General features: G+C 37.1%; 1 protein-coding gene across 4 annotated transcripts; it reads left to right on the forward strand.

Annotated features, from left to right (window-relative positions):
* Positions 1 to 15,279: 15,279 nt before the first annotated feature.
* Positions 15,280 to 43,605, forward strand: LOC105745918 (seminal plasma acrosin inhibitor A1-like). 4 transcript variants are annotated; one of them, XM_023588142.1, is made up of 5 exons: positions 15,280 to 15,336; positions 39,043 to 39,131; positions 40,034 to 40,074; positions 40,757 to 40,878; positions 43,290 to 43,605. In XM_023588142.1, the coding sequence occupies exons 2-5, from the start codon at positions 39,083 to 39,085 to the stop codon at positions 43,357 to 43,359; spliced, it is 282 nt and encodes a 93-aa protein (XP_023443910.1). In that variant the 5' UTR covers positions 15,280 to 15,336; positions 39,043 to 39,082; the 3' UTR covers positions 43,360 to 43,605. The 4 variants fall into 4 exon arrangements, with proteins under 4 accessions (XP_023443910.1, XP_058136540.1, XP_058136535.1 ...); XM_058280557.1 differs by lacking the exon at positions 15,280 to 15,336 and adding an exon at positions 38,488 to 38,505; XM_058280552.1 differs by lacking the exon at positions 15,280 to 15,336 and adding an exon at positions 38,523 to 38,558.
* The last annotated feature ends 28,484 nt before the right edge of the window (positions 43,606 to 72,089 follow it).

Raw genomic sequence — 72,089 nt, forward strand, 5'->3', positions numbered from 1 at the left:
CCCAGGAAGTTGCATAAATAATACAATGAGTTCCTACGTAGTCTTTAACCAGCTTCATCCAACAGTAATAACCTTACTCAACCCTCGTACAATATAAAACCCAACAAATTGGCATGGTACACAACTATTAACTAAATCAAGGATCATATTTGGATTTCAGCATTTTTCAAATACAGTATACTTTTGTTTTTGGTGTGGAGTTCTATGAAATTTTGTCACACATACAGACTTGGGCACCCACCACTACAATCAGGTAGAAATATTCCATTACCACAGATAAACTTCTTTGTGTTATCCCTTTATAGTCACACTCTCTCCAACCATAAGCCTTTACTGAGCAACTGTCAAAGCACTTATTGATCTGTTCTTCATCATTAGAATTTCATCATTTTAAGAATGTTATACAATTTGTACATAAAGTAAAATTTTAAGATTGATTCTTTAAGTTCAGCATAGAGTCCTTGAAGAGCCATCCAATTTTTCATGTATGAATAATTTATTACTCTTTATTACTGGGAAGTACATTATATGGATGTACAGTATTTATCCAGGCTTTCACACAGCAAAGTTTTTCAATTTGATGAAGTCCAATTTATGGATCTTTTTAAAAAATGGATCATACATTGTTGCATAACCCTAGTTCATAAAGAATTTATCCTGTGTTTTCTTCTAAAATGTTATAGTTTTACTTTGTATATTTAAATATATGATACTTTCTGAATTATTAAAAAGGTGTGACATTTACAATTCCAAAAGTAATGTATAAGAGTTCCAATTTCTCCAACTCTTCATCAACAATTGGTTTTGCCTTTATATATATATATATATATTAGTCATCCTAGTGTGTAGAAGTGATATCTCATGATTTTGATTTGCACTTCTCTAATTAATAATGTTTTTTAATCATACTGTCATGTGCTTATTGCCATTTTTATGTCTTCCTTGGAGAAATTTTTATTCAAACATATTACCTATTTTTAAACTGTGATATTTTTCTTTTCGTTGTTGAGTTTTAAAAGTTCTTATATTTTCTAGCTCCAATTCTCTTATTAGGTATATAATTTGAAAAAGTTAGCTCTCATTCTGTGGGTTTTTTTTTTCAAGTTCTTGATGTTGTCCTTTGAAGCATAAAATTGTAATTTTGATAAAGTCAATTTATCTATTTTTTCTTTTGTTTATGTTATTGGTGTAATATAAATGATTGACTAGTACAAGGTCAGAAAGATTTACTCCTATACTTTAAAGGTTTTATAGTTTTATCTCTTACATTAAATCTATGATCTATTGATTAATTTTTTTTTATGGTATAAAAAATGAAACCAGCTTAATTCTTTTGCATTTGGATATCTGATTTTCCCAGAACCATTCGTTGAAAAGACTGCTGTTTCCCTATTGAATTGTCTTGGCACCCTTATCAAAAACAATTGACAACAAATGTAAAGCTTTTTATGGTATAAAAAATGAAACCAGCTTAATTCTTTTGCATTTGGATATCTGATTTTCCCAGAACCATTCGTTGAAAAGACTGCTGTTTCCCTATTGAATTGTCTTGGCACCCTTATCAAAAACAATTGACAACAAATGTAAAGCCTTATTTCTGGGCTCTCAATGGATCTCTACGTCTATTCTTCTGCCAATACCAAATGGTATTGATCACTGTAGGTTTTTAGTACAGTTTGAAAGTAGGAAGTGTGAGTCCTCAAATTTTGTTCTTTTTCAAGATGGTTATGGTTATTCAGAATCCCTTGCAATTTTAGCATCAACTCATAAATTTCTCCAAAAAGGGAGTTCAGATTTTTATTTTTATGGGGAATGTGTTGAATTTGTATGTCAGTTTGGGAGTATTACCATCTTAATATTAAGTTTTCCAGTCCATGTGTTTGGGATGTATTTTTGTTTATACAGTTCTTGGATTTCTTTCAACAATATTATGTCATTTTCAGTGTACAAACAAGTCTTGTACCTCTTTTTAAAATTTATTCCTAAGTATTTTTATGGTTTTTATGCTATTGTAAATAAAACTGGTTTCTTAATTTCATTTTAGATTGTTCATTACTAATGTATAGAACAGCAGTCAAATTTGGATATTGATCTTTTATCCTGCAATCTCACTGAAACCGATTTTTAGTTATAATTTTTTGGTAGATTCCTTGGGATTTCCTATGTACAAGATCATGTTTTCTGTGAGTAAAGCTGGTTGTCATGTCTTTCTTCCTTTCTAATTAAAAAAATTTTTCTCGTTTAATTGCCTCTTGTATTATAACCTTCATTGCAATGTTAAAAAGAAGTAGCAAAAGTAACTTTTCCTGTTACTCATCTTAAGGGGGAAACATTCAGTTTTTCACCATTTTGATGTTATTTTAGGGTTTTTTAACAGGTGGCTTTTATCAGGAGGACGAGGTTCTCTTCCACTTTTTGTTCATTGAATGTTTTTTAGCATGAAAGAAGATTGAGTTTTGTCACATGCTTTTTCTGTGTCTCTTGAAGTGTTCATGTGGTTTTATCCTATATTTTGTTAATATGGATTATCCCACTGATTGATCCTCATATGTTAAAACAGCCTTATAATCCTAGGATGAATCCCATTTGGTCGTGGGGTATAATCTTTTTTGTAGGTTGCCAGATTTGGTTTGTTATTATCTTATGGATTTTTGCATGTATATTCAAAGGGATATTTATAGTTTTCTTGTGATGTCTTTGACTGATTTTCACCTTCTAGAATGAGTTGGGAACTGTTCTTTTCTCTGATATTTTTAGATAGATAGAGTTAGTGAAGATTGGTGTTAATTTCTTCAATGTTTGGTAGAAATCAGCAGTGAATCTTGATTCAGTTTCGGTAGTTTGTGTCTTTCTATGAATTTGTCTGTTTCATTTGCTAATTTATTGCTGTACAATTATTCACAATATTCCCTTATTTTTTCTTTATTTTTGGTATGACTGGTTGTCCTCTGTTTCATTCCTGATATCAGTAATTTGAGTCTTCTGTTTTTCTTGGTCAGTCAAGCTAAAGACAGGTCACATTTCTTGATCTATTTATAAAAAACAATTTATGGTTTTATAGGATTTTTCTAATTTTTCCATTCTCTAATTTATTTCTACCGTAATCTGTTATTCACTTTCTTATGCTTTGGGTTTAGTCTGCTTGTTTTTTTGAGTTGCTTATGGTAGAAGTACAGGCTAATTTGAGATCTTTCTTTTTTATTGTACATATTTACTGGTATAAATTTACTTCTAATCACTACTTAAGCTGCATCTCCTAAATTTCCGTATGCTGTATTTTTGCTTTCATTAACCTCAAAGTATTTTATGGTTTTCCTTGTGGTTTCTTCTTTGACCCATTGGTTATTTAAGAATGTTATTTAATTTCTATATATTTGTGAATTTCTCAAATTATCTTCTGTACTAATTTTTAAATTTTATCCCATTGTAGTCATTGAACCTACTCTGATGATTTCACTCCTTTGAAAATGATTGAGGTTTTTTTATGGCTTAACATGTGGTATGTCTTAGAAAATATTCAAGTGCAGTAGAGAAGAATTTGTATTCTATTACTTTGGGTGCAGTTTTCCATAGATGTCTGTTTGGTCTAGACTGTTCATAGTATTGTTCAAGTCTTTTATGTCCTATTGATCTTCTGACTAGTGTTTCTATCCATTATTGAATGTAGGATATTGAATACTGTAAATATTGTTAAATTGTTTATTTCTCCTCTCAATTCTGTCAGTTTTTTCCTTCGTGTTTTTTAAAAAATTTTTTATTATCTTTTTTTAAAAGATAGATAGATCACACAACATGTTACATTAGTTGTCCTGGGTGGTGCTGCAGGGACAGTTACCAGACATTGTATGTCCTCCCATGGCCCACTGGGTGGACTGTGGGAGAGTGTGGGCTATGATGTGGACCATTGACCATGAGGTGCAGCGGTGCTCAGAGATGTATTCACCAAGTGCAATGAATGTCTCATGATGATGGAGGAGGTTGTTATGGGGGGAGGAGAGGGAAGAGGGCGATGGGGGGTACATGGGGACCTCATATTTTTTGAATGTAACATTTAAAAAATAAATAAAGACAAAAAATATATGAGAAATTCCCATATACCCCACTCCCTAATTTCTTTCATCAGTGTGGTACATTCATTGCATTTGATGAATACATTTTGGAGCATTGCTACACAGCATGGATTATAGTTTATGTTGTGGTTTACACTCTCTCCCAGTCCATTCAGTGGGTTATGGCAGGATATATATTGTACTGCATCTGTCCCTAAAATATCATTGAGGACAACTCCAAGTTCCGAAAATGCCCCAATAACACCTTTTTCCCTCTCCCTGCCTTCAGCAACTCCCATGGCCACTGTCTCCACATCAATGATATAATTTCTTCCATTGCTGGAGTCACAATAATTCTATAGTAGAATACCAGTAAGTCCACTCTAATCCATATTTTATTCCTTTGTGTTTTGAGGCTCTTGTTATTAGAGAAACACTTAGATTTTTATGTGTTCTTGATGGATTAACCCTTTTATAATGAAAAATTTCCTTCATTTTCTAAAGTAACAATATTTTCTTATATTTGTCTGATAGTATAATTAATCCAGCTCTCTACTGTTACTGAAAATGCCCCAAAGCATAAATAAGATCAAAATTCTAATTCAAATAGCCCTTTCCCCTTTGTGAGTGGTAGTGTGTTGTCAGTCTCTGTTGCTTACCTGGATAGGACATCTGATCTATGAAGCAGGAGCTGGGGATAGGGAACCTGGGGAAATGGATGCTGGAGAATTAATTCTCACTGGTTATCCAAACCCATTCTATACTGCAGAGCAAGAACTGTGTGTGTAGAGGAGTGGGAGTAGGAAATGGTGCAACCACCAAGTGGATACCTTTGACCAATTTAGATCTTCTATAGCCCAGGGAGGGCAAGGAACATGGAATCTGTTATAGCTCACCAACTGCCAAGTCCACCTGGACAGCTCTTCTGCAGCATGAAGCTGTGGGGAATGAGTACAGTCCAGAGCAATAAGCCATGCCCTCCTGTTCTTACTAAGTTTCCATAGATTTTGTTGAATAAATTCTTCTCAATTTGTGGGAAGCCCTTCGATCAATCTCCAGGGACTTTAAATGATTATCTCTACTAATTTTGACAGGTGTATTTTCTCTCATTCGGAGAAGTTTCCCTGAGCTCCTTACAGTGTTATTTTGAAAGTTCCAATCCCCATATCTACCACTACTTTTAAAATAACCTCTTCATGAATTGAATTATTCAATTTTAATGGTGGCCAGCCTATCAATTAATATTCTTTGTAGTTTATGCCACGTCTGTTATATTTAGGAGGATTTTGGAAACCCTAAAATAATGAGCATATTTACTTCTTTTCTTTTAGAAATTGATTATTTTACTTTCCTATTTAGGTCTGCAATCTACCTAAAATTAACTTTTGGTTTGGTTTGCAGTTTGGATCATGATAAGTACATTTTAATATCAATGTCTAATTGCTCTAGTATCATTTACTGGGGAAAAACTTTCTCCACTGGATTACATGGGATTCTTTGTCATAAATGAACATTATGAATGTGTGAGTCAATTTTAGGACTCTATTTTATTCTTTTGGTTTATTTTTAAATTTTTTCACTAATACCACATCTTTTGAAAAATCTACTGTGGTGTATGTAAGACTTCAAATTCTGTAGTACAGTAAGAACGTGGTATTACCATTTAGATTTTCATTTTTGGGAATTGGTCATCTTTTTAGTAAACTTTTAAAAGATATGAGAACTGTTTTAGATATACAAAAAAATTGGGAGATATACAGAGAGTACCCATATACTTGGCATCCAGTTTTCCTATTACTATCTCGCATTAATATGGTACATTTGGTGAAATTAATGAACCACATTGATAACATTGTTACTAAATACAGTCCCTACTTTATTCAACTTTTCTTAGTTTTTACCTAATGTCCTTTTCTGTTCCCAGCCATGGTACCAATTATGTTTGTTTTTATGCCTTCCTAGGCTCCTTTGGCTTTGACAGTTTTGCAGGCTTTCCTTGTTTTTGATTACCTTGACAGGAATACTGGTCAGTTCCTCCAAGATGACATTTGCCTGTTGTTTTTTATCATGATTAAAATGGAATTGTGAATCACCTGTGAAAAAATATTAAAAATTGGCATGGCTTTATAATTCTTAATCTGATATTTCACTTTTCCGGACCGTAATATGTTTATCTGTAAAACAGAAGGAACTGTTCCATAAGTTCTTTTATAGAAGGGTTCATTTGGTTTTGTGGTTCATTGCATATCAATTATAAGAAGTATGTTTGGCAGCCCAAATGAATGAGTTTTGTTTCCTTAATCTTCTTCCCCAGCTCTCACACCAGGGTCCCCAAGTATACATTGCACACTTTATAAAATCTTGTGGATATTTTTAAAATTTTCAGACTGTTGTCTATTTTATTTTGCAAATATTAAATTACTTTTGTGGCCCTGGGTCTAAGGTGAGTTTCTTATAGACAGCGTATACGCTATATATAGACAACGTATACAGGTCATATTTCCTTATTCATTCTGCCAATCTGTGTCTTTTGATTGGAGAGTTTAATCCATTAACATTCAATGTTATTACTGTAAAGGCAGTACTTACTTCAGCCAATTTTTCTCTAAGCTCATTTATTTATTATTTTATTTCTTTTTTTATCTTTTTAGTTACTTTTAGCAATAATCCTCCTTTCTACACTCTCCTTCAACCCTCCTGTTTTTTCTTTCAACCTTCAGAACTCCCTTTGATATTTCTTTGCTGTGATCACCTATTTTACCGTCATTTATCCAGATTTGCTTTCTTCCAATATGTTCTGCACACACTAACGAGAGTGCTATTTTTAATGGAAAATCTTTACTGTATCACTGACTTGCTTAAAACACTTAAAATGTTATCTCTGGGCTCATGGCAAGTGAAGGAAACTCTTATCATGGCATTCAAAGTCTGCGTGATTTTTTATTCTTTACCTCTCCACTTGTACTTTGTTTCATGTGCATCTTTACTTTATGTTCTGGAATTATCTTGATATTTCTTTATTCCCAGACCATTCTTTTGGCCAACTCTGGTCTCAAGAGCAGGCCTCTCCTGTAAAGCTCTCTTGACCTTCCTGGTTTCCTGCCTGTAGACTTAATCTGATCAATTTAAGGAGGTAAATTTGTCAAATGGTTTGGCAGTTTCTCCAGGTAACTTAACTATAGAATTGCCATATAGTCCAGTAATCCCACTGCTGGTTATACACCCAGATGAATTGAAAGCAGGGACATGAACAGATATATGCACACCAAAGTTCATAGTGGCATTATTTTCTCTTATTAAAAGTTGGAAGCAACCTAAGTGTCCATCAACAGATGACTAGATAAGTAAAATGTGATAGATACATGCAATGAAATATTATTCAACTGTAAGAAGGAATGAAGTATTGACACATTCAACAACATGAATGAATCTTGAAGATCTTATGTTGAGTGAAGTAAGCCAGTCACTAAAGGACAAATATTTCATGATCCACTGATATGACCTAAGCATACTGAGCAGACTCACAGCTCTAGAATCTGGAACACAGGTTATTGGGAAACATAAAAGGAGTAGAGTGTGGTAAGCTAATGCTCAATCTTGGCAGAACCTATTGTAAGGTTTGGCAGTGGAGGGTGGTGATGCCACATGCTGCAGGGATGTGAGTGGGGTCGACAGTGCTGGAATGTGAGGGTGAGCAGGGTGGGGGTTTTGTATTGGACTATGCATGGAATTGGGGGGAGGGCTGGAGGGAGGAACAGGTGAACTCTGGGGGTTTGTTGGTCTGTGGTTAAAACTACAGTTGTGGGAGTATTCTTTTGGCATATATGACAGGAGAGGGTCACTGGTACATGGTGTCAGTGGTGGGGGGATGTGTGGGAAAGGGTGCACCTGGACATTCTTCTATGAAATATGTATGTGTTCATCTTGTCATAGGATATCATCTCAGTGGGTGGAGACCCACATAACAAGAAAATATTAAATTTCAATCCTAAGGAGTCCTACTATGTTCTTAAACAAGGGGCAAGAATCTCTTCTTGTACATAAGCAGTTCCTAATAAAAGAAAACAGGCCAGTATGTCAAGTCCTCAATATTAGTGCATGTAAATATGAAACTTATTCTTAAGAAAATTGAAACTTAGTGGTTACCATAGATACCAAGGAAAGGGGGAGGAAACAATAGGAAGAATATAAGGCATTGGAATTATTCTGTATGATTTTGCAATCACGGATACAGACCATTATACATTTTATCAGAACCTATAAAATTGTATGGTGCAAAGTGTAAACTATAATGCAAAGCATTGGCCATAGTTGGTAGCAGTGATTCAATATTTTTTCATCAACTGTAATAAATGTATCATACTCATGTAAGATGTTACTAGTGGGAGAAAATGTGAAAAGGGGGGAAACAGGGTATATGGGAATCCCTATATTTTCATGGTGATTTTTCCGTTACTGGAAGCTTCTTTGAAAATAACACTTGAAAACATAAGACACTAGGGGGACATACAGAATTAATTCTGAGTATACGTAAAAGATAACAGACCTTATGGTGACAAAAGGCACAATGCAAGAAATTATTTTTTATTTTGTTTTGAGGGAGGTTTTAGATTATGGAAAAGTTACAGCTATGGCAGTTTAGGATCACTCATGCAGGGTGTCAGTGGTGGGGGGATGTGTGGGGAAGGATGCAACCGGAGCATGCTTCCATGGAATATGAATGTGTTCATGTCATCATGAGGTACTATCTCAGTGATTGGAGACCCACACAATAACCAATAAAATATTAAATTCCCATTCTGGGGAGACCTGGTATAGTCTCTAATGTACCAGGCCACTCTAGAGTGGAAAGAATCTCTAGAGTACATAGGCAGTGCCTAATAAAAGAAAACAGACCAACATGCCAAGCCTTTGATCTTAATGCTTTTACTTATGAACTTTATTCTTGTAAAATTGAAACTTAGCCTACTAATATCTATTTCCGGGCGGCGGACTTGGCCCAGTGGTTAGAGCGTCCGTCTGCCACATGGGAGGTCCGTGGTTCAAACCCCGGGCCTCCTTGACCCGTGTGGAGCTGGCCCATGCGCAGTGCTGATGCATGCAAGGAGTGCCGTGCCATGCAGGGGTGTCCCCCGCTTAGGAGAGCCCCACGTGCAAGGAGTGCACCCCATAAGGAGAGCCGCCCAGCGTGAAAGAAAGTGCAGGCTGCCCAGGAATGCCACCGCACACACAGAGAGCTGACACAACAAGATGACGCAATGAAAAGAAACACAGATTCCAATGCCGCTGACAACAACAGAAGTGGACAGAGAAGACGACACAGTAAAAAGACACAGAGAACAGACAACCGGGGTGGGGGGGAAGGGGAGAGAAATAAATAAATAAATAAATCTTTTAAAAAATAATAATAATATCTATTTCCTAAGAGTTACCTACTGAAAACCTCCTTATTACTCAAATATGGCCTCTTTCTAAGTCACACACAGCATATAAACTCACTGACTTTCCCCTGGCATGGGATATGACTCTTGGGTATGGACCTCCCTGGCATGGAGGATTTATTACCAAGTGCCAACTAGTGATGCATTTGGAAAAAGACCTTGACCAAAAGGGGGAATATTAAATACAAATGAGTTTTTATGGCTTGGAGATTCCAAAATGAGGCAGGCGCTCATTCCAGAGGGTAGGTTATGCACATCTCAGGAGGATCTCAGTGACTGCCACAGTAAACAGTGCCTTAAGCACAGTAAACAGTGCCTCAAGGCCTCTAGAGACATCTAGACACTATAGGTAGGGCAGACAACCCCAGGAAATCAGTATGCTGTCAGTGGGCCTTACCTTGGAATATATGTTAAAGTATCTCCCAATATAACAGAGTTAGACTCATTTATAATTTCCCTGCATATGGTTCTTCGGCCACTTTTATTTGAATGTATAATTAGTACTATACCTGTTAAATATATGTCCCAGAGACTTAAATTTTCAAACTGTTCATATGCCTTCTGAACCCTGAATCTCAGCAGACTTGCAGCCAACACCTATTCTCCAGTTCATTGTACTCACCCAGGACAACTAACAAAATGATGGATGATGGACAATGCCCATACCAAAAAACAGAGTATCTGCAACTGCAAGCAAGACAGTGCCATCCATCTGCCCGATGGGATATAAGCCCCCTCTTAATCAGAAGTAGGGTGGACATTAATATCCCCAAATCCTCAAGATTGAGGAATGAACAAATATAAGGGGGGCATGCAATTATGGACCAAAGTAGACTTATTATTATTCTATTATTCTAGCAATGGAAGAACTTGTAACACATATAAAGACAGTGATCACCAGAGGTTCTGAGGGGAGGGAAAGGAAAGAATAGGTTTTAACATGGGGCATTTTGGGAACATTGGAATTGTTCTGCAAAATATTGCAATGATGGATACAGGCCATTATACATTTTGCCAAAACCTATAAAATGGCATGGTGCAAAGTGTAAACCAAAATGTAAACTATAGACCATGGTTAGTAGCAATGCTTCAATATTTGTTCATCATTTGTAACAAATGTACCACATTAATGGAAGATGTTATTAGTATGGGAAAATGTGAGAGGGGTAAGGAATCCTCTATATTTTTTGTGTAATTTTATGCAATATAAAACTTATTTTAAAATACAGAAAAAAATATGAAACCAGGAAAAAAGGTCAATTTTTCTAAATTATCTTTCATATAACTGCTATATCTCCATTTTATGTGTTTTTTTTTTGTTATTTAAATAACTTACATATCTGTCCCTAGATCATATGCTAATGATGCCCAATTTATGTTTTTTGGAAATGAATTGCTTCCCACAAGAAATAAAATACTCTTTCCACATGGCCTAAATGACTCAAAAGTAAGTTTCTAATTTTTATTAGTGGTCTTCAACAATCGATATGACTGTACTTATGCATATTTAATAATTTCTGACTGGAGCTATATTTTGGAATTAAAACATTCCATTCATTTTTTCACTGGTTGGATGAAGATCCTCTGATCACTACCCTGTGAAGGAGGAGGTTTGTCTTATAGCCAGTCTTTAAGGAAGACATCTAGAATGCCATTTTCTGATTTGAAAATAAAACATGGACCCCAAGAAAGATGCAAAGAATTGTTTACCTCTAATGCATAATTTTGGTATTTTAGATTCTGAGTTTTGTAAAACAATAAGTAATAGCACATATTTGTAACTACTGTGCTATAAACAATATATGCTCATCTATGTGAATAATTAAAAATATGAAAAGTGAACTTTCTCTTTGCATCCTTCTAAGAACAAACATTTTTTAAAAGATTTATTTATCCACTCTCTTCCTCTTATTGTCTTCTCTCTGTGTCCATTCATTGTGTGTTCTTCTGTATCTGCTTGTCTTCTCGTTAGATGGCTCTGGGAACCAATCCTAGGACCTTCCAGAGTGGAGAGTGGTAATTACTCTCTTGCACCACCTCAACTCCCTGTTCTGCTATGTCTTCTTATTTTCTCTCCTCTGTGTCTTTTGTTGTGTCGTCTTGCTGCGCCAGCTCTCTGTATCGGCTGGCACTCCTGCATGGGGTGGCTTTCCTACACTGGGCGGCATGCCCATTAAGTGTGGCACTCCTGCGTGGGGCCACATTCCTGTGTGGCCTGGCACTCCATTTGGCCCAGCTCACCACATGGGCCAGCTTGCCCTCACCAAGAGGCCCTGGGCATTGAACCCTGGACCTCCTATGGGGTAGATGGGAGCCCAATTTGTTGAGCCACATCTGATTCCCCAAACGTTTTGTTTTGATGGTTCTTAAATAATTTCCCAGACATAACTTTTGTGATAAAATTTAGCTAGTATATATTTTTATGGTTTGTTTGGATATAAGTCAATATAAGTTGTTTCATTTGGATAAATATCAATATAAATCCAAACTAAATTATTATCATCAACTTTGTTATTTATCACTGAATAGAGCTTTCTGATGGGACTTCTTTCCTCCTTTTTTGTAAGCATAAATTCTCAGCAGCCTTTTATGCTCTGATGCTTGCTAGATATAGGAATAACAGGATGGAAAAGGAGTCTGATAATATGAGTAAATCTTTGTCTATTCATGTAAGTTTAGTATAATACTGGGTCATGGTTCTTTTCTACTGGAATGGAATTTTGAAGCTGATGACAGAGCCTTGTCTGTTCAGAGACAGGTCCTGTAAACCTAACAAGAGGCTCCCTCAGCAGGACAGAGCTCCTTCCTCTTAGTTAAATATTGTGTCCTTCATTTTCCATCTTTTTCTGTAGAGAGCTAGAAAAGCATGTATTTTTACTCTCAGTTTCACAAAGCCATCCATGCCTCTATGGTGTGAGGCATTCCAAAAACCTCCTCTGTTCAGAAATTCCCCAAGAATTTTATGGGATTTATACTCATGTGCTACCTGAGCATTTATTGGTTTAGTATCCAACATTCATCTCCCTTCCCATGAGAATGGGTTTAAGCATCACACTCTAACTTTCAGAAACACACTTCTGCTAAAAACTTCCCCAACTCCAGTTCAGTATAGTAAATGTCATCATATAACTTCAGACTCTTTGAAAAGGAAGCATATTAGAAGAAGCTATCTCTTTTGAATGTTTAGTAAATTTGGGTAAATTTTGTCTTCTGAAATTCTGTTTTCAAGAGTATGTGATATCCAAAAAAAAAAAAAAAAGGAAAATGACAAAATATTTGTATTATTTGTGTTATTTCTTAATGAAGAAGTAGAGGTGGGAGAATGAGGGCCCACTGGTATCTCAGTTGGTGTTTTACTTGTATAGATAAATCCAGGTAGCTCATCCCTGTTATTACCCAGAATGATGTTTTAGCTTATTGGGGCAGTGATATTAGAAGGCTGCAGAATGCATTTGGTTCCCAGTCTTCCTTTTCTAACATCTTTATCTTCTCAAAGCCATAGTCTTTGCCTACATAACTTGCCCATGTAGCAAATTGAATAATATCTGCATTTTTTTTCATGAAGCCATAAGAAATAATCCATATCCCTTACAGTACCTTTTCTGGTAATTTTCAGACATTTGTAGCCTGCTGTGAGTCATAGGCAGTCTCTTCTGCTTTTAATCTCTGCTGATGAATATATGTGAGTGGTGAAGCCACTGTGGGAGTTCTGAAGGACTTCCTAGAAATTTCATCTCTAGCTGGCTTCATTTTTCCCTCAGATGTCATGCACCAGAAGGATTTGTATGCCACAGACATTTGTGGGGATATCTAGATTTGCTACTGGGAAATGGGCTTGTTGCCTTTTGCACATGGAATTTAATGTCCTGACACCAGGATTTTGAGAACAGAGTTTTATTGCAAAGTTACCTGGCAAGGAAACAGGAGACAAGACTCAAATCTGTCTCTGTGTTGTCAAGCAAGTTTTTATGTATTTTGGATAGATAAGGAATGACTTATGGTGCAGGCAAGATGACGGGAGCATGCACACTGTTCTCACATGTTAGATCATGTGTTGCATGTTAATAAAATGGTGTCTTAGGCAGGTCTGTGAGGAGAGGGGTTGAAGAAGGGTTTCTTAAGGTTATAATCACTAGAAAATGCACATGTGTCTAGTTGGGGAATTTTATAGGCCAGTTCTTGCCTGTATTAGGCAGCTTGTGATAAGGGCAAAGAAAGATTATGATAACAGGCCCATGGCTTCAGGTTAATAATTCAAAGATCTGTTTAATAGGTATAATATTCACTTTACTGTAATAAAGTAGTATTTATTTGTCAGGTTTGGGTGTTTTAATTAAATCAGCATGGAGCATTAGTTGTCTCAAGGGTTTCTTTCTAAATCTTGGGTTTCTTCATTGCTAAATAATGAGGGTTAAAATTGGGTGACAAATGTAGACCTATGGGAAGTGGACTTGGCCCAGTGGTTAGGGTGTCCATCTACCACACGGGAGGTCTGCAGTTCAAACCCCGGGCCTCCTTGACCCGTGTGGAGCTGGCCCACGCACAGTGCTGATGTGAGCAAGGAGTGCCCTGCAATGCAGGGGTGTCCCCCACATAGGGGAGCCCCATGCGCAAGGAATGCGACCCGTAAGGAGAGCCGCCCAGCGCGAAAGAAAGTGCAGCCTGCCCAGGAATGGTGCTGCACACACGGAGAGCTGACACAACAAAATGACGCAACAAAAAGAAACACAGATTCTAATGCTGCTGACAACAACAGAATCGGACAAAGAAGAACATGCAGTGAATAGACACAGAGAACAGACAACTGGGGTGGGGGGAGGGGAGGAATAAATAAATCTTTAACAAAAAAAAAAAATGTAGACCTAATACTCCAACCTAAGAGCAGACTGTTTAAATATTTTATCCCTTACATTCACCACAAATTTATAAGATAGGAATTTTAAAACTCATACTTGTAGTAAGGAAACTGGATTAGAAAGTCTAAAGATAGAGTCAAGTTTACTCAGTAATGGATGAGATTTAAGTTCAGGTCCTTCAACTGCCAAAACATTTTACCAAGTCCGATTGTGTACTGATTGGTAAATTAGAAACAGCTGTGATAAATTTCTTCCTTCATCCAAAAGCCTCCAGTATCCCTGACTTACCTTGAGGTCATGATGAAATTATTTAACATATAATTTTGGCCATTACCCATCTGATTTCAATTTTAGTCTGCTGCCTTCTGCCATCTCTTCTAATTATTCACATTCTAATATCTAATCTGTGCTCCTCAAAGTTGGCTGCACCCGAGACTTATCTGGGCACTTTTAAAACACAATACTATCTTGGTAGTGGGATGGTGCCTCCATTTGCTTCTATAGGTCTCCTGGTGATTCTAATAAGTATCTAATTTTAAAAACTACTAGGTGCTTACACTCGTGTCTAATTACCATACCTAAACTCTCTTCTTTTATCCTGCTTGATTTGCTTGTCCTTTGCCAAACACCTTGCTAGAAAAGCTTTCACATATATTCTCTCCTTTAGGATCTGTAATCATTCTTATTACCTTCTCCTTTGGATACCTTTGATTGAATCAGATCAAAATTTCCCCAGACCTCGTTCTGAGAGGGTATCGATAGAAAATTCTTTGTGGGGTACACTTCTCATGATCAACTTCAGAGACTCCAGGCACAACCAGAATATCCCTGTACCTTATCTGTCCTGGACCATTTGTCTTGCACCTGTCAAATAGCTCCTCAGGCATTAATAAAGGAGACTCAGCTGGGTAGATGTGCCTGAGGGGGAAAGGAGAACAGGATAGCTGCTGTCCCCAGAACTGTTGACTTCTTTCTCTGCTATCTGTGAAGGTAGGGGAATCCAGGGAGATGGCCCTGATTTGCAGCATTGCTGTGGGGACTGCTTCAAATGGGTCCTTCCGGAAATTACTCTTCCTATTTTTTTAAAGAAAACACTGAGATTCAACTGTGCATGTTTTAAAGCCATCCAGGTTCCTCTGGGTGACTAAAAAGGTGGGAATATAATCAACTGATTCTCATTTTTTCACAGAAAATTTTCTTGATCTTTTTCTCACATTTCTAGGGCAAAGAGGTGTCTTTCACTGGCATGTTAAGTCATGTTGACTCATAGGTTTTGGGGGTAGTAAAAGGGAGCAAATCTCCTTAAATAGGAATCAGAGGTTTGGAACAGTTTCTTTACCTGTAAGTGACTTCTAAGTGTCTAGAACTGGGCCCTGGATTTTCTACTTTCGTCCATTGGAAATAGGAAATTTGTTCCTGTGTCATGTGTCTTAAACATTCCAAGAGTTTCTTCCAAAGATTGGATAAAATGCCTTTTTAAAACAATCAGGGATAAAAACTACTTTCATCAGTTTTTGCATTTCAGCCTTAAACTGGAGAGTACATTTTCCAGTCCTAGGTAACACTCTTCACCTACCTTAGAAAATGCAGAAAACGACTGCTATAACTTAGGAAAGGAGGGACTTGCTTTGTTGGCTTTAAAATCCTTAAAATGGCAAAATGTAAACAGAGTATATTACAAATGTCTTTTTAAAATTACATCCAGGAATTTTTTTCTTATTTTCCATTTTAAAGAAATGGAGGTAATGGATTAGAATAGGGCATAGACTTTAGCTCTTCTTGAAGTAAAGATTACCTCAATCTTTTTTCCTCTGGGGATATCAGAATCCATTGTTAAAAGCAAAGTGTAAGAGGAATGATCGCTTCTAAATCTAGTATTACTTGACAGTCTGAATTGTTGTTTTCTAACTCTGAGTCCCCTAAAGCCAAGACCTGGCGTAAGGGGAGGATTCATTGATCTCTCTGGGGTCAGTTCTTTAAAGCTCAAGTTGGTCCATGAATTTCAAAATAATTTAGCAGTGAGGTATTATGTACAACCTTAAAATGAAAACAGAGTCCTGATTATTCTTTTTCATATTTAAGTAAATACATACAGAGCATTGTTTTTCCTCAGACTAGGCTATCTCATTAAAATTTATTTTAAAATGCAAAATAAGGGATATCTAAAAATATGACACTTTTTTATAACTGGTTCATTTGGTCGTTAACAATTTTTTGAAAACTTGAATATATTTTGGTACTTATATTATTACTACTGTCAATCAAGAAATAACAAGCTAAGCTACAAGGCAACAATGGCATTTATTTGGGGTCTTAGAGTTGCAATTTGGGGAGCACAGACTCAAGTAGCAATCCAAATTATGACCTCTCTTGGCATTTCCAGACAAAGTTTTTTAAAGGAAAAGATTAGGCAAGTTGTTTGTGGTTGGTGGATATTTGGACTACTCTAATTGTCCTTGTTAGTTTACTGAGTTCTTTATCTTGTGGTTTGTTTATGGTGCCAATTGTCCTCAGGGTTTTGAGAACATTGTGTCTTGATGTTTTGTATATTTTTACTGTTTGTGATATAAGGCTGAGATTTGCAAAGGAGTAATTTCCAAAATGAACCCTGACTTTATTTTAATCTCTTAGCCATAGTAACTCGATTTTGTTTTATTTCTTTTTACAACACTGCCACAAAATTATCATTCATTATTTAAAATGTCTTGAGTAGGCAACATGAATCAAGAGAATTCCTACTAGCAAATGTCTTCCTTTTTTTCTTAAATTTTTCATCTCTGCGTTGGTTTTAGACTTGTTCAAATAATCAATTTATAGATATCTAGTAAGGTATTACTCTTCTATTTGGAAATTTTAAAGTAAAATTTTATCCTTTTTAAAATAGAGAATTAAGTTTTACCAAACAAAATGTACAACAAAATGAGTCTTCAAAAGTAAAAATATTTAAAGACTGTAAACTTATTTGCAGAAACATGTGCAAAGTAGTTTTTGTTTTATAATTTAATTTCCAATGTTTCAGTGGCTATTTCCCCCTTGGATTTTGATATATTATTTATATCTATTTCTTTTCTATTCTGTTTTTATTTTATCTGTTTCATACTGTCTGGTTTAAATTTCTGTGGGTTTTTTCCTAGCTTTATAGATTGGGAATTGTATTCATTTATTTCCATTTTTTCAGTTTGGTTAATATTCTTGTTCTTTTTTTTTTTTTTTAAGATTTATTTACTTATTTATTTCTCTCACCTCCCTCCCCCCCAGTTGTCTGTTCTCTATTCTCTGTGTCTATTTGCTGTGTCTTCTTTGTCTGCTTCTGTTGTTGTCAGCGGCACAGGAGTCTGTATTTCTTTTTGTTGCGTCATCCTGTTGTGTCAGCTCTCCGTGTGTTGGCACCATTCCTGGGCAGGCTGCACTTTCTTTTGCACTGGGCGGCTTCCTTATGTAGCGCACTCCTTGCGTGTGGGGCTCCCCTATGTGGGGGATATCCCTGCGTGGCAGGGCACTCCTTGTGCGCATCAGCACTGCGCATGGGCCAGCTCCACATGGGTCAAGGAGGACCGGGGTTTGAACCGCGGGCCTCCCATGTGGTAGACGGATGCCCTAACCACTGGGCCAAGTCTACCACCAATATTCTTGTTCTTAGTCCATTTGACCTGTCAAGTACTGAGAATATGACTTACAGTCCCCTATTCTACTATTGTATCTGTTTCTTTTCTTTGTTCATCTCCTTTGTTTCTCTTGCATGAATGTAATGTCTTAATTATTTTTCATGATTAATGATATTGGCTTAAATTCTACCTCATCTTATGGAGAGAGCACAGCTCATAGTTTCTATTATTTTTTCCATTTATTTACTTTTACATTTCCCCCTTTTGATCAAGATCTTTCTCCGAAAGCTTTGCCAATCATTTGGTTTTAATCCATCAGTGCCATGGAGGCTCATCCTTGAGAGACATGTCCCATGTAGGTGATAATGTAGTGATAGTGAGTTTATTTGCAGAGTTTGGGTAAGAGAGGGCCACATTTGAGCAACAAGGAGATTTTCAGAGGTGACTCTTAAGCATTAAGTATAGGTAGGTTTAATTTCATCATTACATATATAAGTTTCATAAATGCAGGCTTCAAGCTCAAGGGCTTGGTGCATGTAATAGTTTCAGATGGTATTTGCCCCAGAAAATCATATTCTTGAAACTGACCTATTATTGTAGGTGGAACCCTGTTGTAGGTGGGACCATTTAATTAGATTACTTTAGTAAGGTATGATCCAAGGTGGGTCTTAAACCTCTTACTGGATTCCTTGTATAAATGGGATGAAGACAGAGGAAAAAAGACACAGGTACAAAGAAGAACCCACAGAAGCTGACAGAGAAGGCCACAGACACAGCAGCCAGAAGCTGAAGGTAATGGAGCCTGGAGGAGAAGGCAGAGACCAGCAGAAACAGTGATGTGCAGTCTTTGGAGAGACAGCTTCTCCTGATGACTTGATCTGGACATATTATCAGCCTCAGAACTGTAAGCTCATAAGTTAACAAATACCCATTGTGAAATCCACTCCATTTCTGGCATATTGCCTTGGCAGCCTTTAGCAAACTAAAGCAGATTTTGGTTCTAGCAGAATGAGGGGCTGCAAATGTGACATGCTTGATAGAAAAGGCCTAGATTGCTTTGAAGAGACTGTTGATAGAAATATGGACACTAAAGATACTTTTGATGAAGACTTAGACAGAAATTATGAATGTGTTATTGCAAATTGGAAGAAAGGCAATCCTTGTTTTAAAGTGGAAGAAGACTTGGCAGTATTGTGTTCTGATGTTGGGTGGAAGGCAGAATTTGAAAGTGACCATGGGTTAGGTAAGGGCACCTGATAGGGGGAGCAGATGTGGGCCAAGCAGTTGGGTACATGCTTCCCACATGGGAAGTCCTGGGTTTGGTCCCTGGTGCCCCCTAAGGGCAAAACAAACAAGTAAACAAATGAAAAGCCAATTCAGGGGAGCCAATGTGGCTCAGTGGTTGAGCACTAGCCCCCCACATATGAGATTCTGGGTTCAATCCCTGGTTCCAGTACTACACACACACACAAAAGTACCTGATAGGGCCCCTTCCAACAAGATTGGAATGTATCTTTATAGAGGTGTCTTTTCTAATAGACAAAGTTACCAGCCTGAAATTGTGGTTTTAAATATCATCATCTTCCAGGAGTATGCTCTAAAAAGATTGTTCTACCAAGGTTTCCTTTTTCTTTAAGGATTATATTAGTTCCTGACAATAGGTTAGCATATATCCTTTTATGATTTGGGCTCAGAAATTTCAGAGTTTATTTTTTATTATTTTTTCAGAAGATGCAGGGAACTGAACCTGTGACCTCCCATGTGGGAGAAATGGAGCTCAACTGCTAAAGGCACATCCACTCCTGAGTTTTAGTTATACCATTTATTGTTTCTATTAAGCCTGAGGATAGGGGTGATAGGCACAATGAAAATATTGCAAAATTGGCCATATTTTGCATGTTGTTTTCATAATAATATGTCCTGTAAAGTGGGTTCCTTGGTCATTGTCAATTTTTGAGGGAATTCCTCAATTTGGAATTATTACTTCTAATAATATGTTTGCAACAGTAGCAGTAGTAGTTGGACTACGAGGAAAGGCTTTAGCCCAATGGAAGTACATACAAATTATTATTAAAGTATACTTATAGACTTAGGATGGAGGTAACTAAATAAAGTCCAATTGCCAAATTTCAAAATGTCCAGTTGTTAAGGGATAATGTACTTGAGAGCTATAGACAGGTTTCCTGGATTATGCTTAGGATAAATTTAAAAATTTGATATATTTTTATAGGTATGTTAAGGGAAGTTTTCTAGAATTATTATTTTCCCTGGCTCACTATTTATGTTAGTTTGAGTCTTTTGTGGACTCCAGGACTATATACTTAATTTAATCCATTCCTGTGCATGTAAGCCTATGTATGTAGGGCCACTTGGTTAGATTCAGTCAAGGGACCTTTTTATTAGATCACTTTTGATTAGATTGCTTTCAGGGTGGGTCCTAATCCTGTCACTGGAGTCTTAGATAAACTGAGGACTGAAAGCAGAGACAAAGATAAAGAGAACTGCCATTTTGCCCTGCCATCTGAGAGAGGACTCCAGAATTGCTTATAGCTAAAGAAAGACAGAGAAACAAGAGGCTGAGAGACCAGAGGCTGGAATCAGCAGAGTAGCCTGAAAAGCCTGAAACTGAAAAGATGAGGCCCAGGGAGAGACTAATTACATGCCCACAGCTGAGTTCCAAGAGAGAGAGAACCTGGAGGAGAAAGCAGAGACTGGCTGCCATTTTGTTTTGCCACATGGTAGGAGTCCAGGGTCTGCCAGCAGGTAAACTTTGGTGAGACAGCATCTCTGATGATGTCTTAATTTGGACACTTTCACACTCAGAATTGCAAGATTTTACTCTAATAAATTCCCATTTTAAAAGCCAAGCCTTTTCTGGTATTTGCACTGGCAGCATTTAGCAAACTAAAACACCATGTTATCAGTATTCTAATGAGACATTCTATGAATAATAACCAAAACTGTTTCCTGGAAGCAATTAGGTATGACTGGTTTACGGTAAGGGTCAAACCATATTTAATTGCAGGCTCATAAAAGCAGCCAGCATTTTTAACTTTTTTTTCTATCTCACAGGGTGGGGGTGGGGGAGCATTTTGTTGTGTATAAGGGAATAATTTTTTTAATGTTTCCATAGTTATTTGGTTCAAAAAGTCATTATATAAACAGGAATAAGATTAGAATTTTACAGCTCCACTTTTTGCAGTTGTATCTGCCATGTGGTTGCCTGTGCTCAGTGCTTTCTTCCATATTTTCATGAGAATGACCAGGGATTTTAATTACAGCCAAAGTTTTTGATAATAATATAACATCTAGCAATTCTGTAACATAAGAGCTGTATATTATTTTTCCTCCATTGGAGGTTAAAAAACTCTTCATTTCCAAATCTCCAAATCATGAACAACCCTAAAGGTACCAGTGTATATATTTGCTGTTTTTCCACATTTTCAAGTATACAGGCTCTTGTGAGTGCAAAGAAAGTTCATCTTCCTGGACTGACTTAGCATTAGCTAAAGAATTTGCTTCTCTTATCTCCTGGTTAGATATAATATCATATTCAATAGGATAGACTCGAGTTATCTTTAAGATGGGAACCATCTGTATATAAGATAACATCTATATTATCAACTAAGGTTTCTTATAAATCTGTTTGAGGGATTAACAATTGGTTAGTTAAAGCTAGGCAGTCATGAGGGAGTTTCATCAGAAATTGTGGGAAGTCATGTAGCAGGGTTAATGTTCTGGCAATGAAAAACCATTGCCAGAATGGGAATGTAATAGAATTTTGTAAGAAATTAATCTGTTGGTAGAGAGATGTTGAGTGTGATGAAGAATTAAGAAGGGCTTCAAAAGAATAAGGGACATAAGTAGTTAAGGGAAATCCCATATTAATTCTTCAATTGATTCTAAAATTTTGCTGTTGCAGCAATGGACCTCATGCAAGGCAAGAGTCCCTTGGCTGTGGTTTCCAATTCTTGGCTACAATGTCTAGAGGTCTATGTTAGTCTCCCTGCTTTTGTATAAGGAAACTTAAGACATTCCCTTCTCATTCACTGACAAGGAAGAAAAAAATATAATTTGTAACTAGAGTGTCCCACAGTGAATGGCAAATTATGCCATTCCTTGAAGAAAAGTTGGATAGTTTCATCCCAAATAAGGGGCTCAATTTGTTTAGCTTTACACAAGGCATATAAAGGTTGAGCCATCAAAGGAAAATTCGAAATCCTAAAATTAGGAATCCTGCAAGGCCTAAAACTCTTAATTGATATTTGGTCTTGGGAAAAGGGAAAGTTAGAATGCTTTGATTCAGTCAAGGCCTAGGAGGAGACCCTGGGGGCAGAAAGAATATGGTCCATATCAGGAGTCAATGTAGATCATAAATGGATTGGAATAGTAGTCAAAAGAGTATGGTTTTTAAATTTTATTTTTTGACTGAGAGGACTGGAATATGTATGGGACTTAATTCCTTATCCTGGTCTGATTACTCTAGTTCTAAGAGTTCCAAAGTAATTTCCCCACTTTGGACAAAAATTATGTGTGCTAGGAATAACCTAGGAAATCTGTTCCAAGAAGGTGAATTGGGGCAGAGGGGAATAATAAAAATTGACAGGTGTGGAGAAAACCAAGATGGCAATACAGTAGAAAGCTCAAACAATCAGCTCATCCCACAAGAAAACTAATAATCAGCCAGGATCTGTCCAGATCAACTGTTTGGAGGACTCTGGAGACCAGAAGATCACAGTGGGCCATCCAGGGAAGAATAGGAAGAGGAGACTGACCATCTGCTGTGAATATTTGTGAGTAGATTCTTCCACTTTGCAGAGGTGGTTGTCCAACCCCTACTGGCAAGGCAGGTAACCTCCTGACCCACTCCGTGGCTGGAAGCAGAAACTCTCTTTCCCACAAGCAGGGGAAAGGAAGTAGCCTGGTGCCAACTACACTTGTTGAATGGTGAACTTGGCTACCTGGATTCCAATCTTGTGCACAATTGAGGTTTAAACCTACTCATGCCACCAAGCCAGGAGAATTTGTTCTGCCCACTCCAGGCAGGAGTGGAAGCAGAGTTACTGGAAAACATACAGGTCCCCCGGGGTGGTAAGAATTAGATCCATTATGCCCAGTTAGAAAAGCAACTGCTTTGGCCACCACACTTAACAGAAATGGAAATCGGATGCAGTTTTAAACACTTTCCTGGAGCAGAGCAGGCAGATTCATGCTGGGATCCAAAACCCCTTGGAAGGGAGGGAAGCATGCACTTTCTCCCAGGTTGTGCTGGAAGATTCATCCAGCCTATCTTGAAAGTCTGCTACATACGGGCCCCAACACACTCTTGGACAGAGAAGAATCACATGCTCAATCTAGCAGGCAGACTAACCCTGACCACCTTGAAGAATTGTTGCACTCTTGATTTTTTCTGGAAATGTTTGTAGTTTTCCTTGCATAAATCCTTTATCTCCTTGGTTAAAATTATTCCTAGATATTTCATTGCTTTAATTTCAATTGTGGATGGATTTTTCCCCTGACTACTTCTTCAGATTGCTCATGACTAGTATATAGAAGCACTGATTACTGTGTGTTGATCTTGTACCCTGCTAAATTTGTTTATTACATCTAGTAGCTTCGTTGTAGACTTCTCAGGACTTTCTCTATATAGGATCATGTAACATGCAAATAGTGAAAGATTTACTTATTCCTTCCCAATTTGGATGACTTTCATTTCTTTTTCTTGACTAAATGTTCTGGCTAGAACTTCCAGTACATTGTTGAATTACAGTGGTGACAATGGACATCCTTGCCTTCTTCCCAATCTTAGAGCAAATGCTTTCAGTTTTTCACAATTGAATAAGATATTAGCAGTGGGTTTTTCATATATACCCTTTATCATGTTGAGAAAATTTCCTTCTATCCCTATTTTTCTAAGTGATTTATCAAGAAAGGATGATGGATTTTGTCAAATGCCTTTTTTTCATCAAGTGAGATAATCATGTAGTTTTATCCCTTTGTTCATGTGGTGTATTACGCTAACTGATTTTCTTATGTTGAACCACTTGTGCATAACGGGGATAAATTCCACTTGATTAAGCTGTATAATTATTTACTGTGGTGTTAGATTCAATTGACTGTATTTTGTTGAAGATTTTTGCATCTATATTCATAAGAGATATTTATCTGTAATTTTATTTTCTTCTGGTATCTTTACTTGTCTTTGGTAGTAGCATGATGTTGGCCTCACTGAATAAATTAGGTAGTATTCCCTCCTCTTCAATTTTTTAGAAGAGCTTGAGTAGGGTTTGTGTTATTATAATTCTTTATGGACTATTTTATAGAAGCCCCCTATGAAGTCATCTACCTCTGAGTGTTTCTTTTTGGAAAGTTTTTGATTACTGATTACATCTCTACTTGTTAATGATCTGTTGAGGTTTTCTATTTCTTCTAGAGTCAGTGTAGGTTGTGTGTTGCTGTGAGGAATTTATCCATTTCTTATTGTTGTATAATTTGTTAGCATACAGTTCATAGAATTCCATTATGATTCTTTATATTCCATCCCAGTTGTGTCTTTGGGTCTAGGGTTAGCCCCTTGCAAACAACATAAGTTGGATAGTGCTATTTTATCAATACTGCCAATGTGTGTCTTTTGATTGGGGAGTTAATCCATTAACATTCAGTGTTATTACTGTAATGGCAGGACCTACTTCAGCTGTTAGCCATTTTGTCCTTTTTTTTAGTTAGAGAAGTTGTTAGCTTATAAAATAATCATGCATAACACGCAGAATGCCAAAACAGCACCCCACCACCAATACCTTGCATTGTTGTGGAATATTTGTTACAAATTATGAAAGAACATCATCAAAATATTACTGCTATGGTCAAAGCTTACATTTGGTGTATTTTCATATTTTCTATAAACCTCCTATTATTAACACCATATATTAATATTATATATATATGTCATATGAGAACACTCTCATATTTATACTGTTAACCACAGTCCATCATCCACCACATGGTTCACTCTGTTATACAGACTCATGATTTCTGCCTTATATACTTCATCCAGAGTATACATTCAGTGGCTCTCAGTTTCATCATAGAATTGTGCTATCATTGCCCTAGTCAATCTCAGAACATTTTCCTTACTCCAATAGAAAAAATCTCATATCTCCCATTATTGACCCTTAGCATTGCTATAGTACCTTCTTCATCATTGATACAAGAATATTACAATATTTATATTAACTATAGTCTAAAAATTTATCATGTAATTTGTTTTTTTCATGTATCACCATATTCTTAACACCTTATAATATTGACACACATTTTTTCTAGTTCATAGAAGAACATTCTTGTATTTTTATAGGTAGTTGTACTATTAACCACAATCCTCATCTACCTCCAGGTTCATTACTGTATGTATATTATGTTATACAGATCCTAGATTATTCTATAGCTTTTTTTTTAGGGAGTACTGGGGATTGAACCCAGGATTTCATACATGCGAAGTATGTACTCAACCACTGAGCTACATCTGCTCTGCTCTATAGCTTTTTATCAGTTGACACTTATGTTCCTAGGCTGCCCCTTTCAGCTACAATCACATTTATAAATCAGCAGTGGTATTTATACTCACTATAATGCATTACCATAAACTCTATTTCCATACAATTTACCATCAACCTAATTAAAAATTCTACATACATTAAGCATCAGTACCCCTTCTCAGCCCTAAACTTCTCTCCTAGAAATCCATACTCTAGATTTTAACAGTTTATATTTACTCACCATATTTAGTTCATATTAGTGAGCCCATACAATATTTGCCCTTTTGTGTCCTACCTATTTCACTCAATATAATCTTCTAATGGTTCATCCATGTTGTCATGAGTCCCAATTTCATTTCTTCTTACAGAAGCATAATATTCCATTGTATGCATATACCACATTTTGCTTATTCATTCTTCATTTGATGGACACGGGTTGTTTCCATCTTTTGGCAACTTAATAATCCTGCTGTGAACATTGGAGAGCAAAGGTCATTTTGTGTTCTTGTTTTCAGTTCTTCTGAATATATTCCTAATAGAGGGATGGCCCAGTCATACAGAAGTTCTATATTTAGTTTCCTGAGGAACCACCAAACTGTGTTCCACAGAGGCTGTACCATTCTAGATCCCCATTAACAGTGAAGGAATGTCCATAAAAATTCTTCCTCCTCTCTAGCACTTGTAGTTTTCTGTGTTTTTTTAAATATTGGCCATTCTATAAGGTGTGAAATGATATCACATTGTAGTTTTGATTTGCATTTCCCTAATAGCTAGTGATATCAAACATTTTTCATGTGCTTTTTGGCCAGTTGTACTTCCTCTTTAGAAAAACGTCTAAGTCTTTTGGTCATTCTTAAATTGGATCACTTGCCCTTTTTATCATTGAGTTGATGATCTCTTTTTTTTTTCCTTTTCAGAATAAAATTTTATTTACAATTTTTGCATCATTTTTATCTGGTTATTCTTCATGGAAAAATTAGATCATTCATATATATTAAATAGTTATTTTTCCCCTCTTTATTTTTTTTAAATGTTACATTAAAAAAATATGAGGTCCCCATATACCCTCCATCCCCCTCACCCCACTCCTCCCACATTAACAACCTCTTTCGTCATCGTGGGACATTCATTGCGCTTGGTGAATACATTTTGGAGCACTGCTGCACCACATGGATAATGGTTTACATTGTAGTTTACATTCTCCCCCAATCCACCCAGTGGGCCATGGCAGGACATACAGTGTCCAGCATCTGTCCCTGCAGTACCACCCAGGACAACTCCAAGTCCTGAAAATGCCCCCAATAATATCTCTTCCCTCTCCCTACCCTCAGCAGCTACCATGGTCACTTTCTCCACATCAGTGCTGCAATTTTATATAACATGGAAATCAAACCCTTATCCAAAATGTAGTCTCCAAATATTTTCTCATGTTGAGTAGGCTGCATTTTCGTTTTTTTTTTTACAAAGTCCTTTGAAGTACAAAAATTGTTTAATTTGGAGCAGGTCCCACTTATCCAATTTTTTTTCATTGCTTTAGTTTTGGGTATAAGGTTTAAGAAACCACTGCCTACCATCCAAACTTAGAGATGTTTCCCTTTATTTTCTTCTAAGAGTTTTTTGGTTCTAGCTTTTATATTTGGGTCTCTGATCCATTTTGAATTAATTTTTTATAAGGTGTGAGGTAGGGGCCCTTTTTCTTTGTTTTGGATATGGATATCCAGTTCTCCCAGCACCATTTGTTGAACAGACTGTTCTGTCCCAGCTAGATGAACTTGTTAGCTTTGTCAAAATTCACTTGACCATATATGCAGGGATCTATTTCTGAACATTCAGTTTGGCCCCATTGATCTATATGTCTGTCTTTATGCCAGTACCATGCTGCTTTTATCACTATAACAAGGTAATATGATTTCAAATCAGGAAATAGGAATCCTCCAGCTTCATTCTTTTTTAAGAGGTGTGTGGTTATTTGGGGCCCCTTGCCTTTCCAAATAAATTTGACAAAATTGGCTATTCCATTTATTTTTTTAAAAAGACTATTGGAATTTTCTTTGGGATCGCATTGAATCTGTAAATCAATTTGGATAAAATTAATAGCTTAATGATATTTTGTCTCCCAAACCAAGAACAAGGAATGCCATTCCATTTATTTAGGTCATCTTTGAGTTATTTTAGCCAAGTATTGTAGATTTCTGACTACAAGTCCTTTATGTCCTTGTTTAGGTTTATTCCTAAATACTTGATTCTTATAATCATTGTAAATGGAATATTTTCCTTGACTTCCTCCTCAGATTGTTCATTCCTAGTATATAGAAACTCTACTAATTTTTGCATGTTAATTTCATATCCTGTCAGTCTTCTGAATTTGTTTATTTGTTCTAATACCTTTGTTGTTATTGATTTTGGGGGACTTTCTATGCATAGGATCATATCATCTACAAATAGCAAAAGTTTTGCTTCTTCCTTTCCAATTTGGATACCTTTTATTTATTTTCTTGCCTATTGCTCTCACTAGAACCTCTAGCACTGAACAACAGTGGGGCATCACTGTCTTGTTCCTGATCTCAATGAGAAAGTATTCAGTCTTTCACCATTGAGTACAATATTAGTTGTGGGTTTTTCATATTTGCCCTTTATCATGTTGAGAAAGTTCCTCTCTATTCCTATCTTTTGGAGTGTTCTTTAATCAAGAAAGGATGCTTTATTTTGTCAAATGCCTTTTCTGTGCCAATTGAGATGATCATGTGATTTTTCTTCTTTGATTTATTAATATGGTATATTACACTAATTGATTTTCTTGTGTCGAACGACTTTGCATGCTTGGAATAAAACCCACTTGATAATGATGAATAATTCTTAAATGTGCTGTCGGATTCATTTAGTGCAGAGGTTCTTGACATTTTGTTCCACAGATCCCTTTGCCAGTCAGGTGAAAACCATGGGCCCCTTAGCAAGTCCACAGTATACTGTGTATTATTTAATACATATATCACATATCACACCCACACCAATACATCCCTACAAGAATAATGTTTTTTTGAATTTCAATTCAAGCTCACAGACCCCTTGTTAAGAATTCCTGATTTAATGAGTATTTTGTTGAAGATTTTTGCATCTATATTCATTAGGGGAAAGGGTATGTAATTTTCTTTTTTTGCAATATCTTTATCTGACTTTGGCTTTAGGATGATGTTGGCTTCATAGAATGATTTTGGTAGCATCCTTCCTATTCTATTTTTTGGAAGAGTTTGAGTAAGATTGGTAATAATTCTTTGAATGCTTGGTAGAATTCACCTGTGAATCCTTCTGGTCCTGGGCTTTTCAACCTTATAATCCATTTGTTGAGGTCTTCTCTTTCCTTAATGTAGTGAAGGTTATTTGCATGTTTCTAGGAATTTGTCCATTTTACCATGTGGTCTAATTTGTTGAAGTTCTGTTGTTGATAGTACCTCTTGTCTCTTCTATTCCTGTGTGGCCAGTAGTAATGCACCCCTCTCAGTTCTGATTTTATTGTTTGCATTTTCTCTCATTTCTTCTTTGACAGTCTAACTAAGGGTTTGTCAATTTTGATCTTCTCAAAGAACCAAATTTTGGTTTTGTTAATTCTCTCTATTGTTTCTTATTTAAATTTCATTTATTTCTGTTCTAATGTTTATTATTTCTTTCCTATGGCTTGCTTTGGGATTAGTTTGCCTTCTATTTCTAGCTCCTCCAGGTTTTTAGTTAGATTTTTTATTTTAGCTCTTTCTTTTTTTTTAAATATTAGCATGAGGTTTGCTTTTTGTTTTGTTTTGTTATTGCATATGTGCAATATATTTTTCCACTTTTCACCTTCAACCTATTTGTATTCTGGGACCTAAGATGAGTCTCTTGCAGACAACATATAAATGCCTCATATTTTTATATCCATTTTTCCCGTCTGTGTCTTGTGATTGAGGGGTTTAATCAATTAAAATTCAATGTTATTACTGTAAAGGTGTACTTAATTCACCCAGTTTCATATTCAATTATATTCTAACATTTATAGGAATTAAAGAGTAGAGTTATACGTTGAAGATATAATACTACTGGGTTTTGCATTTCCCCATTTAGCTACCTTTACTGAAGATCTTCACTTCTTTACACTGCTCCAAGCCATTCTTGCCTGCCTGTTCCTTTCAACCTGAAGAACTCCCTTTACCAGTTCTTGTTGTGTAGGACTTTTGTTGATGACCTCTTTCACTTTGCCAATATTTTTAACTCTCTTTCATTTCTGAAGGACAGTTTGCTGAATAAAGAATATATGACTGGCAGTTTTTCTCTTTCAGTGACTTAAATATATATCATATTTAGCAGTTTGATATTGTTTATGAATTCTAAAAATAGATATTGTTTATGAACTCCAAAAATGGATTGTTTGTAAACTAGTCTGTTCCTCTGGCTATATTAGATTGTATTAACTTCAGTGGTTTCACTTTCACTTGGTTAAATTGTGATTAGGGCTTTGAGTGGGCCGATCAGTAGGACATCAAATCCTCATCCCCTTGGTGGGTAGGGACTCACAGAGAAAATGACATGGCAGAGGAGAGAGATGGCATTTTGATGCTAGAGCCCATGAAGTAAACACACAGAGAAGCAGATACATGAAGAAAGACAGAAGGCTCCAATACACATGACACAGGCCCCAGGAAAAGAGATGAGCCATTGGCCTGATAGTTTACAGCTGGCCTTGTAGAGAGAGCAGAGCAGCTGAGCCTGGAGAGAAAGAGCCCCTGGAGAGAGAAGAGCCTTATACCAGCCTACAGCTGAGATAGGAAGAAGCTGGGCCCACAGAGCCTTAAGAGGGAGAAGAAAGGCTTAACCCTTGCAGACATTGGCAGCCATCTTGCTCCAACCTGTGGCAACAGACTTTAGTGAGGGAAGTAACTTATTCTTTATGGCCTGTTAACTATAAGCTTATACCCCCAAATAAATAGCCTTTTATAAAAGCCAACAGATTTCTGGTATTTTGCATCAACACCCCTTTTGCTGATTAATACATCATATCACTGCATTCTTACCTCCATGGTTTCTCAAGAGAAATCAGCACTTAGTCTTATTAAGGATTCCTTATATGTGATGAATCATTTTTTATTCCTTGCTGCTTTCACAATTCTCTCTTTGTCATTTTACATTCTGATTAGTGTGTATTTCAGAGTAGGTTTTTTAGGGTTTATCCTGTTTGTAATACATTGTGATCCTTGGACATGTATATATATGTCCTTCATAAGAGTTGGAAAAGTTCTGGTCATTATTTCCTCAAATATTCCTTTTTCCTCTTTTCCCCTTCTCCTCTGAAGCACATATCATTCATATGCTGTGTACTTCATGCTGTTACTCAAGTCCTATCAACATTGCCCAATTTTTTCTCTTCCTTCTATCTGTTCTTCTAAGTGTGTGATTTAGATTGTCCTGTTTTCTAGTTCGCTGATTCTTTGTTCATATCTGCTGTTGTATGCCTCTAGTATATTTCTAATCTCTATAATTTCTTTTGTTTCTTTTTAGACTTCCTAATTCCTATTTTTACTCACACATTGTCTTTTTAATATTCTTTAGCTGCATATTCATATTCAGTTTATTTCTATCCATATTTTCCTTCATCTCCTTGAATTGATTTATGAGATTTTTTTGAACTTTGATTAGTTATTGCAAAGTCTGTATGTCCTCTGTAGTTTTAATTTGTTCCCTCAATTGAGCCATATCATCCTGTTTCTTAGTATGGCTTGTAATTTTTGCTTATGTCTGTGTGTATTAGTTCACCAAAGGGGTGCTAATGCAAAGTACCAGAAAGCTTTTGGCTTTTATAATGGGGATTTATTTGCAGGTAAAACTTTACAGTTGTAAAGCTAAATCCAGGTATCAGCAGAGATGTTTTCTCACCAAAGTCAGCTATTGCTGCTGGTGTGTTGCCATGTGGTGAAGCAAGATGGCTGCCAATCGCTAGAAGGTTTCAGCCTTCCTCTCTGGGGAAAGCTCTCTCAGGCTCAGCTGTTCTGCTTTCTCCCTGATTTCAGCTACAAGCTGGCATAGAGTTTGTTTCTTAGAATTTCTCCCTCTCCTAGCATAGGGCTTGTTTCTTCCTGGACCTTCTATAGGTCTTGGTCATTCTGTTCTCTTCCTGATTTCAGCTGTAAGCTGTCAGGCAAAATGTTTCATGTCTCCCTGGTGCCTAAGCTTTTTGAGGCTTCTCCTTTCTGTTACATGGCAGGATCAAAAATGACAGAGCTCTCTTTTACTATCCCTGTCCCTCAATGTGAGTCTGTTTTTATCAGACCCAGCAAAGGGTCAGGGACTCAACCTGAGTCATACCCAAGGACATAGTCAAATCAAAGTCCAAAGAAATCTTATCAAATAACCTAATCAAAGCCTTCCCCCATACACACTCCCTGTGAATTTAATGTAATCAAAGGGTATCACACTGAGAGGAATAGATTCGTTTACAAACATGATTTTCCTTTTTGGGATTCATAAAATTTCAAACTGCCACACTGAGCATTTGACTATTTTGATGTGCTATCTCTGAATATCACCTTCTCCTCCTTTCCTAGGGTTTTATTGTTTAGCTATTTGTTAAAACTCTTCTATGCCCAGCTTTTACTGAACATTTAGAGTAGATACTATTATCTGTTCAGATTTTCTCAGTTCTTTTGCACTTGTTTCTTTCCCTGGACATGCAACTTTTTTTTTTCTTTAGTATACATTTTTAGTCAAAAAATACTTAGATCACATAAATGTTACATAAAAAATATAGGGGATTCCATATGCCCTGCTCCCTACCCCTCCCACATTTTCTCACATTAACAACTTTTTGTGTTACCTCCACACGAAAGCTTCTTCAGAATATCGATCTGTTCTGTTTGTTGTGAAGAATTTTTTTCAGTTCCTATGATTTGTTTAACTGCTCTCCCTCACATATTGCTCTTTTGTATTTACTTTTCAGTTCTAGGACCCATCTTACCTTACAGAAATTCAGTTTGCCCTTTGATTTTTCTTTGAGAATTTTCCGCTTTCTGTAATTTCTCCTTTAGGGTATCCTGACACAGGGATCCAGATGACACCAACCATCTAAAAGGTCAATTTTTTTCATTTATATGTCCCAGTAGTCAGAGATCAAGTTGGCTGTGTGTACCTCTTGCCAACAGTTCTGCACAGTCTCTTTTGTTTCCTGTGGACACTTTTGTATGTAAGTATTCACCAGCTGCTTGGGTTCTGCCCTAGGACTCTGTGGCTTTGGGTCCCTGTACATGGATATGCACAGGGTTCTAACTCTGCTGTGACTGATTTTGTGGTCTGCATCCATGGCAGGAGGTATGCAGGCCATGCTGCCACTGTGCAACTCAAGTCACATGGAACCACGTGAGGTGGAGATGTCTGATTGACAGGTCTGGGTCATAGATCTTCTACCTTTTTTCTTTAATTCAGCACTGATGGAGTTGTCTCTAGTCTCTTCTATCCTCCAGAGGTCCAAGCAAGTGCAATTTGTTCAATTATTAGTTGTTTCTGAGGGAAGACTTGTCCATGGGATGTCCTATGTCACCATGGTGATGAAATCACTTCTAGTGTATTTTCCATATATGCACTTTACCATATTGATAAAGCTTCCTCCTATTCCTATCTTTTGGAATGTTTTTATCAAAAAAGGGTGCTGTATTTTGTCAAATGCATTTTCTGCATCAATTGAGAGAATCATGTGATTTTCTTCTTCAAGTTATTAATGTGGTTTATTATATTGTTTGTTTGTTTGTTGCCTTTGCATAGCTGGGATAAAAACCACTTGATCATGGTGTATAATTCTTTTAACGTGCTTTTAGATTCAGTTTGCAAGTATTTTGTTGATGATTTTTGCCTCTATATTAATTAGAGATATTGGTCTGTAATTTTCTTTTTTCATAGTATCTTTACCTGGTTGTGATATTAGGGTAACGAGGGTTTATAGAATGAGTTTGGTAGTGTTCTTTCCTGTTCAATTTTTTGGAAGAGTTTGGTATTAGATCATCTTTGAACAATTGGGAGAATTCACCTGTGAAGCCATCTGGTTCCAGGCTTTTCATCAATGGGTAGTTTTTGATAAATGTTTTAATCTCTTTATTTAGAAGACCTCAACAAACCAATTACATTTCTTTGAGGGTCAGTGTAGGTGGTTCATGTGTTTCTAGGAATTTGTCCATCTCATCTACCTTGTCTAGTGTTTTTAATACAACTGTTCATAGTATACTCTTGTGATCTCTCTTATTTCTGTGACATCAGGAGTAATACCCCCTATCATTTTTCATCTTATTTATTTGTGTCTTCACACTTTTTTCTTTTTTCTTTGTGTCTTCTCTCTCTTTTTCCTTTTCTTTAGCTAGGGGTTTGCTTATTTTTTTGATCTTCTCCAACCAACTTTTGGTTTTGTTGATTTTCTCTGTTTTTTGTTTTGTTGTTGTTGTTGTTCTCAGTTTCATTTATCTCTGCTCTGATCTTTACTATTTCTTTCCTTCATCTTGGTTTGTGATTAGTTTGTTGTTCTTTTTCTAGTTCCTCCAGGTGTGCAGTTAGATTTTCAATTTTACCTCTTTCTTCTTTTTTTAGGTAAGCATTGAGAGCTATAAATTTCCTTCTCTGCACTGCCTTTGTGGTGTCCCATAGGTTTTGATGGGTTGTGTTCTTATTTTCATTTGTCTCAAGATATTTCCTAAATTCTCTTGCAACTTCTTCTTTGACCCACAGATTATTTAAGAGTGTGTGTTGTTTAATCTCCATATATCTATGAATTTTCCCTTTTTCTGTCCATTATTGATTTTCAGCTTCATTCTGTTAGAATCATAGAAAGAGATTTGTATAATTTCAATCTTTTTAAATTTTTTGAGACTTATCTTTTGACACAGCATATGCTCTATCTTGGAGAAGGATCTGTGAGTGCTTGAAAAAAAATGTATATCCTGCTGTTTTGGGGTGCAATGCTCCATAGATATCTGTTGGTCTAGTTCATTTATCTTATTCAAGCTCTCTGTTTCTTCATTTATCTTCTTTCTACATGTTCTATCCAATACTGAGAGTGGTGTAGTAAAGTCTCCAATTATATTGTAGAGACACATATTTCTCCCTTCAGTTTTGCCGGCATGTGTCTCATGTATCTTGTGGCACTTAAATTAGTAGCATAATTAGTATAATTATTTCTTTTTGGTAAATTGTACCTTTTATTAATATATAATGACCTTCTACATCATTTAACAGTTTTGCACTTACATCAACCACCACACCATGGAGCCTAGAGAGCCTACAACTGAAAGCAGGAGGATTGCATCCAGTATCCATATGGAATCTAAGCCCCCTCTTGACATAGATGTGGAATGGACACAACCAAGCCAAGGTCCACAGGAAGGAGGAATATAGTAAGGATTAGAGTGGACTTACTGATATTCTATTCATGAACTATTGTGGTTAGTAATCGAGAAAATGTGGCATTGGTGTGGAAAAAGTGGCCATGGTGGCTGCTGGGTGCGGGGAATGAGAGGAAGAGATGAGATGTGGAGGCATTTTCGGGACTTGGGTTGTTCTGGGTGGTCCTACAGGGACAATTACCGGACATTATATATCCTCCCAAGGCCCACTGGATGGAACGTGGGAGAGTATGGGCTATTATGTAAACCATTGACCATGAAGTGCAGCGATGCCCAGAGATGTACTCACCAAATGCAAATGGATGTGTCATGATGATGGCGGAGGGTGTTGCTGTGGGGGGAGTGGGGGGGTGGGGGTGGTGGGGGTGAATGGGGACCTCATATTTTTTGAATGTAATATTTTTTAAAAAATGAATTTAAAAAAATCAATTTTATGTGATATTAGTTTTGCTACTCCAGTTCTTTTTTGGTTACTGTTAGTATGGAATATCTTTTTCCAGTCTTTCACATTTAACCTGGTTGTGTCCTTACATCTGAGGTGAGTCTCTTGTAGGAAATACATAGATGGCTCATATTTTTTTATCCATTCTATCAGTCTGTCTTTTGACCAGGGAGCTCAAGCAATTAACTTTCAATATTATTACCGGAAAGGTATTACTTCATCCCTTTTGTGTTTTTGCTCTCTGTTGTCATACCGTATTATTGTTTGTTTGTTTGTTGCCTTTTAATTTACCTTTCCTAATAATCTTCATTTCTACCCTATTCCAAGTCTCTCACCCTCGTTTTTTCCATTTAGGTTGCAGCACTTCCTTTAGTATCCCTTTTCTGGTCTTTTGGTAACATGTTCTATGGATTTTAGTTTGTCTCTAAAGACTTTCAACTCACCCTCAATTTTGAAGGACAGGTTTGCTGGATACACAATTCATGGCTGGCAACTTTTCTCTTTCAGTACCTTAAATACATCATACTACTTTATCCTCTCCTCCATGGTTTCTGAGGAGAGGGCAGCACTTAATTTTATTGAGGTTCCCTTGTATGTGAGGCTTTGATTTTCTCATGCTGCTTTCAGAATCCTCTCTTTATCTCTGGTATTTGTCATTCTGAATAGTAGGTGTCTCAGGGTAGCTCTATTAGATTCACTGGGTGTGGTGTAGCGTCCTTGAATAGCAGTACTTATGTCTTTCATAAGAGTTGGGAAGTTTTCAGTGGTTATTTCCTCAATAGTCTTTCTGCCCTTTTCCATTCTCTTCTCCTACTGGGACAATTAAAATGTATATGTTTTTGTGGTTTTCATTGTCATTCAATTCCCTGAACACCTGTTTCCTTTTTTCCATTCTCTTCTTTTTCCATTCGCCTGTCTTTTACAGTTCAGATATTCTTACTCTGAAATGACTCATTCTGCTTCAAGCAATTCAAATATGCTCTTATGTGCTCCTGATGTATTTTTAATCTCATCTTTCATGTCTTTCATTCCCAAAGGTCTGTTACTTTTCTTCACAGACTTTCAAATAGTTCTTTATGCTCACCAAGTGTTATCTTAATATCCTTTCTCTCTTTAGTCATATTTTCTTTCAATTCTTCGAAGACCTGTGACTTCCCCTCCCTTTTCCTTTGTAACAGTTGAAAGGGAGGAAGACATCTTTGCCCCTCTCTGTTGGCTGCAGTGAGTCAGGAGTTTTACCCCAGCTTAATTTCTTGGTTGGGGGGGGGGGGTGAGTGGAGTCCTTTCCAGCCACTGCAGCTGTTTGATAACTCATGTTTGTTGTTTTGGCTTCTTCATCTCTCTGTCCCTCAACATCCTCAGAATTGTGTAGCACTGTCCCAGTCTGTTGATCCCCCAGAACAGGTCCCTTGGACACCTTTTTAGTACTTTCTCAGTTGTTTATGTGAGAGTTGAGCTTTGTCTGCATACTCAGATGCCATCTTTCCAGATTGCTATCTTCTAGTGTATTTTTAATCCCCCAAACTTCCATTTTACTCCCTTTTAAAATTTCTAATACTTCATTATGTTTTATCTTCTTGATCCCCTTTAGTTTTATGCTCATGTTCCCCTTTATTTCATTGTATTTATTTAGGAAGTTTGAATATCTTTGACTAGCTTTTCTTCCTAATGTTTTAGTTCTATTTTGTTTATTTGAATGAACCATCTATTTTTCTTTCCTCTGTATGACTGATGACATCTTTGATGCCTAAACATTTGATTATTTTGATGTGCTAACTCTGGAAGTCACTTTCTCCCTTTTCCCAACAGTTTCAATATAGATTAGCTGTGTTTTAATGCTCTTCTTCAGTGCCTGGCCTGATTTATATAATGAAACTTTAGAACAAGTCCTGGTTATCTGTTTGGCTTTTCTTAGGTCTTTTCTGAACCTGCATCAGCCTTAGTTATGCACAGTTAATCTTAAGCTTACTGTAGTATAATTAACATTTTCCTCTCCATGGAAGGATTTCCTTTGCCTTGTTTCTCTCCCAGGAGTCCTCAGCTCTTCTCTTTATTTTTAAACAGGTTTTCTTTTCCTGTAACTGTGGTTTGCTCAGCTCCACTCTCACATTCTGGACCTCCCTTTCATTCAAGCTTTCAGCTTCCATGGAAGCTTCCATTGAAGTCCCTGTGGTTCTTATTAGACTCAAAGATTTAATTCATTTTATTTGAAGTTAAGATTAGATTTGCACTAAAATTAATTAAAAGGCACAAGATAATCTCAGCCTAGACTCTAAATCTCACAATATAGAAGAAACACACAAATCAAAGATACAAGAATAGTAAATTTGGCAGATCACATTCTTAATGACTAGTATCAAATAAAGAGGAACAGTGGTACCTAAGAGAAGATAAGCAGAAAAGAGAAATTGCCAGTCCTGCCTGGATATCTCTCATCTTATGACAGATGTCTATTTGAAATAGGATTTTTTTGGGAATATGTACATGTCCAAAATATAATAGGTCTCAGACAGGTGAAATAATCAATCCAAATCATTCACATCCTAATTTCTAGGCTAAGAATTTGATTCAATATAGTTCATACTCTAAAGTAATTTTCCTAAGTATAGCTGGTAGACCTGTAAATAAAGAGGTAAAAATAGATATATCATTTCTCCCATGTTCCAAAACATCTAATGGTTTTCCATTGCCTCTAAGAAGAAATCAGAGCTCTTTAAAAAACATTAAAATCATAAATACCAGTGACCCTGGCCTAAATATTATGGCAACTTGTACCTGTTCTTTCAGATTACAGGATGTATTTACTATACTCAGATAGCCCATGCCCCCTTATGATTCAAAGCATTTACTCATAGTGTTCCCTCTACATAGAACATTTTGTTTGCTTCTTTCTGATTCTTGTAATGGAGTTCTTTTGCTTACTCTCCTTCCCTTCCCCCCTCTCTTGTCTTTTAGTCCTTCTTCTGTAACAACTTCCTGTTAAGAAATTAACCTGAATGAGGCACCGTTCATTCATTTCCCTGTAGCTGTGCCAGGACTTCAGCATTGCTAAACAGGCTGTCTCATTTCTTTGCCCCTCCTGGATTGTCATTCACTCCCAGATAACCCCTTATCAAGTACTTCTGAAACATATAAAGTTCAGCTAGTTGGAAGTGGCAGAGTCAATACTGAACAAGGTAGCAGTAACTTTCAGGTTGCATTCAGAGAATTGGGACCCCTCAAGAAAATGGTGATTGGGTGATGAGGAACAAATGATTGCACTGAAACCTGTTCCAATCTTCTTGATTCTTCTGTCATAGAGGAACAATATTTCTAGCTATCCAGAATAGAAAGGATCATGGAGACAGTGGCAGTCAATAGGGAGGACAGCACTACTCTGGAATTACACAGGGGGAGCATAAACTAGGCAGTTACTTAAAATTTATTGACCAAGTACTTGACTGTTCTTGACCTGAGGAACCTTTGCCTAATACCTCTGTTTTTAATACTCAAAAATAAATGTTCTTATTCCTCCTGAAGTATTCATGAAGACTGAGCTGAATGTATTGTTCTAATTAGGGTTATAGGGATGGACAGATTGGGGTACAGAGATGCTCCTTTGAAGTGAACACTCTCCAGGGAAGTTGCTTCTGGGCTTCCATTTCACTGTCCACTGAGCGAAAACACTGAGATTTGTGTTCATGATTGACATCTTAACCCATTTCTTTTCTCAGAGCCTCATTACACTGAAAGGATCAACTGGGTTTCATTCAAATGAACAAAATGCTTTCATTCTCCATCTTGGTGTTTTGTGTTTTCTCTGGTGAGTAATTTTTCTAATACTCAGTGGGTATTAGATATTATATGATGTGGGGGCATTTTCAGGACTTGGAGTTATCCTGGGTGGTACTGCAGGGACAGATGCTGGACACTGTATGTCCTGCCATGGCCCACTGGGTGGACTGGGGGAGAGTGTAAACTACAATATAAACCATTATCCATGTGGTGCAGCAGTGCTCCAAAATGTATTCACCAAATGTAATGAATATCCCACTATGATGAAAGAGGTTGTTGATGTGGGAGGAGTGGGGTGAGGAGGGTGGGGGGTATATGGGGACCTCATATTTTTTAATGTAACATTTAAAATAAATAAAGAGAGAAAATTTTTAAAAATACTCAGTGGGAAACTTTTAAATATTCAGTTGCTGAAAAATGATGCAAAGACAATATGAATCTCACTGATAGTCCTGATGATGCTTTTTTTCTGGAACCCCTGGTCATCACTGATGAGGTAGGGGGTGCTTTTAAAGAGAATCAAACTTGGATAAAAGATTAGATATATTGAATTTGATTCCAAATTCTACCTCTTGGCTACCAAATACTCTCCTATTAGTCACTGCTTTTATTATACTTCAATGTTCTCATCCATAAAGTGGAGAAATTATATGTATTTGAAAGAGTTTTGTTGGAGTTATGTGAACTACACTTAGAGTGTTTAGTATGTAGCTAGAATCACAGTAGACTAAATGAAAGCTTATTCATTTAGATTTAATAGATAGATTTTTCTTTACCATTGCAATATGCTTGGCTCCCAGATTCATGATCTCAAATGCATACCCATAGTTTTCATTTTCAGAGAAAAAATTCTTTTATTAAATTAGTAGATAATTTCTCATTACAGAATGAGTCATTTAAATTATTTTTTAATCTCTGCTCTGATTGCAGGTGTTGTCCCTGGATTTTCAGCAAATATAAATTTTGCTCAGGTAAACACTCATTTTGATGATTAAAAACTCAAGAATTTTTCTTTTTTTTTAAAACAATGTCAGTTAATAACAGAAGGCCTTTTGTCTGGGGCATAGGTGTTAAAAGAAAGTATCTGCAGGGTTGGAGAAGGAGCACCAGCATTCAAAGATACTATTTTATGAGGGAGCTTAGCTGGTTACAGAAACGTAGAGACATTTGTCTTTGAAGCACACAGAATTAAAGAGACCAAGATGAAGATGACCTTGGTAGAGATAGGTAGATGTGAGGTAAGATGGCTTTTAGGATTAAAAGAGAAGTGTTTTTAGCAAAGATGCAGAGCATCAATACAAATTCTTTGGAGTTATCAAAAGTGGCTGTAATCAGACCACCTTGATGGATACTATAATTGTCCTGAAGAGGCAATGACAGATTAGTCTAGGATAGTGGAAATGGAAATAAAGAGTCTTTCAATAGTTTATGATCCTGATACTTTCATTCATTTATTCAACATTATTTACAGAGCACTTACTATGTGCCAGGAAGTATTCTAGTGCGCAAATAATCAAAAAAGGACTAAGCTCAAAAAAGGGTTAAACTAATTCTGTACATCAAGATACTCAGTCTGTAACAGATGGCATTATTTTATTATTGTTGTTATTATTATTGTTGGTATTTATCTTAAAATGTCTTTCACTTTTATAGCCGAACTGTAACAGTGACAAGTACATGAACCTAGAAATGTTATGCACCAGGGAATACTTTCCTGTGTGTGGATCAGATGGCAACACATATATGAATCCTTGTTTATTTTGCATGGAAGTTAGGTGAGAAATAAAATTTGTATATCTGTTTTTCCTGAGTGTTAACACCTCATTCAAAAATAGGAAAATCAATACTGAAATTAACCCAATTATAACATTTAACTAACTCTACATTGATTCAATGTAACAGAATCACCACTGCTGAAAGCAGTTTTGTTGGGGAACTACTTTTATAGTTATTCTCACAACATGTCATATCCAAATTAATTAAATGAATTGAATGTAATGAAGTTGCTAAAATAATTATAGATTAATTATTTCCCCTCAAGACAAATTTTGGCTTCTATTTTTATTATATTAAGATCATATTCATTACAAAAGTATTTTGATGTTTCTCTCTACATGACACATATCTTTCAGTTTTCTTTCCATACTTTTTTAAAAATACAAAGTTCATTAAATTTTATTAAAAAGTTTTCTTTGTGAATAAACAGTCAAAATTTGAAGGCTGCAGTAAAATAGTCAGAAATGTATTCTAATACTTTAAATTGGTTTCAAATGCCCAAGAAGTCAGAAAAATAAGACCAAAGAGTTTGTTAAAGGAGACGTTCTTAGTTTGTGATCCTTTCAGGGTAGAAATGTTAATTGGTAATACAGACATTACATAGTTAAAAAGGCCTAGCTGTTGCTCATGAGGTTTTTGTTTTGTTTTGTTTTTTGCTTTTATTTTTTATCCATATGATTTTTTTATACTCTATACTGTAGGTTGTTGTTCTTGATTTCATTTCTCTCCACTCTAATATTTACTATTTCCTTCTTTCTGTGCACTTTGGATTTAATTGCTGTTCTTTTCCAGTTATGAGGTTAGGTATCTGATTTGAAGTCTTTCAGCTACTTAAAAAAAATTTTCTTTCCCTCCCTCTCCCTCTCCCCCTCCCACCTTGCTGTTTTTGCTGTCTGTGTTCATTCGCTGTGTGATCTTCTGTATCTATTTCTTTTTTTGTCTTCTCTTCTCATCTTTCTTCTCTAGGATTCACTGGACTCAATCTTGGGGACCTCTGATGTGGAAGACAGGTTCCCTGTCAATTGCACCACCTCAGTTCCTGGTCTCTGCTGCACCTCACTCACCTTGACTCCCCTTTGTCTCTCTTTTGTTGTGTCATCACCTTGCTGCGTGACTCACTTATGCGGGCACTCAGCTTGCTGTGTGGGCACTCGGCTCACCATGTGGGCACTTGGCTCACCACACGGGTACCCACATGGGCAATCAGCTCAACGTGTGGGCCCTCAGCTTGCCACACAGGCACTGTCTCACTGTATAGGCACACTTTCTCTTCTTTTTCACCAGGAGGCCCCAAGGATCAAAACTGCGTCCTCCCATTTTGTAGGCAGAGACCTTATCACTTGAACCACATCTGCTTCCCTAATCCATACTTTTTAATTCACCCATAATTACAAACTACAGGGAGAAACAAAATGACCAGAAGTATAATAAATCAGTACAAAATAGGGTTTTATCTTACATTTTTACATTGAACTCGTTCAGAAAATTCTGTCCCAATTAATTTTAATTAGGCTTGATTTTCATAATTCTCTTGATCACAAAATAAGTATTTGTCTTATTTAAATGTGGAATCTGGTAAAAGTTACAGTTAGAATTAATGGCTCCATTATTGTGAAAATGATTCTGAATATCCTGGCTTTCTCTAACATTTGGACAGGGCCACACATGGCTCTGATGGGCTCTTTAAAATGATAAGGAACATGGAGGTCTGGAATTAGAACAAGACACATTCAGTAGGTAGGAACAGAGAGAGGGACAAGAAAGAGAAACAATACTAGAGGAAGAAAATCTTGGGAAGCCAAATTCAGCTGGAGGTTGCCTGTTGCTGGAGGAAGTGTCAGTAGAGTACCTGTAGGCCTAGGAGCAGTAACAACAGAAAGTCTACCCTCATTTTCCAGGGATGGACTAAGAGACAGGGAGACACCTTTGTAGAGAATCCAAGATCAGAAGCCAGTCTCTGAGATATTTCTCACCAGGATCTATTCCAATATAGTTCCCAGGGCAGGTTGGGATTAGTAAAGCCAAAGAATCATTTGGATAGCAGGTGGGAATCATGAGGGTGAGTCCAAGACAAAAATAACCACACCCAGCAAAAATTAAATAGGCAACATATAAATTAATTTTGAAACAGGGAAGGCTAGCTCTCATTCTTACAAGTGCTATTTTTTCAGGTGTTATGTGTGCTCTTGGCAGAAGTACCTTGAGCAAACAAGCATCATTTCATTCGTAAAGAGAAAGGATAGGTACAGTGTCTGGGCCAAGATAGGTTCTTGCCCAATAGGAAATGTCTTATAGCATGCTTAGTCCTTTAGTTAGATTTCTATTTGGGGACATCATAATTGTCTATATGCATACACCTTGTAGGATGTTTCATGTAATAATTTACATATTTTCTTTTTTTCTTTTTTAGAAACAGTGTTGGTCAACTTCAATTTAGTCATTATTTACCGTGTTCATCCCTTGATGCAGCATTACATTGAAATGATTCTTCTTAGCTGCCCAATTTTGCTGATGATATACCGGGGTATTTCCATGAATTTTCAAAATATCTGGAAATTCAAGATAGCGAGGTGTATGCCTGTAATGTTTGTGATAATACATTCTAAGAACTTTTGAATTTAATATTTCTGACTCTATATGATTTTTAAATTAAATGTCTCTACCTCATTTCCTGCTATGATTTCCTACAAAAATAACAATCTGCTAAATAAAATTGAATAACCAGGCAAAAATGTAATGTCTCTTGTGAGTTCTTTCTCTCTCTCTCTAGCTCCTTTTTAAATGGACATTTAAAAGATTTGTTTGCATTTAAATGAGAACCATTCCTTATACAAAACTCCTGTAAGAAGACTAATGTTGGAAAATTACTTAGATTTCCAGGTACTATAGTGGCTCAACAAGTGATATAAGTGATTTGGGTCATAACTATCTAATCTTTTAGATTACGGAATTTCAATCATAAATTAAATCTTTAAAGGAAAACCCATGAACCACCTTACTTTGGTATACTGAAGCATTGCTTTTGTTGGCTTATATTCTTTGCCTTTAAGAAGGGTCAGACAGAAAATGATTTTTTGAAATTTTCTTAAATGTTTTTTAATCAGGGAAAAAAATCTCCCTATTACCAAAAATTGTGGTTAGATTTTACACACTTATTTCTTTTTTTTTTTTAATATTTATTTATTATTATTATTTTTTAATTACATTAAAAAAAAATATGAGGTCCCATTCAACCCCACCGCCCCCGCCCCCCACTCCCCCCACAGCAACACTCTCTCCCATCATCGTGATACATCCATTGCACCTGGTAAGTTCATCTCTGAGCATCACTGCACCCCATAGTCAATGGTCCACATCATAGCCCAGACTCTCTCACGTTCCATCCAGTGGGCCCTGGGGGGATCTACAGTGTCCCGTAATTGTCCGTGAAGCACTATCCAGGACAACTCCACGTCCCGAAAACGCCTCCACATCTCATCTCTTCCTCCCGTTCCCCACACCCAGCAGCCCCCATGGCTACCGTTCCCACACCCATTTCACATTTCCTCTGTGGACATTGGATTGGTTACACACTTATTTCTTCTAGTCTTCACATATATGAGTTAAGTATAATTAAATCCATTTTATAATAATAAGGAATTGGACTTAGCATATTTAAACTCCCCATTATGATAAAGATAATTTTGTTAGCATAACCTTTTCTATGAGATTAAGGAGCAGAGAGGCTGCCCAACATGAGTTTCCATGGTGACTGGCTGACTACCTTGCTTTTTTAAAATAAGAAAAAGTGTATATATGACTCAATATCTGATTGCATATAAACATAAGAAACTACTGAGAGTCTCATTTTTAGTTTTCATCTGAAGACACTTTAGAACTTCAATAATTCAGATAAATACTTCCACCATCTCTTTTTTACTTCTCTGTATCACAAGCATGGCTTGCTTATTTCTAACCCTACCTTCATCTGGAGCAGGGTTTATTTTCAGACTTCTGATAATTTATATACATCCCCAGCAAGCATAATCACCAGACCACACTTTAAATGTCAAGCATACTGACTCTTTAACTTCCCAAAGATTGAACTGTTTTGCTGAATCTACTACTGTACTGCCCTATGTGGTTCCCTGAGTTTGGACACACCATCTACCTTTCCTAGCACCTTTAAGGTACAGATGCTGCAAAATTTCTAGAGTTCCCAAGATAAAATGGAATGTAGATGTTTGTAGTCTTGCTTTTCCATTACTATGCTGTGGAGAAATTATAGAGACCACCTGAGTTTCTCTGTGGTTGGCAGATGGGAGACTGCAGTTTCCTTGACACGAACTTAACCAGAGAAGATCAAATTTGTTTGTTTTGTACATTTTAAAATATTGATTTGGTTTATGGGAAGCTTTACTTTAAAAAATGACTATCAGACAAAATATGTTCACTTACCAATGAAACTAAATAAGACCTCGGTAATAGAAAGATGCATTGAAAGCCCCCAAATATTTAAAAACTAACAATTATAAAATGATAAGCCAAAGATGAAATTAAAAGGGAAATTAGAAAATATTTTTAACTGAATGCAAAATAAAACCACAAAATATCCAAATTAGTGGGATAAAGCTAAAGTTGTTTTTAGATAGTATTTTATAGCACTAAAACTTTAAATGGGAATAGAATAAAGGTCCAAAATATACACCTAAATAATGAGCAAATGAAACCTAAAGGAAGCAGAAAAGGTAGCTCCAGGAGCCTGAACCTCCACAGAAAGGAAGCAGAAAAAATAAACAAGAATGGAGGTAGCTCCAGAAGGCTGAACCTCCACAAATACAACACCCCCCCACACACACAAATAGAAGTTACAATTGTCAAAAATCTGAAAAATCTGAAGATTTAATAGTCACAAGGTGAACACTAAATCAAGAAAAAAGTGACCTAAAAAATGGTAGAAAATCTTTACAGAATCTTTACTTGTCCTTGTATCTTCCTTTTTTCTGCTTGATGGTTGTCTTAAAGATGGCAATTTCCATTTCCAGTGTACATTTGGTTGAGTTATTGATAATTATTAAAACTCTAACTTAATGATATAGAACACTCCCTCTCCAAAATACCTTGCCACTAAATCCACAACAGTGAACTCCAGCTGAGAAGGTTGCAGGACACCTTTTAAAAGGGAGTTTCTAAAAAAGCCCATAGATGAGAAGGGAGAAAAATAAAGACTCTGTAAAAAACTGAAGCCTTAATACCTACAGTTACATCAATCATAAAGTAGAGCTTGACTCCTAGCACAATAAAATTAAAAGTCCCACACTAAAGCCCTGTTAACTAAGTTTCTGTCACCCAATACTTCTTGTCCAATTTTCTACAAAAAGTTATAAAGGTTATTAAAAGGCAAGTAAACATACAGTATGAAAAAATGAAGCAACCAACAGAATTAGACTGATCTATGGCAGAGATATGTAATTATCATATTTGGTTTTAAAAATAAGATTAATATGCTAAGACCTCTAATGGAAATAGTAGATAAGATGCAAGAACAAATGGGGAAGGTAAATATGTAAATGGAAATTCTGAAGAAGAACCAAAAGGGATTATGAGAAATCAAAATCTCAGTAAGTGAAGTGAGAAATGCCTTTTATAGCTTCATCACTATAATGGGTACCACTGAGGAAAGAATCAGTGAGCTTGAAGATATGTCAATAAACCTTCTAAAAATGAAAAGAGTAAAGAATGGAGAAAAAGTAGCAGACTACCTAAGGACTGTGGGGCAATATATAAAAGAGAATACCAGAAGGAGAAGAAAGAAAGGTACAGAGAAATATTTGAAATACTACATAGCTGCTGAGATTTTCCAAAATTGATGACAGATACCACACCACAGATACAAGAAACTTAGAAAATATCAAGCAGAATATATACCAAAAAATCTACAGTGAGGCAAGTCATATACAAACTTCAGAAAACAAAGACAAAGAGAAAAACTTGTAACGAGATGGAGGAGGGATGAAACACCTTATCTACAGAGGAATAAAGACACATTATTTCTTTTCTCTTCAGAAACTGTAAAAGCAAGAAGAGACTGGAGAGAAATATTTAAATCATTGAAAGACATAAAAAAAACAACAACAACATGAACCTGTAATTCAGTGTTCAGTGAAATTGTCTCTTGTAAACCCAAAACTTCTCTAATTAAAAAAAAAGATACACAGTCCCTTACCCTGTAAACTCATATTGTAAGAAAGAAACAAAAAACAAAAACAAACAAAATAGTAAAGGAGAAATAAAGACTTTCTTACCCAAACAAATGTTGAGGGAATATGTCATCAGGAGATATGTCTTAAAAGAAATTTTACAAGAAGTTCTTTAGAGAGATAGAAATTGATATAGGTCAGAAATTTGGATCTACATAAATAAAGGAAGAGCATTAGAGATGGTATAAATGAAGCTAAAATAATTTAGTTTTTATTCTTAAGTTATTTAACAGATAATTATACAATAACATATTGAGTGATTATAAGTTGTCAATATGATATGAATGTCAACAATGTAATAAGAGACAGGGGGGAATATTTAGGAATAGTCTGTTATAAAGTATTGCACTACCCATCAGGTGATAAACTTATTTGAAAGTGGACTTAGATTAATTGTAAATAAATATTGCAAATTAGGGCAACCACATATTTATATTTATATATATGTATATTATTGATATGCTAAAACAGGAGAGAAAATGGCACCACATAAGAGACTCAATTAAAATGACAGTAGGCAAAAATGAGGACCAACATAAAAGAAACATAGATAAAATACAAGGAATAGAAAACTATTAAAAAGATGGTAAATACTAACCCACTTATACCAAAATGAGTTTCAATATCTACTCACATGGAAAAAGACAGAAACTGGCAGAGACTTACCTATTTGATGTCTGTAAAGAACAAATTTTAAACATAAAGATAATGAAATAATAAACACCATACTATCACTAAGCAAAATAAAGCTGCTGCCTTAGTTTTATTAGTTTCAGATTAAGCAGATTTCTGAGCAAGGAAAATTATCAGAAATTGATGGGTATTACTTAATGATAAAGGAGTCAATTCTCCAAGAACACATAATCATTAATGTATATCCACCTAACAAAAGAGTAGCAAAATGCATGAGGCAAAAAAATGATAGAATTGCAGGCAGAAATAGCCAAATTCACTATTGTAGTTGCAGATTTCAAAACCCCTGTCAATACGTGACAGATCCCAGCACACACAAAAAATTTTAGTAAGGATATAGTTAAATAGAAAAGTAATATAAAATAATGGATTTAACTGACATTTATAAAATAGTTCATCCAACAAGAGTGGAATATATGTTCTTCTAAAGTTCGCAGGGAATACTCACTAAGTTAGATCAACATTCTGGACCATAAACCATACCTCAAGTAATTTAAAAGAAAAGGCATCATATAAAGCATGCTATCAAAACCAATGAAATTAAACTGGAAATCAAGAACAGAGAGGCAGAAAGTCCCAAAACATTTTGAGAATAAACAACACATTTTTAAATAACACAAAGGTAAAAGAACTGGTAAGAGAAATGAAAACATATTTTGAAATAAATAGGAAAATACAACTTTTTTTAGATGAAGCAAAAGTAGTGCTTAAAGGAACATATCAGAAATAAGATCTGAAATCATTCATCTAAGTTCTCACTTTAGAAAACTAGAGCAGGAAGAGCAAATTAAATCCAGATAAGCAGAAGAAAATAAATAAAAATTAAAGCATGAATCAAACAATGAAATTGATGACAGGAAAAAATGGAGAAAATCAATAAAACAGAAAGCTGATTCTTTGAAAAGATCAATAAAACAAATAAATCTCTAGCCAGGATAACCAAAAGAGGTAAGACAGAATTATTAACATAGAATGAAAGAGGGCCATCATTACATATCCCAGGAACATTAAAAAGATAATAAAGGAATACTATAAAAAGCTCTATGCCTATGAATTTGATAATTTATATGAAATTGACAAATTCTTAAAATATACAGTTTACTACAACTTATATAGGGAGAAATAGATAATTTGAATAGGCCTAAATCAATTTTTAAAATATAATCAACAATTAATAACCTTCCAAAAGAGAAGGTATCAGGCCCATATGATTTTATTGGTGAATCCTATCAAATACTTAAAGAAGAAATAGTACCAATTTTTAGATCTCTTATATGATATAGAAGCAGAAGGAACACTTCCTAACTAATTTTAAGAGACCAATATTACCCTGATACCGAAACCAGACAAAGACATTACAAGAAAGAGAAACTACACACAAATATCATTCATGAACATAAATGTAAATTTCTCCACAAAATATTAGCAAATCAAATCAAACAATGTATAAAAAGAATTATATAACATAGCCAATGGAGATTTATTTCAGGCATACAAAGTTGGTGCAACACTTGAAAATCAATTAATGTAATCATTCATAACAACATACAAAAGAAGAAAAATCATATGATCATATCAGTAGATGCAGAAAAACATTTGACAAACTCCAACATCCACTCACGATGTTAGCAAACTAGGAATACAGGAAAACTTCCTCAGTTTGACACAGAACACCCACAAAATAACCTACAGCCACCATCATACATATTGGTGAAAAACTACACGCTATCCTCTTAACACTGGGGACAAAACAATGTGTTCCCTCTCACAACTCCATTTCAGCATCATACTGAAAGCATTAATTAATTCAATAAAACAAGAAAAAGAAATAAAATGTATACTGATTGGGAAGGAAGAAATAAAATTGTTTTGTCAGGCTATGACATAATTTTCTGTGTAGAAAATCCCAATGAATCAACAAATACTCCTGGAACTAATAAGCAATACAGCAAGGTTTCAGGGTAAAAGGTTAACATGCAAATATCAATTGCTTTCCTATATATCAGCAATGACCATTTGGATTTGAAATTAAATGCACAGCACCATTTATGTTAGCATAAAAATAGAAATGCTCATGTGCAAATCTAACAAAATACAGGCAATATCTAGATCAGGAAAATTATGAAAGTCTTATGAAAAAAAGCAAAGAAGATGTAATTAAATGTCTAAATATTTCATGCTCATGTATAGGATGACTCAATATAATTAAGATATTACTTCTCCCGAACTTGACATATATATTCAACACAATCCAATCAAAATTTCAACAATTATTTTGTGGAAGTGGCAAACTGATTCTAAAGTTTATATGGGGGGATTATGGGAACATGGCCATCAGATTAGGCAGATAACGCTCAACTCTCACTAAAACAACAGAGAAAGAGACAAAGGCTGCCTTGGGGACCTGCTTTGGGGTACAGCATATCAGGACACTGCTTCACAACAACCAGGAGAGTGAGGGAGAGAGAGACAAAGAAGCTGAAACAACACACCATGTGTTATTAAACCTCCTGGCCACCAGGAAGGGCTCCCCTCCCCCAACCCTGAGGTGTTAAGTGAGAGTAAAACTCCTGGTGAATTTCATCTGAAAGGAGAGCAGGCATCTTCCTCCCTGCCAGCAGCTTTGGATATATATAGAAGAGAAGGCCTCTGAGTTAGCTAAAAGGGTAGTGGAAAAATAAACAAAAAAAAAAAACAAAGAAAACCATGAGCTGCTTGCCCCTGTGGCTGGAAGTAGCACATATACACCACCTTCCGGGCAAATAGCCTAGGTGAAGCTGCTGACTCCTTACTCCTAATGAAGTAAAAAAGGTTCCTTTATTAAAATTTACTTATTTTGCTCACTAAAACCTGGTTAAAAACCAGCAGAGGGCAGGCTACAGGGTGATTGATAGATGAACACTGGCAGCCTGAAAAAATCCTTAGAGGACCTAGAGGAAAGGCTGATTTTCTGTGTTTATTTTTTGTCCTTTTTTTTTCTTCCTCCTATTTAAAATTAGTTGTTGCTGTCTTCCTTCTCATTTGTTGTATTTCACCTTTCTGTATTTCCCTGTTTTGTTGTTTCTTTTTTTGTTTACCAATTTTTTTAAAGATTTATTTTTATGTATTTGCCTCCCCTTCTCCCCCAGTTGTCTCTTCTCTGTGTCCATTTGCTGTGTGTTCTTCTTTGTTCACTTCTGTTGTCAGTGGCATGGGAATCTGTTTCTTTTTGTTGCATCATCTTGCTGTGTCAGCTCTCCCTGTGGGCGGAGCCATTCTTGGGCAGGCTGAACTTTCTTTTGCCCTGGGAAGCTCTCCTTACGGGGCGCACTCTTTGTACGTGGGGCTCCCCTACATGGGGGGCACCCCTACGTGGCATAGCACTCCTTGCGTGCATCAGCACTGCCCAGCTCCACACCGGTCAAGGAGGCCTGGGGTTTGAACCGGGATAGACAGACAGCCTATCCGTTGGGCCAAGTCCGCTTCCCCCAATTTTTTAAATCTACACTATTTATTTTCTCTCCTTCATCTTCAAGCTTCTGTTTTCTGTTGTTGTTCTTTTATTCCACCACTTTTTGTTTGTTCTTCAATTCTCTTGTTTTTATTTTTCTCTTTCATTTTTTCTGTTTTCTTTTTTACTTCTATCATTATTCTCTTTTCTTTTTTCTTTTCCTCTCTTCTCATGATTCCAGCCTTTTCATTCATTCTATATATTTTCTCTATTCTGTTCTCATATCATTGTTTCTATTCCACATTTTTATTCTTATTCTCTGTACTTCTTATTCATTTTAATTATTCATTTTCCTAGGCTTTGTATGGTTCCCCTTTCACCTTTTACTATTACTATTATTCTTCCTATCTTCTTATCTCTTTCCTTCTCTCTGGTCCTAACTTTTTTTCTTAAAGGAACATAGACAACAGCAAATAGATGGAATAAGAGAAGCAGGAACAAAGTGTCAAAGTAAAACCTTAACAAACACACAAAAACAACAATATAAAACCCTAGAGTAGAAAGAGAAGTTAACCAACCAAGCAAGCCTATCAAGATAAACAGATGCCCAGACACCAAAAAAAAAAAAAATTACAAGTCATTCTAAGACACAGGAAGACATGGCCTAGTCCTGTGAACAAACTAAAAATGAGGAGATGCAGAATATGGAAAACTAATTAGAGATATCCAAACAAATATAATGAATCAACATAATGAAGTGAAGGAAGAGATTGAGGATATTAAGAAGACATGGGAGAACATACTGAAGAAATTGTAAACATACATAAAAAGATAACAGATATGATGGTGATGAATGGCACAATCCAAGAAATCAAAAATACACTGGAAGTACACAACAGCAAATTTGAACAGGCAGAGGAAAGAATTAGCAATGTGGAAGACAGAACATCTGAAATCAAACAGATGGTAGAACAGATAGATAAAAAGGTAGAAGAAATCCATCAGGGACTTGGGATTTGAATGACAACATGAAATGCACAAGAATATGCATTATAGGCATAGCAGAGGGAGAAGAGAAGGGAAAGGGGAAAGAAGGAATGTTGGAGGAAATAGTAACTGAAAACCTCCCAACTCTATTGAAAGAGATGGCCATACAGGTCCAGGAAAAGCAGCATATCACAAACAGTATAAATCCTAACAGTTCTAAGCCAAGACATATACTTGTCAAATTGTCCAATGTGCAAGACAAAAAGATAATACTGAAAGAAGCAAGAGAAAAGAGAGTAATCACATAAAAGGGAAGCTCAATATGATGAAGTGCTGATTTCTCATCTGAAATTTGGAGTCAAGAAGACAGTGGTATAACATAGGTAAGGTGCTGAAAGAAAAAACTTCCAGGCAAGAATTCACTATCCAGCAAAGCTGCCATTCAAAAATGAGGGAGAGTTCAAAATATTCACAGATAAAAAGAAATTAAGAGATTATGTCAGTAAGAAACCTGCACTGAAATAAATACTAAAGGGAGTTTTGCAGGTCAAAAGGAAAAAAAAAACAAAACAAAAAAAACCGGAGAGAGAGAAAGTTGAAGGAGAGTGTAAGAACAACTAAAAAGACAAAAAGAAAAATAGAAACAACGTGGCATACATGAACCCAAAGAAAATATGGTTAATGTAAGGAATTCCTTGACAGTAATAACATTGAATGTTAATGGATTAAACTCACCAGTCAAGAGACACAGATTGGCAGAATGGATAAAGAAAAATGACCCATCTATATGCTGTCTACAAGAAACCCACCTTAGACCCAGGGATGCAAGGAAGCTGAAAGTGAATGGTTGGAAAATAATTTTACAAGCATACAATAACCAAAAAGAGGAAGGAGTAGCTATACTAATACCAGACAAAATAGATTTTAAGTGAAAAACTATTGTAAGAGACAAATATGGGTGCTATATATTAATAAAATGGGTCATCCCTCTAGAAGAAAGAACAATCATAAACATTTATGCACCCAATCAGGGTGCTTAAAATAAATGATGCAAAACTGGAAAAGTAAGTTGAGGAATAGATGCTTTTACAAAGAAAAAAAAGAGAAGATGCAAATACATAAAATAAGAAACAAGGAAGGGGATATAACCACTGACCCCATAGAAATACGTAGTATCATAAGAGAATACTTTGAAAAATTGTATGCTAACAAGACAGATAATTTAGAGGAAATGGACAAATTCCTAGAAACACACAAGCAGCCTACATTGGTGAAAGATGAAATTGATGAACTCAAAAGACCAACCGCAAGTAAAGAGATAGAATTAGTCATCAAAAACCTCTCAACTATGAAGAGCCCAGGACCAGAAGGCTTCACAGGTGAATTCTACCAAACTTTCCAGAAGGAGCTAACACCACTCCTGCTTTAAACTCTTCCAAAAAATAGAAGTGGAGGGAACATTGCCTAACTCATTCTTTGATGCCAAAATCACCCTAATACCAAAGTGAAACAAATATGCCACAAGAGAAGAGAACTGTAGACCAATCTCTCTAATGAACCTGGATGCTAAAAATCCTCAACAAAGTACTTGCTAATTGTATTCAACAACACATCAAAGGAATTATACATCATGACTAAGGGGGTTTCATCCCTGGTAGGTAAGAATGGTTCAACAGGGGAGATGGGCAAGATGGCGGCTGAGTGAACATCCCTGTTAGAGTCTTCTGCAGGGAATCGGCTGGGCGGCGTTGGAGACTCTTTGGGACCGGATTGTTTCGGGATTTTTGCTGGTCCGGAGGTGTCTGGACATCGATTTGGAGGGAAGGTAACAGAGAGGATTCATCTGTGAAATATACACGGAGATCCCAGCTACCTGTAGAGGATTCCCTTCTTGGGTAGGCGGAGACGAGGCATCTAGCCCCGCTCGGTGGGGCCGAGCCAGGCCGGGCCGCAGCGGCGGACGCCGGAGCGGGGCCGGGCGGGGCCGAGCCAGGCCGAGCCGGCCGCGGTAGCGTTTGGAGCCGGGCGGGGCCGGTGCAGGCCCCGGCTGCGGGCCGCGGTAGCGCTTGGAGCCGGGCGGGGCCGGTGCAGGCCCCGGCTGCGGGCCGCGGTAGCGCTTGGAGCCGGGCGGGGCCGCTGCAGGCCCCGGCTGCGGGCCGCGGTAGCGCTTGGAGCCGGGCGGGGCCGCTGCAGGCCCCGGCAGCGGGCCGCGGTAGCGCTTGGAGCCGGGCGGGGCCGGTGCAGGCCCCGGCTGCGGGCCGCGGTAGCGCTTGGAGCCGGGCGGGGCCGCTGCAGGCCCCGGCTGCGGGCCGCGGTAGCGCTTGGAGCCGGGCGGGGCCGGTGCAGGCCCCGGCTGCGGGCCGCGGTAGCGCTTGGAGCCGGGCGGGGCCGCTGCAGGCCCCGGCTGCGGGCCGCGGTAGCGCTTGGAGCCGGGCGGGGCCGGTGCAGGCCCCGGCTGCGGGCCGCGGTAGCGCTTGGAGCCGGGCGGGGCCGGTGCAGGCCCCGGCTGCGGGCCGCGGTAGCGCTTGGAGCCGGGCGGGGCCGGTGCAGGCCCCGGCTGCGGGCCGCGGAAGCGCTTGGAGCCGGGCGGGGCCGGTGCAGGCCCCGGCTGCGGGCCGCGGTAGCGCTTGGAGCCGGGCAGGGCCGGTCCAGGCCGCGGTGGCGGGAGGTGGACGCCGGAGCCAGCTGGGCCGCTGTAGCGAGCGGAGCTGGGCGGAGCCAGGCCAGGCCAAGGCGGCGTGAGGAGCCGGGCAGAGCCGGTCCAAGCCTCCGCGGCGGGCGGAGCCGGGCCTGCGGAGGGGTTTCTGGTTTTGTTTTTTTGTTTGTTTGTTTGTTTGTTTGTTTGTTTTTTGTTTTTTTTTTTTTTTTTTAATTTTACTTAATTTTTTTTTTTTTTTTTTTTTTTTTTTTGAGCATCTGCAGTACCGGGGAGTTCGTGGGCCCTGGGCGGCCTATTGGGGGTTTGTGGGAAGGGAGGTGCTTGCAGACCCATTTGGGCAGACAGACGGGGGGGGTTTTAGGGCAAAGCGGGGGGAAGTTGTTGTTTTAGATAGTGTTGCAATTGTGACACGTGTGTACCTGTATCTCTCTTCTCCCTATCCGTTCCCCACCGTTTGCCCATCCTCTTTTTCTTTCTTCCTTTCTTCTTGCCTTTCTTTTTTCTTTATTATAATTAGTTTTTTTTTTTTTTTTCGGTTTTCTCTTTCCCTCTTGTCCCTCATCTTCCACTTATTTTTACTTTAATTCAAGTATACAATAGGTGCTACAGGGAACACCTCACATTTGCTGGGTTTTCCCATCCTCCACTGCCTCATTTCTGTGTGAACTGATTTAGGCTACCTACACTATCCCCCTTCCCCTGCATCTTGATATCCACTATCATCTACTGTCTCTCCTATATTCCACCCCCCACCTCCCGTTCTTTGATCCACAAAGTGTCTAACTCTTAATTTCTAATACCTTTGTTCTGTTTTCTGTCTATTATCCACTCTTGAAACTATTACCTTTCTTTTCTTTTTCCCTCTCTCATGAAAACAATAGCTGTGTAGTTCATACCATATTCCTCCCAAATTCAGTCATCAACTTCATAAAAGGTACTCTACCTACAGCTTTAACTCTATACAATCTACATGAATCTAACCTCCATCCTTCCAGATCTCATATTCTTGCTTTATTAACATACATCACCAATACAACTTTATACTTTTCCCTTGCTTACACAATTGCCTTTCCCCAACACTAATATTTTCCTCTAAAGTGAACTTAACCAACAACAAGTAACTAGAATAAGAAGAAAAAAGTGACAAAGAGAAGATATAACACCTGTGCAAAAATAACAACTAATTAACCTCCAAGAGCAGACAAAGAAGCTAAGGAACTGATTAAATTCGTCAAAATAAAGAGATGACCAGAAAGCAACAAAAATCTACGAACCAAACCAATAATCAGGAAAACATGGCTGAATCCAATCAACAAACCAATAATCACGAAGGGGAGCAAAACTTGGCACAAGCAATGAAAGATCTCAGAACATTTATCACCGACAAATTTGATGCAGTAATGAAAGAGGTTAACTACATGAAGACATCACTTGGAGGGGAAATTGCAGACATACGCAAAAACATAACAGATATGATGGGAATGAACACCACAGTTCAAGAAATCAAAAATACACTTGCAGCAAATATCAGCAGACTAGAAGAGACAGAGCAGAGAATTAGTGATGTGGAAGACAGTACATCAGAAATCAAACAGATAGTAGAAGGGGTCAATAAGAAGATAGAAAAAATCCAATTAGGATTTAGGGACCTGAATGACAATGCAAAACGCTCAAACATACGTATTATAGGCATTCCAGAAGGTGAAGAGAAGGGAAAGGGGTCAGAAAGAGTGTTGCAGGAAATAATGGCTGAAAACTTCCCAAATCTACTGAAAGAGACAGATGTACATATCCAAGAAGCACAGCGCACTCCACAAGTCATAAATCCCAACAGGCCCACCCCAAGACATATACTTGTCAAATTATCCAATGCTCAAGACAAAGAGAAAATCCTAAAAGCAGCAAGAGAAAAGAAAACCATCACATACAAGGGAAGCTCAATTAGATTAAGTGCTGATTTCTCTTCTGAAACCATGGAGGCAAGAAGACAGTGGTATGATATAGTCAAGGTACTAAAGGAAAAAAATTTCCAACCAAGAATACTCTATCCAGCTAAACTAGCATTCAAACATGATGGAGAGTTCAAAACATTCGCAGACAAACAGAAACTGAAAGAGTATACCAACAAGAAACCTCCCCTTCAAGAAATTCTAAAGGGAGTTCTGCAGGAAGAAAGGAAAAAACAGGAAAGGCAAAGTTGGAGGAGAGTATAAGACCAACAACAACAACAAAAAAGACAAAAAAAAAATATACAAACAAAATATGACAAACACAAATCCAATCAAAATATGGCTAACACAAATAAATCCTTGATAGTAATAACACTGAATGTCAATGGATTAAACTCACCTATCAAAAGATTCAGACTGGGACACTGGATAAGGAAATATGACCCATCCATATGCTGCCTACAAGAGACACATCTTAGACCCAGAGACGCATGGAGATTGAAAGTGAAAGGCTGGAAAACAATCATACAAGCTAACAATAACCAAAAAAAGGCAGGAGTAGCTATATTAATATCAGACAAAATAGACTTTAAATGTGAAACAATTGTGAGAGACAAAGAAGGATACTACATTTTAGTTAAAGGGAAAATCTGTCAAGAAGATCGAACAATCATAAATATCTATGCCCCTAACAAGGGTGCTTCTAAATACGTCAGGCAAACGCTGGAAAAACTAAGTGAAAGAATAGATACATCTACAATTATAGTGGGGGATTTTAATACACCACTATCAACTCTGGACAGAACATCTCAAAAGAGAATCACCAAAGAAACAAAACATCTGAATAGTATAATAGAGGAGCTCGATCTAATAGACATATATAGATCGCTACACCCAAACACAGCAGGATATACATTTTTCTCAAGCGCACATGGATCATTCTCCAAGATAGATCATATGCTAGGCCACAAAGAAAGGCTGAACGAATTCAGAAAGATTGAAATCATACAAAACATTATCTCTGACCACAGTGGAGTCAAGCTGGAGATTTGCAAGGGAAAGAAGCCCAGATTTCACACCACGATTTGGAAATTAAACAACACACTCTTAGAAAAACAGTGGGTCAAAGAGGAAATCTCAAAAGAAATCAATGACTACCTTGAAACAAATGATAATGATAACACAACATACCAAAATTTATGGGATGCAGCAAAAGCAGTACTGAGAGGGAAGTTTATAGCCATAAATTCATATATCAAAAAAGAAGAAAGAGCAAAAATTGAAGAACTAACTGCACATTTGAAGGAATTAGAAAAACAACAACAAAGTAACCCAACAGGAAGAAGAAGGAAGGAAATAACAAAGATAAGAGCAGAACTAAATGAAATAGAAAATAAGAAAGCACTTGAACAGATAAACAAGACCAAGAGCTGGTTTTTTGAGAAGATTAACAAAATTGACAAACCTTTAGCAACACTAACAAAGAAAAAAAGAGAGAAGATGCAAATACACAAAATAAGAAATGAGAAAGGCGATATCACCACTGACCCCACAGAAATAAAGACTATCATAAGAGGATATTTTGAAAAACTATATTCCAACAAAAATGACAATCTAGAGGAAATGGACAAATTCCTAGAAACACATAAACAGCCCATATTGACAAAAGAAGAAATTGATGATCTTAACAAACCAATCACAAGCAGAGAGATAGAATCAGTTATTAAAAATCTCCCAACTAAGAAGAGCCCAGGGCCAGATGGCTTCACAGGTGAATTCTATAAAACATTCCGGAAAGAACTGACACCAATCCTGCTGAAAATATTCCAAACCATCGAAACAGAAAGAACATTACCCAACTCCTTCTATGATGCCAACATTACCCTAGTACCAAAGCCAAACAAAGACATCACAAGAAAGGAAAATTACAGACCAATTTCTCTAATGAACCTAGACGCAAAAATACTTAACAAAATACTTGCTAATCGTATTCAACAACACATTAAACGAATTATACACCACGACCAAGTGGGATTCATCCCAGGTATGCAAGGATGGTTCAACATAAGAAAATCAATCAATGTAATACTCCATATAAACAGATTGAAGGAAAAAAATCACATGATTATATCTATTGATGCAGAAAAAGCATTTGACAAAATACAGCACCCTTTCTTGATAAAAACACTCCAAATGATTGGAATACAAGGAAATTTTTTGAACATGATAAAGAGTATATATGAAAAACCTAAAGCCAATATTGTTTACAATGGAGAAATCCTAGACTCCTTCCCTCTAAACTCAGGAACAAGACAAGGATGCCCACTGTCGCCGCTCCTATTTAACATTGTCTTAGAAGTACTTGCTCGAGCACTGAGGCAAGAACCAGAAATAAAAGGCATTCAAATTGGAAAGGAAGAAGTCAAAATTTCATTATTTGCAGATGACATGATCCTATACATAGAAAACCCTGAGAGATCTACAACGAAGATTCTAGAACTCATAAATGAGTTTAGTAAAGTCGCAGGTTATAAGATCAATGCGCAAAAATCAGTAGCATTTCTGTACACCAATAATGAGCAAGATCAGGAGGAAATCAAGAAACAAATACCATTCACAATAGTAAATAAAAAAATCAAATACTTAGGAATAAATTTAACTAAAGAGGTAAAGAACTTATACACTGAGAACTATACAAGATTGTTCAAGGAAATCAAAGAAGACCTAAATAAATGGAAGACTATTCCTTGTTCATGGATAGGAAGACTGAACATTATTAAGATGTCTATCCTACCAAAATTGATCTACACATTCAATGCAATCCCAATAAAAATCAATGCAGCCTTCTTTAAGGAACTAGAAAAACTAACTATGAAATTTATTTGGAAAGGAAAGAGACCCCGAATAGCCAAAGACATACTGAAAAAGAAAAACGAAATTGGAGGAATCACACTACCTGACTTCAAAACATACTATAAAGCTACAGTGGTGAAAACAGCATGGTATTGGCATAAGGAGAGACATATAGACCAATGGAATCGAATTGAAAGCTCTGATATAGAACCTCACATATACAACCACATAATATTCGATAAAGCCACCAAACCCTCTCAACTGGGAGAGAGTGGCCTATTCAACAAATGGTGTCTGGAGAACTGGATAGCCATATGTAGAAGAATGAAAGAGGATTACCATCTCACACCTTATACAAAGATCAACTCAAGATGGATCAAAGACCTAAATATAAGAGCCAAGACCATAAAAACCTTAGAAAGCAGTGTAGGGAAACATCTACAGGACCTTGTAATAGGTAATGGATTTATGAATATCTCACCAAAAGCACGAGCAGCAAAAGAACTAATAGATAAATGGGACTTCCTCAAAATTAAAGCCTTCTGCACCTCAAAGGAGTTTGTCAAGAAAGTAAAAAGGGAGCCCACACAGTGGGAGAAAATATTTGGCAATCACATATCTGATAAGAAACTTATAACTTGCATATATAAAGAACTCCTACATCTTGAAAATAAAAAGATAAACAATCCATTTAAAAAATGGGAAAAAGACTTAAACAGACACTTCTCCGAAGAAGAAATACAAATGGCAAAAAAGCACATGAAAAAATGTTCCAAATCTCTAGCTATCAGGGAAATGCAAATCAAAACCACAATGAGATACCATCTTACACCCATAAGATTGGCAGCTATGAAAAAAACAGAAGAATACAAGTGCTGGAGAGGATGTGAAGGAAGGGAACACTCATCCACTGCTGGTGGGAATGCAGAAGGATCCAACCATTCTGGAGAACAGTATGGCGGTTTCTCAAAAAACTAGCCATAGATTTGCCATATGACCCAGCAATACCACTGCTGGGAATATACCCAGCAGAACTGAAAACAAGAACACAAACCAATATATGTACACCAATGTTCATAGCAGCATTGTTCACTATTGCCAAAAGTTGGAATCAACCCAAATGCCCATCAACAGACGAGTGGATCAATAAAATGTGGTATATACACACAATGGAATACTACTCGGCTGTAAGAACAAACACACTACAAACACATGTGATAACATGGATGAATCTTGAGAACCTTATGTTGAGTGAAGCAACCCAGACATTGAAGGACAAATACTACATGACCTCAATGATATGAAATAAACAAGCTGCCCTAGATAGCAAGAGACTGAACGATAGGCTTGCAGGAAATCGGAGGGTGGAGGAAGGATATGAGCCGATGTCTGCAGGGGTGGAATTTAAGACGAGATGGTGGTAAGTATGAACACAAAGAAGAGATAAAAGGGGGGCAAGGGGTTGCCTTTGCTTGGGGCTTTGCGGGTTTGAGGGTGGCTGGGGAGGGACGGGTGGGTAACGTTGCCCAAAAGTGGGGGGAGGGAGGGGTAGCATACGAACCAGGAGAGGGTCAGGTGTTGGTGGAGAGTAAAATGCCGAGAAAATCATATCAAAATATAATAAAGAGGGTTATCTGTTTAGAATGCTCGGAGGGGAGGGTCTGATGCAGGACGGGCTCCTGGGGAATGTCTAAATGCTCATTCTGCCAGAGTGGGTGACACCATGGGGTAGAAACCCAAGTAGTGAGAGTGGGGGTGGACCCACATCCTGGGGAGGACTAATGCCATCCAATAGAGGGAACTGTATCCCTCGAGAGAAAGGGTGGCTCCCAGGGCATTGGGGCAGTTGAGCAAGTTAGGCCCTGAACACTATTCCATCTATCTCTGGAAGTGGCTCCTCAGGAAACGGAGGTTGGCTATCACTGAGGGCACCAAGGTGGAAGGGAAAATGGACGTTAAATGTGTGGAACCAAAGTAAATGGGGGGTAAGAGAGGAGTTTCTTGAGAGTACACAAGGATGGATATAAAACATGTAATATTACACCATAACATATAGGAGATGACAGACTGATAATGTAAACCATAATGTAAAACATAGGATAACTAAAAATGTAAAGAACTGTGTATCCTAAAGTATGCACCATAATGTAAACACAGATGTCACCTTGTTAGAAAGCTAATGTCTCAGACTCTGTACATCACTTTAAGTAAATATGATATGAATAGGGCGTAAGAGTATCACTGTGGAAGGGAAAAGGTTTTCTGGTGGATGTGTGGGAGTGCTGTATATTATATATATACATTGCTGTGGTCTAGGACTCCTGTGAAGAAAAGCTGAATAATTAGGGGGGGGGGGAAAAGAAAAAAAAAAAGAAAAAAATAGGATGTGGATCTTTTTCAAGTCAACATTCTTTATCTAAGTTCTTTATCTAACTTTATCCAAGTTCTTTATCTATCCTTTAAACTCATCGCTATATGCCATTCCCTAGTAAGGGACCATGACATTATATTGGGCTTCAAATTTCGGGGAGTTCTGGATCACAGAGTGTTTCAACAATGGCAATGGAGGGATACTGGTATGGGATACCAATGACAGGTGATATATGACTGACAGGGAGCGGTACAGAACATATGTCCAGGGTGCATGGCAATGTTTGGATATACTCATAGTGGCAACAATTAAAAACCACAGTAGGGGGGGTACTGGGTTCCTGGCCAGTGGTGCTCTGTCGTGGTCCCTAGGGGAGCAGCGACAGTCTCCCAGGTACAGTGGTGGGGACCGGGAGGGAGTGAGGGTTCAACAGTGAGCCCCTGATACTAATGACTATGCTTGTGAGCTGATAAACCCAAAATAATAACAAGGCCTAGAGCAACTTTGTGCCTGGGAATTTCCTTCTGTCAGCCTTCATGTTACTCAAATGTGGCCAGTCTCGAAGCCAAACTCAGCATGTAAATGCAATGCCTTCCCCCCAGCGTGGGATATGACACCCGGGGATGAGCCTCCCTGGCAACGAGGGACCACTATCAACTACCAACTGATGATGCAACTGGAAAATGACCTTATACGGAAGGTTCAATGCGGATCAGCAGAATATCCATGTCTACATAAAATACCATGACTTTAAAATGCTGTTTGACCTAAAGTAAGGGGGAAATGGAAAGGAGAAATGAGTTTATATGGCTACGAGTTTCTAAAAAAGAGTCTGGAGGCTGGCAGAAGGTTTGCCCTCATGCACAACTGAGCAGAGTCAGAGAGACAGATAAAGCAGATACAACCCCCAGATATTGGTTCCTTTGAGGGCTAAAGAGACCCATGGGAGTTATGGTCATGGCCGATGGGGATAACTACCAGGTCAGATGGCCCCTCTTTGGAAATGGTGTTTATGTGTGATGAATCTGGACTCAGATGGGATCTCCCTTCATAAGACTTTCATGCTAATGTACTGGAGGTGCAGTTAATGTTGGGGTTTAAGATATGTTTAGGGGATTTGAATCTCTGGACTGACAGTGTGATAGCCAGGTCCTGAGCCTCAACAGACTCCAGCACCTACAATCTGATTTATTGGACTTACCACACTCAGCTAAGATGGAGGTGAAGAAGGACAACCACCACACCATGGAGCCTAGAGTGATTACAACTGAAAATGGGAGGATTGCATCCAGCATCCAGGTGGAATCTGAGCCTCCTCTTGACATAGAGGTGCAATGGACACAACCAATCCAGTGTCCACATAGAAGAGGTGGCATTGGATTGGGAAAAGTGGACATAATGGACAAAGGGTATGGGGAAAGGCAGGAAGAGATGAGAGGTGGAGGCGTCTTCGGGACATGGAGCTGCCCTGGATGGTGCTTCAGAGGTAATCACCGGACATTGTAAATCCTCACAGGGCCTACATGATGGAATAGAGGAGAGTATGGGCCATGATGTGAACCAATGTATATGAGGTGCAGAGGTGCCCAAAGATGTACTTACCAAATCCAATGGATGTGTCATGATGATGGGAACGAGTGTTGTTGGGGGGGGGGGGAGAGGGGGGGTGGGGGGGGGGTTGAATGGGACCTCACATATATATTTTTAATGTAATATTATTACAAAGTCAATAAAAAAATAAAAAAATTATAAAAAAAAATAAAAAAATAAAACTCAAAAAAAAAAAAAAAAAATATAGAGATAGCATGTGACCCAAAGCTCCACTCCTAGGTATATACCCAGAGAAATAAAAATATATGTCCATACAAAAACTTGTACATTAATGCTCATAGCATTCTTCAAAATAGTCCAAAAGCAGACAGACCCCAAATGTCTATCACTGTTGAATAGATAAATAAAATGTGGTATTTTATTTATAAAATTAAAAATAGAATATTATTTAGCCATAAAAAGGATGATGTTTTGATACATGCTATAACAGATGAACCTTGAACACATTATGGTAAATGAAAGCAGCCAGTCACAAGAGGCAACATATTTTTTATTGCATTTATATGAAATATCCAAATTAGGCAAATCTCTACAGACAGAAAGTAGATTAGTGGTTGCCTAAGGGTGAGGTGTGTGTGGGGAATGGGAGCTGAGGTGACAACTAAGGGTACAGAGTTTCTTTTTTGGGTAATGAAAATGCTCTAAAATTGTATTCATGTATGTGCTAAGGGATGTGGAGTTTTCCTTTTGGAGGAATAAAATTGTTCTAAAATTTATGTAGTGATGACTAATAAATGAAAAACTCTATAAATATGCTAAGATCTACTAAATTAAATACTTTAAGTGGGTGAATTATGCTATATGTGGATTATATCTAAATAAAACTATTAAAAAAGGAAAGAAAAGAAAAAAAAAAAAAAAAAAAAAGAATGGTTCAACATAAGAAAATCAATCAATATAATATACCACATAACTAGATCAAAAGGAAATAATCACATGATCATCTTTATAGATCATAAAAAGCATTCAACAAAATATAGAACACTTTATAAAAAACACTGCAAAAGATAGGAATAGAAGAAAAATTTCTCAACATGATAAAGGGTATATATTAGACAGCCAAAGGGGTGCTGATGCAAAATACCAGAAATCAGTTGCTTTTTATAAAGGGTATTTATTTGGGGTAGCTGCTTACAGATACCAGGCCATAAAGCAAAATTTACTTCCCTCACCAAAGCCTATTTTCAAGGGTTGCAGCAAGATGGCTGCCAACATCTGCAAGAGTTCAGGTTTCCTAGGTTCCTCTCTTCCCAGGGCTTGCTTCTTTCAGGCTTAGGGTTCCTCTCTTCCTGGGGCTCCAGCTTAAGACTTCAGCATCAAACTCCAACATCAAAATTCCAACATCTAGACCCCTTAACTCTGTCCTTTGCCATGCCTTTTATCTGTGAGTCCCCATCCACTAAAGGGTGGGGACTCAATGTCCTATGACACAAGAGGTTTACTGATTACTTAATCAAGTAGATCTATGAATCCAATATAATCTAATATGCCCAGAGGAAAAGATCAGCTTACAAACATAATCCAATATTTCTTTTTGGAATTCATCAATAATATCAAACTGCTACAGTGTATATATGAAAAACCCATAGCTAACACCATATTCAGTGGTGGAATCCTAATATCTTTCTAAGATCAGGAAGAAGATAAGGATGCTCACTTTCACCACTCTTATTTAGCATTGTGTTAGAAGTACTTACTGGAGCACTTAGGCAAGAAAAAGATATAAAAGTCAACCAAATTGGAAAGGAAGAAGTAAAATTTCACTATTTACAGACAACATGATCCTATATAAAGAAAGCCCTGAGGTATTTATAACAAAGCTTCTAGAGCTTGTAACTGAATTCAGAAAAGTGGCAGGTTATAAGATCAATGTGTAAAATCAGTAACATATCTGTACTCCAATAATGAACAATATGAGGAGGAAATAAAAAAAATCCTATTTAAAATGGTAACTAAAAGAATCAAATACCTAGGAATAAATTTAACTAAAATATAAATGACACACACAGAAAACTACACAACACTATTAAAGGAAACCGAGAAGAACTTAAATAAGTAGAAGAATATTCCCTGTTCATGGATAGGAAGACAAAACATCATAAAGATGTCTATCCTACCCAAATTGATTTACAGATTTAATGCAATCCAAGTAAAAATTACCACAGCATTTTTTACTGAATTGGAAAAACTAACTATGAAATTTATTTGGAAGGGCAAGGGGCTCTGAATAGCCAAAGATATATTGAAAAAAAAAAAAAAAAAAGAAAATTGGAGGAATCACACTACCTGACTTTAAAACACACTACAATCTACAGTGGTCAAAACACAAGAATAGACATATGACCGATCGAAACAAATTGAGCATTCTGATATAGATCCCCACCTATACAACCAAATGATATTCAACAACAACACCAAGCCCACTCAACTGGGAGAGAATTGCCTCTTCAATAAATGGCACTTGGATAACCAGATAACCATAGCCAAAAGAATGAGAGGAATACCACCTCACACCTTATATAATACAAAAATGAACTCAAAATAGATCAAAGATATAAATATAAGAGCCAAGACGATAAAGCTCCCAGAAGATAATGTAGGGAAGCACCTACAGGATCTTGTATTAAGAAACAGTTTCATGAATTTTATACCCAAAGCATGAACAAAGAAAGAAAAAACAGAAAAATTGGACCTCCTTAAAATTAAAAACTTTTGCACCTCAAAGAAGTTTGTCAAGAAAGTGAAAAGGCAGCCTACTCAAGGGGAGAAAATATTTGGCAATCATATATGATAGGACCCTAATATCTTGCATATATATAAAGAAATCCCACACCTTGAAAATAAAAAAAAAAAGTATTTTAAAAATGGTCAAGTGATTTGAATAGACACTTCTCCAAAAAAGAAATACAAATGGCTAAAAACCACAAGAGAGGATGTTCAACATGGCTAGCTATTAGGGAAATGCAAACCAAAACTACAATGAGATACCATCTTATACCAATGAGACTGGTGGCTTTTGAAAAAACAGAGGAGTACAAGTGTTGGAGAGGAAATGGAGGATTGGGAATCCTCATCCACTGCTAGTGGGAATGTAGAACGGTGCAGCCATTGTGGAGTTTGGTGGTTTCTCAGGAAGCTAAGTATAGGACCCACTGCTGGGTATATACCCAGAAGAATCGAAAGCAGGGACACAGACAGATATATGCACACCAATGTTCATAGCACCATTATTCACTATTGTCCAAAGTTGGAAACAACTCAAATGCCCATCAACAGATGAATGGATAAATGAATTGTGATATGTACATACAATGGAATGTTACTCATCTGGAAGATGGACTGCAGTATTAACACATAGGATAACATGGAGGAATCTTGAAGAAGATCTTATGTTGAATAAAGGAAGCCAGGCACTGAAGGACAAATATTACATCACCTCACTGATATGATTAAACAATTTGAGCAGGCTCACAGAGCTAGAGTCTGGAAGATATGTTTACAGGAGACAGAAAGGGAAATGAAGGTTGTGAGACAATTCCCATATGGGAAAAATCTATGATAGGTTGGAAGGCTGTAGTTGTGAAGTGGATGGGCATAATAGTGGAGCAGTGATGCTATTGGACTGGGGCGTGCTGGTTTTTGAGGGAGGTAGGGTAGGGAGAGTGAGTTCGACTCCCCTTGGAACTGGGGCAAGGGTTGGGGGAGGGAGCTTGTGAACTCTGGGGATTTGCAGGTATGTGGTTGAAACCAATTAGAATGATGGCTTTTGAAAAAACAGAGGAGTACAAATGTTGGGAATGTTCTCTTGGCAAATATGGCAGGGGAAGGTTACTGGTTTAGGGTGTTGGATGTGGGGGCAAGTGGGACAGGTCATACCTGGGGCAGGCTTCTAGGCAGCATGTAGTGTTCATCTTGTCATAGTGTGTTGTATCAGAGAATATAGACTCACATAATGAGTGGGAAGCCGTTGGGCTCTCATCCTGGGGAGTCCTACTATGATCTCAGACAGAGAGGCAGGAGTCTCTTGAGTGCATAGGCAGTGCCTAATAGGGGAGCATGGACCTGTATGTTAAGCCCTCAATGTTGTTGCAAATAACTCTAAATCTGGTCCTTCAATGAGTTAATCTTGGTGGTTACTCTGGGCCCCAAGGGAAGAGGGAGGGAGGAATAGAATAGATGCAACACAGGACATTTTTGGGGTGATGGAATTATTCTACATGATCCTGCAATGGTGATACAGACCATATCAAACTTCATCAAAATCCATAAAAGTGTATGGTCCAAACTGTAAATCACTATGTAAATCACTGACTGTGGTTATTAGCAATGTTTCAATATCTGTATATTAAGTATAACAAATGTACTGTCCACATGTAAAATTTTATTAATAGGGGAAAGGGGAAAAAGGGAGAGCTTGCTGGGTGTATGAGAATCACCTGTATTCTGTACATGACTTTTCTGTAATGTAAAGCTACTTTGAAGACAAAATGAAAAAAATAAGACATTGGGCAAATTAATGGAAGCAAATGTCACTATACATACAAGACAACAGATCATACAGTAATGAAAAATGTAATGTTAATTTTTTTAATTTTAAATTTATTTCAAATTTTTAAAAAATATTCATATTTTATGTTATTTTAAAAACTATCATTATTATATAATTTTCCTATTAATTTTATTAAGTTATATAGTTGGCTTCAATTTTGAGTAGTTTTAAGTCACAGAAGGGTTACAGCTGTAATGGGGGAGGAACATAGGTGAGATGTGTCAGAGATGGAGGATGCATGGGAGGAGGTTCACCTGGGGCATACATACAAAACATATGAATATGTTCAAGTGTTCAAGGGACATTGTCACAGTCGGTGGAGATACACACAATAATTAAAGAAATATTGAATTCCCATCCTGGAGAGTTCTGCCACATTCTCTAATGGGACAGCAAGAATCCCTTGAGTACAGGGACAGTAATTCCTGAAAGAGGATGGGCCATTGGTGGGTCCTTGATTGTGATGACTGTACTTATGAACCTTTACTTTTGAAACTGAAACAGCATAGTATTATAGGATGCCTAAATGTTATGTACTGAGATTCCCCTTGTTGCTCAAGTGTGGCCTGCATTACCTTTTCCCAAGTGTGGGACATGACTCCCAGGGATAAGTTTCCCCAGCACCAAGGGATTACTACCAAGAACCAACTATCAATGCAACTGGAAAAAGACCTTGACCAAAAGGGGGACAGTGTAAAGACAAATGAGATTATATGGCTAAGAGACTTCCAAGTGTGTTGGGGTGTCGTTTCCGAGGTTATGCTTATGCTCATCTCAGCAGGAATTCATTGACTGCTAAATTAACTATTACTTCAAATAGCAGGGCTCCTGAGGGCTCTGGAGACATCCAGAAATTGTAGGCAGGGCAGACAGCACAGGAGTTTGGCACCCTGCCAGTAGGCCCTCCTTTGGAATTTATGCTCCGCAGTGTGATAGAGTTGGACTCAGTTGTGTTTTCCCTACGCATGGCTCTGTTGCCCCTCTATCTGAACATATAGTTAGTACTGGAGTTGATAGTTGTGTGTCCAAGAGACATAAATCTTTGGGCTGTCCATGTGCCAGTTGAACTCAACAGACTTGCAAGATCTACTCTCCAAGTCACTGAACTCACCCAAGAAAATGAACAAGGAGATGATGACTGACAACAACCATCTCAAGGAACAGAGAGAGTCCATAACTGCAAGCAAGGAAGTCCCATCCATCTGTCCCATGGGATCTAAGCTCCCTCTCAGTTAGAGGTGGGGTTGGCATCACCATCACAGAATCCTCAGGATTGGGGAATGGTGACAGACTAGAGTAGACTTACAGTTGTTCTACTGTAGACTTGCTGTTATCCTAGCAATAGAAAAACTTTATCATGGATGTGGAGGCAGTGGCCACTGGAAGTTCTGAGGGGAAGAAGAAGGAAAAATAGGCATAATTTGGGGGCATTTTTGGGACTTGGGAATTATCCTGAATAACATTGCAATGACAGATATAGGCCATTGTATATCTTGCAATAACTTGCAAAAATGTTCAGGGAAAGTGTAAACTACAATGTAAACTATAATCATCGCTCAGTGGCAATGCTCCAAGATGTGTTCATCAATTGTGGCAAATGTACCACACTAATGAAGGATGTTGTTGATGTGGGAAAATGTGGGAGGGCTAATGAGCAGGACATATGGGAATTCTTTATAATTTTTTTGTGTAACAATCATGTAACCTAAGTATCTTTTAAAAAAAAAATTTAAGTATATTTTTAAAAGGTTAATATGGAAAAGCTAAAGACCCAGAATTGCCAAAACAATGCTTCAAAGAACAAAATCAAAGCACTGGGAATACCCAACATTCAGAATTAATATAAGGCTACTATAACCAAAACAGTGTAGTATTGGTGAAAAAAAGCAGACAAATAGATCAATGGACAGAATAGAGTCCAGAAATAGAACCACATAAATACAGTCAACTGATCTTTGGTAAAGTAGCAAAGAATTAAATGAGGAAAGATAGTCTTTTCAACAATGATGCTGGTACAACTGGACATCCATATACAAAATAAAATGAAGTGACATATCGACTTTACTACTCTTAGAATAATTAAATAAAAAATGGATCATAGACCTAAATGTAAGATGAAAAACTATAAACCTTTTAGCAAACAACATAGGAGAAAAGCTAGATGACCTTGGGCTTGGCAATGAGATTTTAGATACAACACTAATAATGACCCATGAATGAAAAAACGATAAAGTGGTCTTCATTAAAATTAAAACCTCTGCACTGCAAAAGACACTGTTAAGAGAATGAAAATTCAAGCTATAGTCTGGAGAAAATATTTTCAAAACCTTTATCCAATAAATTATTTGTATCCAAAACATAAAAGAAATTCTTAAAACTCAACAGTAAGAAAATAACCCAATAGCAAAAAGATCAGTACAGACACCTCATCAAAGATAAGGTGTCAAGCAATCACATGAAAAGATTCTCAATATAATATGTCATTAGGACATATCAAATTAGAACAATGCAATACTATTATATATCTATTAGAATGGGTAAAATTCAAAACACTGACAATACCAAATATTGGTGAAGATGCGGAGCAAGAAGCATTCTAATGCTTTGCTGGGGGGAATGCAAAAGAGTTTGGCAGGTTCTTACAAAGATAATTAAAGTCATACCATTGATCCAGTAATCACACTCCTTGGTATTTACACATGAGTTGAAACCTTATGCCCACAAGAAACCTGTTCATGAATGTTTACATCAGCTTTATTCATATTTGTCTAAAATTGGAAACAACCAAGATGTACTTCAATAAATGAATGGATAAGCAAACTGTAGTATGTCCATACAATAGTATATTACATTTTAAAAATTAGCTGTCAAGAAAAAAGTTTCTTACAGGAAAGGGGTCATTCAGAATCATGTAAGCAGAGGAATTCCTAGAGCCATGTATGCATGCTCAGGACAATATCATGCTCAGAAAATACCAAAGAGGACCCTATACTTTTGCCTCAGGCTCTTCTCTGAACTCCTGGTTAGGATAACTCTGAAGAACACTCACACAGGCCAATCAACAAAGAGTGGGAAAGGTGTTTTATTGTTTTTTGCTTTTTACTTAACTTTGTTGTTGTTGTTAGCTTCTGACATACAAGGTAATCTCTGTCATAGAATTACATGGAAAGTTATTAATAGATCCAGAAAATTAACAAATTAAATGCTGAATTCAGAGACAGGCCCTTTGTAGACATTGCTAACTATTGGTTAAATTGCTTCGCATTGGACACCTTTAGCCAATGGGCACATTGACTTATCCACCCAAAATTCAGGCCATAATGATATATTTCATAGGCTTCTATTTTGTACTTTTGCTTGGTTGTTGTTATTGCTCATTTTTGTATTTGCTTGTTGTTTTCTATTAGCTTTAACCTGCAAGAATATGGGAGAAATCTTGTAGGCTCCCATCGTGTGTCTTGAAAAATAAATCTGTTTGACAGCTGAAGAGAATAAATTTCCTCAGTAAAACACAGCTATTAATTTATTAGTAGACAAAACTAAATACCACATTTATACAAGTCTGGTTAAAGGGTTGTGATAAAGGTATATATGCTCAAAGAAATAAGTCATGAGGATGAGCAAGCACTCCAGAAATCAATTTATGGTACAGAGCCTAAACAGAGAAGAAAGGCAACACAAGATACAATTAAATATAAGGTTGAAAGGGAGATGAGAGAATAGGTTTTCATAAAGGGTAAGTTTCTAATAATAATAAATCTCATTTTTTTCAAATTTGAATATATGACCAAGGTGAGGGAAGATAATATTATGGCCTTTATAAGTATACTGGTTTGAAATAAGGCAGACTGAGCTCTAGTATTCATTAT

Source organism: Dasypus novemcinctus, chromosome 2 (assembly GCF_030445035.2).
Source record: "Dasypus novemcinctus isolate mDasNov1 chromosome 2, mDasNov1.1.hap2, whole genome shotgun sequence".
Classification (NCBI taxonomy): Eukaryota; Metazoa; Chordata; class Mammalia; order Cingulata; family Dasypodidae; genus Dasypus; species Dasypus novemcinctus.

What these genes read in the sequence shown, in the direction of transcription:
- LOC105745918 (XM_023588142.1), top strand. Translation starts at nt 39,083, where the DNA reads ATGAACAAAATGCTTTCATTCTCCATCTTGGTGTTTTGTGTTTTCTCT. An exon ending in CAAATATAAATTTTGCTCAG is followed by an intron (nt 40,075 to 40,756) that starts GTAAACACTCAT and finishes TCACTTTTATAG; the next exon opens with CCGAACTGTAACAGTGACAA. An exon ending in TTATTTTGCATGGAAGTTAG is followed by an intron (nt 40,879 to 43,289) that starts GTGAGAAATAAA and finishes TTTCTTTTTTAG; the next exon opens with AAACAGTGTTGGTCAACTTC.